We start from the raw sequence: 72,089 nt of genomic DNA, 5'->3' as shown, positions 1-72,089 counted from the left end.
TGTGTAGGACACTGGCACATTAAATGCATGATAACCAGCATGTGTGAATGAGGGACAAAACAAAGAAAAAATAATCAAATTGAACAAATTAACTTCAGCTCTGTGGAAAACTAGAGTATTTGGAGTTGTCATGCACAGTGTGGTAAGTGCAAGAATACGTGGTACACGTTACCATACTTCCACAAATAACATATCACATGCTAGAAATACAAATAGCAATGAGCTACTAATTTACTGCTGTAACAGTACAAAGGGAAAGCTGAAAAAGTATCAGTGTAGTTGTTTACAGCTTCATTACAGCTGTCATGCCCGTTCTCTTCCTGGAATAACTGGCACAGTGCAAGATGGTGGAATGGTTACAAGTGCATTACAAAATGACAGTCCAACAAGGGTATAGAACACCTATGCTCTCTGGAGCTCTCTGATTATGTAGCCCAGGCAGGTATGACCCTGACCTTGAGCAGTATCCTACCTTCACCAAGAATGATGCCACAATACAGAGACAAGATGATCAGCTTTAATAATTGGCTTAATCTCTGGTGTCATTCAAAGGGGATCCAATGTCTGTCTGCCTGGGATGACATGCTGGACAAGCCACGCTGCTTCTCAAGGGACGGCTTGCACCTGTCACCCCTAGGCTTCTGGATATTGGCAAAGGCTCTTGCCACCCCCATAGTGCCTTTTTTAGGCAAGGCTCAAATTCTAAACCTACCACCCTAGAACACAAAAAAGAAAAAAAACTAAGGGTAATGCTGCAAATGCCAGAAGTCTCAACCTCAAGATGCATGCACTCGAAGCCCTTCTCAGTATGGAGAACATCGATGTCTGTGCTGTGACTGAAACCTGGTTCAAGGCTCCTGAGAGCACCCCGGCACTATCAGGTTTTACCTCATATCATGCATTCCGGCCCCAAAATCCGGACCACACCAAGAAAGGAGGGGGGGTATCCATATTCATCAAGGATACCCACACCTCCAGGTTGGTGGCAATGCATGAGGCATCGGAGACCATCCAGGTGCAATTAACCGTAGGCAAGACTGCTCTGCAATTTGTAGCATGTTACAGGCCACCCTCTCAAACTCGGGAACCTCACACAGCTTTCCTGAAAACACTGGAGAGGATAAATGTATCTCCAAACACCATCATATTAGGTGATTTCAACTATCCGAATATAAACTGGAATCATTACTCAAGCCCCAACACTCTAGCCAAAAGGTTCCTAGAGTTCATAAACTCTAATGCCATGGAACAACTAGTCACCATCCCCACAAGAGGAGAAAACATACTAGATCTCATCATCACGAACATGGGGACACAATGTTCAACACCAGAAGTATACCCCTCATTGGTGAGATCAGATCATAAACTAATCTCACTGGAAGTCCACATCCCGCCCCCACCCCAGATAAAAAAGACCACAGTGAAGAACTTCTCAAAAGCCGACTTCACACTTCTTAAGACTGGTGTGGTTTCTTTCAAGGCCCCCGAGCCAGCGGAAACCATTACTCAAGCCACTGAATCACTTACAAATGCCTTCTACCAGCACCTCCAGGACTGCATGGATCAGGCAATCCCAAACAAAACAAAGACTCTTTTCACCAAAGGCAAGCACCCAGTCTGGTGGACCCCAGCCATAAACAAGCTCTACAATAAAAGGAGAAAGCTACTACAAGATAGAGCAAAATCCTTAAAAGGGAAGACACCCTCGATCATTATAAGTAAAAAACTACGATCACTCATAAAATCAACAAAGGCAAATTTTGAGAGAAAAGTCGCTAAGGACTCAAAAGACAATCATAAGGCCTTTTTTAGCTATGTTAGAAACCTGGGAGGAAACTCCCAGATATGCTCAGAATTAGTTCAAAATGATGTAAAAATCACTGAACCAACAGACATTGCCAACATACTGGCTGACAGGTTCAGTGCAAATCCCCCCCCCCAAAAGGAGAGATATCTATACCAGCAGATTGTAGCCCCCCCAAACATCTCAAATGCTCAAGTGAAAACTGCTTTCTGCAAGGCAAAAAACACAGCATCTATGGGACCAGATGGTGTCCCCGGTTATGTGCTCCACGAACTCAATGAGGAATTAAACCCGCGGTTAGGGCAGCTGTATAGCCTCACCTCAGGATATGTACCCAAGGAGTGGCGTACGGCAATTGTGGTCCCACTTCACAAAGGCGGTGCCTCCACTGACCCTGGAAATTACCGCCCCATCAGCTTAACAAGCCTGGTCTGCAAAGCTATGGAGAGGATCATAATGGAACTCATAAATAAAGACATAGGGGACTTACAGACATTGGATCCAACCCAGTTTGGCTTTGTCAAGGGCAGATCATGCCTTTTAAACTTGGTTGACTTTTTTGAAACAGTCACCAAGGCCATTGATGAGGGCAAGGCAGTCCACACAGCCTACCTTGACCTTGCAAAAGCTTTTGACACAATACCCCACTCGGGTATCATTGAAAAACTCACCAGCTTAAATGTAAACCCATACATCACAAGATGGGTTGCAAACTGGCTAAGTGACAGAACAACAGGGTCAGAGTTGCTGGCGCTATGTCAGACTCCAAGCCGGTCACAAGTGGTGTCCCACAGGGCTCAGTTCTGGGCCCCCTCTTGTTCAGCATCTACTTTTCAGAAGTACAGGCAAACACAGGAGGATTATGGCTGACAAAGTTTGCAGATGACTGCAAGCTGGGCGCCATAGTTGAAAACACATCAGACACAGTTATCCTTCAGAACAGTCTCATAGAAACGGATAACTGGTGCCAGAGCCATGGCCTAAAGTTAAATGCCAAAAAATGCATAGTCATACCCTTCGGGAAAAACAAGGTTACCCCTAGCTACCATATAGGTGGCAATCCACTAAGCACAGAAGAGGTTATCAGGGATCTGGGGACCCAGGTTGACAGTAACCTTTCATTTGACACTCACGTTGCCAAAGTAGTTAGGAAGACCTTCTACATTGCCCACCTGATCATGAAGGGATTCACATCTAGATCAAGGGAGGACATTGTTCCCCTATACTCATCACTCATCAGACCAATGATAGAGTACAATGCCCCATTCGGAATGTCTCTTACCCGACACCTGCAGCAATTGGAAAGGCCCCAAAAGTTCCTCACCAAAAGGATAAAGGGTCTCAAAAATATGTCTTATGCTGCCCAACTGAAGGAACTCCAGCTCTATTCAGTCACATACCGTCTGCTCAGAGGTGACCTGTGCCTGACATACAAGGCCATGTCCAACCCGGAATTAATGAACATGCTCCACCTCAAAAAATCCAAATCCATCAGAACTACAAGAGCAAGAGACTTAAACCTTAACACGGTTATAAATAGGATGTGCTGGAGGGACAGATTCATCACCCAGAGACTCCCTATGCTGTGGAACAAAATCCCGGTACATGTGAGGCAGAGCACCTCGCTGGCTTTGTTCAAGAGAAATCTTGACCAATGGATGGGAGATGGCAGGTTTACCCCAGGGATCACCTCAGTGTCACTGCTGGACAGAGGCACGGCAAAATAATGGGCATAGTATCCTTCAAACTTAAGGGGTGGTGAAAGCCACAAAACTTTGGGCTAGGCTTATAAATGCCCTAGGGCAGATAGCCTAGTATGAACCTATGAACCTATGAACCTATGAACCTATGCAATGGTAACTCCATACCTATATAATAACATGCTGAATTACTACAAAAAAGCCTGTCTGTGATACACCAAGAGTCACTACAGTAGGAATGCACATGACAATGTCAGGAATAACTGGAACAGGTTAGGATGGTAGCACAATTATAAATGCATTTAAAGCCATATAACAGTGCTACAAGCAGTGAAGAAGTATGCAATGGCTTTTAAAAAGCAATGCAAAACTGGGAAGTGGTTTGGTAAGCAGGTGAAGCAGGGATACATATCTGGCAGCAATACAGTATACTTACCTGATGAATCTGCCCTGCGTCCTCTGAGAGGTAAGTCAATATTCTGTTATCTCCTCATCAGCTTCAAAAAAGCAAAAATCATATTAATGAAAAGGATAACCACAGACATCAGAAACATCCTTTACCTATACATTAAAGCATAGTGTAACATCACTTCTTAGATTATAAATCTTACTGAAATATGCAGGTTATCTGTCCCTAACTTCTTCTTCCTCACACAACCAGGGAAAGTCTGGGTGGTGCCTTTGTAGATGATTATACTTGTTCCAGCACTGCTCACCAGAGTGGATGATGCCCATGACCTTACTCACCATTCTGGCAAGCAAGTGTCAGGCATCAACCTTGTCCAGGACACCCTCATAGCTGTCCAGAAGCAGAAGATCCACGTGACACTTGTCAAACAGTTGCAGAATGATCTTAGCCTCTCTGTTGCACTGCACAGGAGCCCTGCCATACTCATATCCTGCAGAGGCTGCAGTACTCACAAGGTCATTTCCAGGGCTGAAAGTGATAACTGGGTATGATTATGCACATGATTTGCATAGTCATGTAACACATTAGTGTGATGCCCATTTCTGGCAGTGCAATGCACATCATACCATAAAACAGAGCAATAGCAGTGCAACCAAGCCCCACAGATAAGCATATCTACAGAACCTACTTATCTCAGCATAGCCATGACAGGCAGGTAGCTAGCACAATGTCCATGGCCATTGCCACACTGCAAATATGTAATAGCATGGCCCAGCTACCAAGCTACAAACTGCTTAATTGGCCATACTGCGCATATATTAAGACAGAATGGGATTTATAACATGGGAAAGGGCTGGTAAAGCATTGTGTTATTATTGCCATTCAGAGAACATCTGACTATATTACCTCATTGGCAAAAGCATCATGTTACAAGCTCCTTAATAGTGTAATGAGTGATGCAGTCTCAATACTGCAAGACACTGTGCTACAGAAATGGACACCCTACAGGAAACAGAGGATAGTACAGAAAAAATAAAATATAGTGACATCAACAGCAGATATGAGTACTGGCAATGTACACCACATTGCAGGTAAAACTCCAGGTTGCATCTCTGCCACACACAGCTGTCAACACCATACTGATTGATGTGTGTTAATGCTGCAATGTCCCTGACATGGATATTCCAGACTGTGTTGCAGTGTGGGTAGTCAACACAGATAGAGGACAGGGAACAAGCAGGAAATGTTGCAATGCTGAAGGTGGGGGGTGGCATCCAAACAGCAAGGCCACATGGAAGAGGCAGAACAGTTACTGTTTCTCTGGTGAGACAAATATCCAGCCATGCCTCATAGTTCAATCACAACACATTTCAGTCCTTTGCGGGAGAACTGTGAATAAAAGGCATGACAGCTGACATACCTGAAGGGTCTTGGGATCCAGAGAGAGCATGGAGTGCCCACATTGCATACCCACATGTAAGTGGAGGGTGGGCCTGGGTTTTCATGGGAAAAGACTGTGAAGCAGGCATTGCAATGAGGGACAGTGTATGTAGACCACATGCCTATATGTATCACAGTTTTGCACAGTGCCACACCAGTTATGTTATTTCTTTTCATAAGGTAGTACCTACCACAGGGGTCGTGGGAGCAGTGCAGTAGTAGCAGCTGTGAAACATGGGCAGTCCTGTATATACATACTTGTGCGCATGTGCTCTCCTAAGTGTACTGGAGCAGGCATGGGGTCAAAAGAATAGCAGCACATTTAAAACACCCACCCACAATTGACAGATGCTCTGGTGTAGACCCTATACCCCCATGGCAAGATAATCCTGGAGAAAGGTAAGGTAGGTAAAACCTTCAGGAACCAAGTGTGGTGGAAAATGGTACAACAAATAAATGCTGTGGGTGGACACATCAGCACAGTGCTGCAGGTGCATCAAATGTCACTCACATGAGTTTCTACACAAAGAACAGGACAAAAGACATAACTGCAGACAAGTATGCCAGTGGGGCTGCTCCCACAAGACAGGGATGAAGCAGTTTCTCATTACCCTCAGCGGAGAAGCTGACAGGACACTAATTTCTGGTGGTGGATTTGATATGGAAGCTGGAGTGGTTAGGACCTCCTAACTGTCTATTGGGAATGCCCCAGGTAATTAGTGGTAAATGCCAGTCACATTGATAACATATTCATCTGGTGTATGAAGGCCAGCATATGCTTTTCTGTCACCCAGAAACATCAATGTTTCAACTATGAACAATTGAAATGCAGGTTATGACGGGATACATCAGATGAGATGTGTAAAATATTCTTGAAAACAACCCTAGTTATCACCTCTGTACAGTGTACTCACATATAACATGCCACATCACAACAGCAACATAGACTATGTATTTTTCTGGCATGCAGCTGTTTGACTGTTGCACAGTGGTAGGAGTTCCACATGTACTGGCTTAGACACTGTTAAGTTCTCCACATGTGTTCACAGGTTCCACTGGCAAAATATAAAACAGCATGAGCCTGTACATGCCTGAGGTTAATAACTCTGTAGAGACTGACAGTGATGGCAGTGGACACATACGTTGGAGGACAAAATAACATTGTCAGCAACACTAACAGTGGAGGTAACATTCCCCTTCAACACATGTGAGGGAGCTGATGGGACCCAGAATCAACAGAGGAGGGAACATTCCCTCATACACATCTGAGGGGGGCTAAGGAGATCCATGATCACCTGTGTTTGATGAAGGATGCCCTGTCCACGAGCATCCTACACATGCTACACTGCCAGTAAAACTACACCCAGCATCTAAGGGAAGTGCACTGAGAAGTGCAGACACATGGCAGGGTGAGAGCTAAACTTGCATATGTCACTGCCTTAAGGCATGGTTAAAACATGATGTTAGTGTTACCCAATGCATCAATCGGTGAATGTGCAGGGCTATGATCCACACATAGATGGAATCAAAAAGTGTTCCTCCAAATGCATCAGCATCACATCTAGAAATTTGTGCAGAATTTTGAGGCATCAAAACTCAAAGTGTTACTCCAGCTGGATGCTGAAAACTATGTAGCAAGACTAGTTAATGCTACACACACCTTCATATCCTCTTTTATAGAGATTCAAAGCATCTCCCTTGATCCAGTTTAATGATAGCACTAGTCAACCAACTCCAGCATAATATCCTTATCCATACAGTTGCAATCAACTATGTCCCAGACAGGAAAGTGACCATATGTCACAACCTGACTGACCATTTTGTGACATGGAAGGTGGGAGAATACAACACCAGTAACCCTAGCTTCCAAAGCAGCTATAAACACATGCATTATTGCTAAAGAAGATGTTACTTCTAGCATATTTGTACTAGTGATGAACCTTTTCACTGAAAAATCTTCATGTGCAGAAAAGCTGATTATTGTTCTTATTTACATAGGTTTCTTAATCATGCTGACATGTTTGTTCCAGACATCTGCATACAATGTAGCTCTCATAAGCATGTTGACACTTATTTGCATGTCAGTATATTGTCATCTGCATACAATGCATGCCACTCTATTCTCCATGCTAGCACAATTATGCTACATGTCTCTGAATCAGCCCCTCCACCCAGCATGCTGTTTTGTTAATGCTGTACACTGTTTCCCAATACCCTGCTATGATTCTTTGTAGCCAGATATTAATATAAACAATGACTAAAAATAAAGAGGATTTTCAAACATTAAAGTATTCAGAGGTACATAATTAAAGAAAAAGTATTTGCATCACCAGACTCAGGTTACACAAACATTTCCATGGTAGGCAGTTCAACAAAGATAACTTACACATACAGCACAATTTAGTTGCTTTGTTTTCCAACAGCAACGTCCACTTTGTACAAGATGATGGGGTTAGAAAGTGTAATCTATGAATTTTTAAATCATTAGGTGAATACCATTTCATTTCTATAAGACTTGACACAGAAAAGACACCCAAAGCATGCATTTTAAAATGCATATTTTAACCGAGGTAGAGTTAAGTGGTATTTTCAATTACTCAGATTCACGGGCGTTATGTAAATTATGAGGTGAGATCGCCTGGAGCTAACCCAAACCTCCTTCCAAGGATTGTTGGATCTGTTTCACATTTCTGCAATAGATTATTCTTTTCTAGAATTATATGCAGTGTTGAATTGACAAGTTCTCTTATTCAGTCTTTCAGATGTATATTAAGTTATGATGGAATATGTTTCATAAAGCTTATTAAGACTTCTATTAATGTAATTTTGGCAAAATGATTTATCTCTAGATTCCATTTATCCTAGACTTCTTTAAGCGCTGTATATTTTTATCTTAAAACTTAAAAAGTTATCTTTTTAGTTCTTCGGTGAAACATTTATTAAATTCTGTTATATTAACTTTATTTATTCACCACAGATAGATATTTGGTATAAGTTAACTCCAAAATGCCCCATTTTTATAATGTGTTTCCTAGCTGTAAATGATTATAGAAGTCCTGCTGATGTAAATTCAAATATTTTTTCTGTATATCAGCAAAATGTAACGTGATTTGTATACTGAACGCCATTGAAACTTTGTATATATGCAAAGTTTGGATACTTGTTCATAGTCTGTTTTTTAAATAATCATTTTCTGTATCAATAATAATATGTGGGTGATGCCATACAAAAGGGTTTCACTGCCTAGAGGAAATTTTATTTTTAGAAGCTAACTTCCTTCCAAAAGGAGAGTTTAGCTTTTTATGCTGTATCTATTCATCCAAAATTTAGTTGAAAACTGGAGGCATTATCATATCAACTTATTCTCTTCCACTTAAGCTTGTTTGAAGTAGCATGTCTTAATTTATTTATATTTGCAGCAACAGTGTATAGCAGTTTGTTAAACTATTACAACCTACTTTAATGTTGCCATACAACTTACAATGGGGAATTCTATGGGCTTTACCCTTCCATATATAGGAAGAAAGCAAACTTTTTTTTTTTTTATTTTGTTTAGTCGTTATATAAAAGAACTTGTAGAGTTTTCATAGGTTCTTAGGTAAATACTAAGCAGTCTGCAGACTGTTAAAATCCTAGTCAGTAACAAGAGATCAGAATCAAACCATGTACTTTATAACTGTGAAGTTAGGACCCTGACTATTATGCGAACCCTCCCTTTATAGCTTTGCTAAGAAATCATGGTAAGTATTTATATTCTGCCTTTGGATAATTTACAGTGATCCTAAGCATGGATGTATATGTAAATGTTTATAAGCATGAATATGTTTGTAAAGGATTCCAAGTACGAGCATGTATGTAAGGAGTTCTAAGCATAAACATATATATAAACTGAGTATGATCTCTTACCATGTTCCAGCTCATCAAATGGTAAAAAATATTGACACCTACCACTTTCCTGTTTGTTGGAGCAACCCTGCTGTTATAATGGGAAATGCTGGGGGCAGACTTTCTTTACAAAAAATGCAAATTAAAAATGAAAGAGATTGGCTTTCAACACTTTGGGACAAGGTACTGTCAAACAGTCCTAGTTTTGATAACTAAATATATGGCAAGATGACCCAGATCTGTATAAAATGTGACATCTTATTTTTAATATATAAAATTACAGTTTTCTGTCATAACTATTTGAAATAAATACCTCAAGATATTAATCCAGTACTCATTCCATGCAAAGGAGCCAGTGCCTCTCCTTGTCTCAGGTTTTTAACTTTCCCCCCATAGGCACTATTTCAGTTTGTGTAAAGCTGACACCAGATCATTGTAATCATCATCATCATCATCCTTATCATCATAACCAACCCCCTTTTCCTATTTTCTACATGGAGGTCAGTGTGAAGTGTCAACTTTTGCCATCTCTCTCTATTCAGTGACACTCTCCTACCTCCTTCAACACTCTTGCATCACTGTCATAGGTCTTCTCTCACACAATCCATCCACCTCTTTGATGGACTCTCATGTTGCCTTTTGCCTTCTCCCTGTCTGTCTGAAATCTTCTTCACCAGATTGTTTTCTTCTTTTCTTCACGTGTCCAAACCACCATAAGTTGTTCTCTTTGACCCTTTCTGCAATTTGCGCTATTTTGGCTTCTGCTCTAATGTCCTTATTTTTTGTCTGTCCCACAGTGTGCATTCTACCACCAGTATCAGGCACTTCATCTCCATCACCTCTAGCTTCCTCAGCTGCTCTGCCTTTACTGGCCAGGTTTCTGTACCATACAATAGTACTGGACACACCACTATTTTGTACACATTACTTTTCAGCCTCTTTGTCATTCTTCTATCATATACTACACCTGTCACTCTATGCAGGTTGGCTGCAACCCCACTGATTCTAGCTTTGACCTGCTCATTCAGACTTCCCTTCTCCTCAACCACCTCTCTCGGATACCTGAAGTTATTAACCTGTTCCACTATATTCCCTTATATCTCAATTCTTAGCTTCTTCTGATTTCCCCACTTGTTGCCATTACAGGTGTCTTAACTGTACTCAGTTTCATCCCATGTGCCCTCAGTTTTTCATTCCATTCCCCTATCCTTCACTGACGTTCTTGCTCAGAGTCTGCCTGTAATGCCACATCATCTACATACAGTATCTTTATTGATTTGTCCCCTCTGACCTGTTTGCTAATGTAGTCTATCACCAGTATGAACAGCAGGGGCTTCAAAACTGAACCCTGATGCACACCCACTCCCACTAGGAACCCCTTTGAGACCAAACACTGTAAGTACTTGAGTTAATGGGTCCTTGCACATAGCTTGCACTAATTCTACCAATGTTTCTGGGAGTTAAAACCATTTCAGGACTGCGCAAATCCAAAGGCTGAGACCAGATGCTACCACAAAATCATTTAAGCATCTTTAGCTATTAATGAAGTTTTTGAGTCATCTACAAATCAATTTATTTTACTGGAGCTCTCTACATATTGCCACCCTTTAATTTATTGTGATTTCCTCATGTTGCTTACTTTCATTAAAGAACTACTGTCACAAGAAGACAATGATATGCATTGTTTGTTAAAACAGAAACAGAAGGATTGCTATACAGGGGTATAATTCCTTTTGAAAAAAGCTTAATGAAATCCACATTTATCCATACTATGCCACAAATAAGGCAATCATAGCATATCAAAAGCTTTGTCAAACTCAATAGTATTACCTTCTTAAGGTAGATGTGAAGGAGATCTGAAAATAAGTAAAAAGGAGGATTTCATTTGATCAGCACAATATTTCTCTTTAGAAAACCCTTATTAATTAATATGTATTTTGAAAAAGATGTATAAGACTTTTGACCAGTATTTTACCATATGATAGAGAGTTGATTCACCATTGCAAGGTTTTGTAGGGGTATCATGTATTTTGTTAGATTTTCACAGAATTGATATAACTGAAAGGATGGCAATGGGAGTCTTATCTGCTACATAAGTATCTTGTAAGTACCAACCATAAATATGATATCAACTAAGCACTCGTATACATACACACACAAATATGGACACGTACACATGCACATACATATATACACACACACACACACACACACACACACACACACACATACATACACACACATATATGCATGTATGTAATTAACCGATATAGTCCAGAAGCTGTACCACCCAGCTTATTCTCAAAGCTTGTTGGATTTCAACTATCTCTGTAGTAACCAGTGTATCTCATGAATTATTGATCTTGTCTACAGATGGTGAGGAATCACTTTTACTATAAAAAGACAGCAATCCAAACTGAAAACTACGTACTATCAAGTTTTACTAATGGTCACAATTTATAAGGATTGATTTTACCAGCAATAGGTTGATGCCTTTAAACAAAAGGTTAATCAATTATTTTCAGACATCTTAAAAACATTTGCATGGACAATACTTGTTTTCATCATTTGAGAATGTAAATATCTTGACATGGTGATAATTGTATTTTACCTCATTTATGTATTTATTTATTTATTTATTTACTTTTGGTGACTGGGAAAGTCCAGTGGGCTGAAATGAGCCCATTTTCAGTGGAGGCCCAGGGAGAAGTAGAGTTAGTTAAACAAGAGTTTCAAAAAGTAATAAACATTTTTGTAATGTATATACAATCAGAAGAAATACTTGGAACTTAGTTCAGTTATGTTGCTAGAAGTTATGAAATCAACATTGATTCATGTCAAGGTATCCAATGTATAAAGTGTGCAACATGGAAGACAAATAAGCTATACATGTATACATTTATATAGTGCAATTTTTTGACAGACTATACAGCTTGGCTTATATAGTATGCATAAACAAGTATACATAACTACATTGTTTTTCATATAACATTGTTAGGCAAAGTAAGGTGTTGGAAGGTTTTTAAGGGTGACAATTAAGAGGGGAAATATGAGTATAGAGCTAGAAGGGTCATTAATGAAATCAGGTTAATGAGGAACTGAAATCAGGTTAATGAGGAACTGAAGATGGTACATGGGCAGAGCCATTTAGAGGAAAGATGTTGATATAGAGACTTTTTGAATAAGGAGGTACTATTAATGTTTCAGAAAAGTGGAGGTAGAGCATTCCAGAGTTTGGCTACAGTGAAAGAGTAGAGATACTGACCTGCAGGGTGTTTTGGTCTATTTACTTGGATAAGAGATTGGCTTTCAGATCTGAGATGCCAGTTTGGCTGATAGAGAGTTAGAAGGGAGTTGATGGCTGGGCATTGTAGAGGTTTGTGTATAATTTTGTGTGCTGTAGATAGTTGGCTGTATGTGAGGTGTTGTGGGAGTTCAAGCCAGTTCAAGGATTGTAAAGACTGGCAGTGATGGGAAGAGTATTTTGCAGAGGTCACGAACTTAGCAAGTTTGTTATAGCAGGTGTCCATCTTAGTCTTTAGGCAGGAATGGATGTTTGTAAGAATGGGGGCACCATAGAGCAGAGACGGTAGGAGAAAGGTTCAGGCTAGTGTTTTTCTAGTAGAGTAATTTAACAAGTGTTTATGTCTGTAAAGGGTACCGAGCTTTTGGTGTGTTTTTTGATATTGTTGTGGATGTGTTGGTTGAATGTTAAATTATCATCTACAATAATGCCAAGTAACTTAGTATGGGGGATTACCTCTATGGAAATTTTGTTGGATGAATATATGGTAAAGTTTGTGTTTAGAGACATTTTTTTTCGGGTGTAAAGATCAAGAGTTTGGTTTTATTGGGATTTAGGCAAGATGGTTGTTTGTCATCCAGAGTTCAGTGGTAGAGAAATGGGTCATGGTAAGAAGTTCTGTTTCTGAGGTGCCGGAACAGATAATAGTAGAATCATCTGCATATTGTACTACTAATCCATGGGTAATAGCAGAATGAATGTCGTTTATGAAAAGACTGAAAAGAAGGGGTCCCAGGATTGATCCTTGGGGAACTCCTGCCGTGGTGTTGAGAAAAGGTGAGAGGGAGTGAAGCCATTTGGTAGATTGTTGTCTGTTAGCAAAATAGATGGTGAACCAGTCAAGAGCAGAAGTGGACATGCCTAGGTGTGAGAGCTTAGAAAGGAGGAGAGAATGGGAGATAGTGTCAAAGGCCTTAGATAGATCAAGGAAGAGGGCAGAGATGAGTTTGCCATCATTACGGTTGAGGTTGACAGTATACAGGAAGGATAGGAGAGCAGTTATAGTGCTGTGTCCAGGTCAAAAGCCATGCTAGGTGATTTAAAGGAGTTGGTTTTGGAGTAGATAATTCATAAGTTGGGTTTGGATTAATTTTTCCATTATTTTGGAGATGGGGGATAGTATGGCAATAGGGCGGAAAGTAGAGATTTCTGTGTTGTTGCCACCTTTATGTAAGGGAGTTGTGTAGGCTTTTTTCCAGAGGGAGAGTACATAGGATTCTTGGATGGATCTGTTTATGAGAATACTGATGGGGTAATGGATAGATCTAGCTGACATTTGTAGGTACTCAGGAAGTAGGTTGTCTGGGGAGGTACTACCAGGTTTGAGTTTTAGTAAGAGCTTTGTTATAGTGGAAGTGGGAATAGGAGAAAACGTAAAAGGTTGGGGAGAAGAGTTCATAGATGAAGAATGAGTTGTGAGGATGTTGTTATGATTAGTTTGAGGAAATGTGGCAGCCAATTTGGATATAGTCTCTATAAAGTAGGAATTGAATAGTGAAGCAAGTTCAGCAGGGGTTTTGTCAGGATTTGGGCAAGAGTTGTTTTTGGTGCTAGGATTTAGTAAAGTAGAGACTGAATTCAAAAATCTTTTAGGGTTATGGTTACAACTGTTTTGCAGGTGGAGGTAGTATTGTTTTTTGTCTTTAATGACTAGACATTTGACCTGGGTGCAGAGCTGTTTGAAGAGTTGGAGTTTGATGGGATTTTGCTTTTCTGACATTTTTTCCATGTTTTATCTCTTGTAGTCATAATTTGTTTGGTTTCTTTAGAAAGCCAGATTGCATGATTTGCTTTTATTCTTTTGTTTCCAAGGAGGGCCATTCTGTTGAAAATGTTTAGGAATGTTAAATTGAATAATTCAAAAGCTTCATCCGGGGGTAGGAATTTAGAGTACTCCAGTTTATTTTACTAAGTGTATCATTGAAGTTTGTTGGGTTAAAGCTAGCTTAGCTAACTTTCTGGAAGGTCTGTATTGGTGATGTGTTACGGTAGTGGAGGTGTTCTGTATTAACTAGGCAGGCTGATGATCACTGATATTGCAGGGGAGAGTTCCTGTTGAAGAAATTTTGTGAGGGTCTGAGACTAAAATACAGTCGAGAATGGAGCCACTGTTGTTGTTGTTTCTATGTTGGGTTGTGCTAGTAATAAGTTTAGTGAAGTTATAGAGAATGACGGCTACATTGGAAAAGTTAGTTGTATGATCTAGCCAATTTGTTAACATCACCTAAAATTATTGTTTCTTTGTGGATATTGTTTGAGGTCCAGGCTAAGACTTCTTCTAATATAGGGACATTATTACCTGGTGGGATATATATGGCTGCCAGGCAGAGACTTTTGAATGTGTTCAATTGTAGATGTGCTATGATGAGTTCTGCTGTGGAGAATTGTGGAATAGGGTTTGCGTGAGGAATGATGGTAAAGGAGTTAGGGTACAGAAGTGCCCCTTTCTTGTGAGGTCTGTCTGATCTTAGACAGGAAAAACCTGGAGGGAGAAATTCTGTGTCTTTTATGTTGGCTTTAGCCATGTCTCAGTTATTGCAATTACATCTGGTCTGGAATAAGATATCCAGGCATGGAATTCTGGGATTTTATTTCCAATGCTTTGTATGTTAATGGTGGTGATATTTAATGATTTTGAGGTTTGGGAGGGGAAGAGGCAAATGGAGTAGGTCTGGGGTTGGGGTGGATGTCCCCACACTGGGATAGGGTAGTGGTACTATTTGAGTGTAATGTTGATAGCAGTTTGTGCTTAGAGTTGTACTGTGTTATAAGGAGTGTTGTAAGTAGGATGTTATGTGAGTATGAAAGGATTTTGGGTTTGAGGAATAGCAATGCATTAGTGGAGTAGAGACTAGAAGAAATGTTGGAGTAAGATTTGTGGTTGGGGGGTTGGGCAGAAGTGGTGGAGGTGGATAAGAATTGTGTGTGTGGGAGGAAGTTTTGTGAGATATAGAAGGAATGAAAGAGAAAGACTCAGAGGAAGGAGTAGTATGGTCATAATTAGTAGTTTCATAGTTGTGGGATGAATCCAGAGGTTCCAGCGGGGGATTGTGGGGAGAGGGGATCAGTAGCTAAAATAGAAGTAGGAGTTGATAGTAAACTATGATAGTAGAGTGGAAGATTAGAGGGTTGGTTAGTTAGATATACTGGGTGGGTGGGGCTGGGTGTAGATTGCTTGATTGTATGATAGGTGTTGTATGGTTAAATATAAATGTAATTGCTATGGGGTGGGTTGGAGTGGGGGTAGGGGAGTGGAGTGAGCCCAAGCAGAGCAAAGGATGAGTGGAGTGGGCAGGACCTTTCCAGATAAGCTTTGAAGAAAAGAAAAACAATCAGCAAGGTAAGGAAAGCAAAGGAATTATGGAGGAAACAGTGCAGCAAAGAAGCTAGGGGTGGAGGAAATCAAGCTGAAATTAAGCCAGTAGAAGACATGAGGTGGGTGAAAAATGGGAGAGAGAAAAAATGTAAGTCATGGAGAGTAGGTATTGATTGAACCAGTGAAGGGAGCAATGGGAAGAGGGGGAAAAGAGCGTTATAGGAGGGAGGAAGAGAGAAGAAAGTTAAGAGAATGCCAGAAGGAAGATAGGAGGGAGGGAGAGAGAAGAAAGTTTAGGAGAATGCCAGAAGGAAGCAAAGGAGGGTAGATAGGGCAATGTAAACTAAGAAAACTGGGATGTCAGAATTAAGTGACAGAGTAATTGGAAGGTGATGTACTAGGGCACCACAACACAGTAACACAACACAATGACAATAAGATAGCTACAGGTACAGTTGGGCAGGAGACAAGTTCCCAGACAAAGACATAAACCATACATGGAAGCAAGGTCCAAGATAGGATTCAGGTGTCCAGAGGATGTAAGTAATGGAAGAGGCACCCAGGGTCGTATTGCTTTTTCAGAGCTTATCTTGGAGCCAGGAGCCGTGATGCAATGAGGGGGGGATGAGAAGGTGTTTAACCTAATGAAAGAAAAGATGTTGGTTAACATGATACAGTAGTTTGGGTACAAGTACAGAAAGAGGGATCCAAATACCTATGCAGTACAAGATACACAAGAGATGAGGGGTGCAGTGGGGGAGAGGAGGTAGAAAAGTGAGTAGGGATAGGAGGGTTGGAGGAAGGGGTAGGAATGTGAAATTGAGAGGAGGGGGTCAGAAAGAGCTACAGAACAGAGTATGAGAAAAAGTGAGCAAAGACATAATATAGCAAAAATCAAATTATTATAAAGTGAACAGAGACATAAAATAGCAAAAATCAAATTATTAAAGCCAATCTCTGTTGTAGTACCATGTCATATTGAATACATATTATCTATAATTCACTTTCATTAGCTTATTAACATCCAGATTAAATTATTATAGCCATTCTATATTGCAAGCACCATGTCAGATGAAATATCTATAGTTCACTTTCACTAGCTCATTAAAACCCAGAGGAAAACAACCTGTGACTATACTGACCATAAAAGTAAAACCTATAGATACATTTATACAAGGTACAGAGCTAGGGAACCACTGCAGCAATAATCCAAATGGCTGTGTTTTAAGGAATGTGAGTTGTAAAAAAGAAAAAATCAAATGAAAAAGCCATACAGCTCCACCTAGTGGCTGGGACAGGAAGGGATAAATATTAATAAAGCCAAGGATTGCCGTGAAAGTACAGCTGGCAATATTAAAAGAATTGTGTTAGATGTGTAATAAACAGAACTTTAGGTAACAGTTCCACTGTTGTAAAATAAGTAGGAGTGTATCACTATAGTTGCTTGTTTTCTCCGTGTTTGTATTATTTCCTTTGTTTTAAAAATTGTGAAAAGCCTTTTTTCAGATGGGATATGCCTGTGATTAGTCAGTTTTGATCAATGTACTACCATGGTAAACAAATTTAAATTAATAAAATACATGAATAAAACAAAGTTAAAAATGCATTAGAATCAGCCTGTCACATACATGATTAATAAACATAAAGAAACTATGCAAAACAACTTAGTAGAAACACAGAAATCCAAACATGTTATACTAACCAGGGTATAAACAGCTCATGGCTTAAATATCCAAAGGTTCTGAGGTTATGTGAAAAAAATAAAATGCTCTGTCTTTCATTTAAAAGGGTCTTGATTCAAGAATTTCATTCAAACCATAATATTAAAATCTTTTAAAGTACAAATCCAGCAGTTTTCCCTTTTTTAAAGAAAGTCTTCAAATCCCATCCCCTAACACCGGGAGCAATTTTTCTGTGGTACAAAACATAATGTACATCCTGAGCTTCACTGGTTTGAATATTTAATGCAGCATTACTTTTCCTACCCATCATAATTTCAGATATGTGTTATAGTATTCTAAGTATCCTGGTTGCCTTCCCTAAATTATATCAAATTTGCATTTAGCCACATACACAACATAAATGCTTTTCATTGTTAATAAACTGCACAATATCCAAATAATTGTAATTACCACTTCTGAATTTCTGCACTTATGCATTTGCAAGAGGAACAATGGCCATATTCAAAAGTGACTTGAAATATATTATTTATTGCATTTATGTCACTTGTATTACAATTATAAATTAGAATCTTAGTTAGGGTTTAGACATTTTTTGACTGAAATATTTGGGCATGGCAAGCGATTTCATTAATTATATTTTCCAAAGACAAAAATCTCCCAATGTTTAGTAAGTAAATCGCAAAAGATAATCAGGCTTAGCTGAAACAGGTGTATTAACATGGATAAGGAAATAAAATAAATAAAAGGTGGAAAAAGATCTAAAGCCTAATGCATTCAGTTGAACATCCAGAGACTATACAGTAAGTGTCTTCATATTAAAATGCTTCTTCACATGCTATAAAACATAATAAAAATTCCCTAGATATACAAGAGTTCAGCTGAATAATTCAAACTCATTAAAAGGAAATGTGTTTTAAAGCCATAGCTCTCAATGGTGGCTTTAAGTTGATCTGTGAATTAAGTGCTGGATGAAAATTGGAATTCAGCTAAATATGCTAGTGATATCCTTTCATTTCTAGCATGTCACCATCTATCTCAGAAAATGCCGTCTTTAACAAAACACAAAACACATAACTAGATGTGTTAGAACAACTCAGTGCATTTTCCAAGCATTTTCAATTTTACCATTGTTAATTGCACAGAAATGATGATAAACCATTGTACATTTCCTATCCATAGTCTTTCCCACATAAGAAAAACTTAATCATCTTTACAAAAGGCAGCACAGATAACATTCATAGTCTTACAATTCAAAAAAACATTTTGAAAGTATATATTCTTTTCATGTCATGGGAAGTATGAGAAGTCGTACAGTAACGGCTGTATATTTAATAGTGGAGCAACACAAGCAAGAAAAGGGTACATCAGTATTAAAATAAATTCTATACAGTATACTCAGAGGTAAACATTAGGGGTGTACGGTAAAGCCCCAACATTATGGAGTGCAGGGCATGTAGTCTCCTTTCTAGGAGCTACAAAGGGAGCAGTCCACCTCAAAAACATTTTGCCAATTTTGCTTAGGTTTCCTATTTCAGTTTTGTATTGTATGACAAGGAGAGTTATTGACAGTTTCAATAGTTGGCTGTTTTTGATTTATCAGGTGTCAAAAATGAACTTTTTAAAGGTACTGTATAATATACAATGTTCACAATGTCTGTGTATATTATATTATGTTATACTGTATTATCATTTTCATTTTCATAAATTTTTAACTGTAAAACACTTTATAAAAGACACAAAAATAGATTAAATTAACTGGCCTCAACCAGTAATGTATTTCTTTTGCAGTTCACTTTAGACTACAAGCATTTTACAGTGCTGTCATTTTATAAGTACTTTTACTTAAATATAAAATGGATAGATGCTCATATTTATCTAAATAATCTTCCCAGTGGAGTTTATATTGTAATGCACTTTATAAATAAATTGGTAGTATTACCTATACTGACTAAATACATAAAAACTGCATTTATTATATGCTTATGGTTCTGGTTTAGTATATGACTGTTTTGCCAAAAGTCAGTAATTGCAATACATATCATTATGATAATCTAATGCTCAAATCATAAAATGCCCTACAAGATCATGATATTGCGTCTTATTTAAAATTTATGAACATTAGACTACCTCCTGTTAGACAACATATAGTCACGAAAGTGCTGCATGGTATAGTATGTATTTTCCTTTTTCCGGCTTTTTATTAAAAACAAAAACTCCAGCAAAGCTAGAACATCCACTGAGTGACCTCCCAAACCTCTTGTACCAGAGGCACATGGGATATATGCATATGAACCTTATGAACATCAGATGTTTCAGCTCATTGGCAATTCTGAATTCCTATGCCTTGTTTTGCCTTTTTAATGGACAATTTCAGGCCAATATAGCCAAACCACACTAGCTGTGGATATGCATATTTTGGCCTTGTTAAGACCTCATCAGTACAGCACAAGCAGAGTGTTTAAGAATTAGAAACACAGGGCTGTTATACCCATCTGATTTCCATTATCATTAGGGTCACTGCAAAAACATCCCAAACAACAAACTAAAACAATGAGTGTGAAGGTCACTGAAAAACCAATCAGTAAAAACAAAAATGAAAACTCCAGCAAAGCTAGAACTTCCACTGATTGACCTCCCAAATGTTTTGTACCAGAGGCACATGGAATATATGCAAATGAACCTTATGAACATCATAGGTTCATAGGTTCATAGGTTAGTACTAGGCTAACTGCCCTTGCGAGCCATTTTAAACCTAGCCAATTATCCCCTGTGAGATTCAAACCCTGTACCTTGTGTTTGTAAGGCAAACACCTTAACCATTAGGCCACCCTCCCCACCCTCACCATCAGGTGTTTCAGCTCATTGGCAATTCTGAATGCCCATGACTTGGGTGTGGATATGCATATTTTGGCCTTGTTATGATCTTTTCAGCACAGCACAAGCAGAGTGTTTGATTAAGCATTAGAAACACAGGGCTGTTATACCCATCTGATGTCCATTATCATTAGGGTCACTGCAAAAAATATCCCAATTGCCATTGAGCTGAAACACCTGATGTTCATAAGGTTAATTTGCATATATCCTATTTGCCTCTGGTACAAGAGGTTTGGGAGGTCACTCAGTGGAAGTTCTAGCTTTGCTGGAGTTTTTATTGTTGTTTTTCCGATTGTTTTTTTTTCAGTGACCTTCTCACTCATTGTTTTCATTTTTTTTTTTTTGTTTGTTTTTTGGCTTTTTGAAAAGAAACAGAAGGCATACTTATACATCATGTTTGCTGCATTTTACTAGGTCCTACAGTGGAATGCATGTTGTACCCTAAAGCAAGGATAATCTCTGAAACTACATTTTATAATCAGTTACCATATGTTTATAATGAATAAATAGTATCATTAGTAACTGCACTGTTATTCAAGTCACAAAAGTTTATGAGAAGTTAGAAAAGAAGCAAACCAGATTTGTACATGTAGTAGAAAGTTTCTATTTAGAGGTTATTAGTCTCTGTAGCAGTAGTGTAATCAAAATGATGAAGCTACTTCAGACGTCATAGATTTCATTTCTACTAATTGAGAAAAATGTGGATGACACTAAGAGAGAGAGGCAAAGATAAGCTTATGGCAGTCATAATTCAAGCTGTTTATGCAGCCATGGGGTGTTTCTGGCAGATTTCCAAAGTAACAGTTACCATCAGGAATACAACTGCCATTTTGTCACTAGCATAAAAACCAGGAGAATATGATTTCTTTTTGTTTCTCATCAGCCCATATCTTTATTTTGTGTCAGGTTTCATTGCTGAGGAAAGGAAAACAATTGTGCCACTAGCAGTTCTAAAATTAGAGACAGACATGGCACTTCATGTACACCAGTGGACAAAGCCAGGTTAAAAAAAAAAGAAAAAAAAACTTCTTCCCTTTAATTTCAGATATTGTACACTCTCGGCTCATAAGAAGAAGCCAACTCCATTTTTCTTTTCACAGGCTGAATATCAGTGCCTTCATGTGTCATGTGATACCTTTAGACAGCAGCCAGGGCTCCAGACTAAGAAAAGATAAGGCCCTAAAGGCATACAACTTGACGTATAATAATTGCCTTCATTATTAATGATTCAAAAACTGATGTAATGATGACAGCATCCACAGCTATACGTAAAAAGTAACATATTTTTTCTCTGTAGCACAGAAAAGAGTGTTACGTTCATTCTAGTTTGCCCAATAAATGTAGTTATGTCTCAAGGAATATGTAGGCTGAAGAAAATAAGAAAATTATTACTGTAAACCTAAAGCCAAGCCATTCCATGGAAAACACAGACTGACTAGCACCATATTTCATAAAATATGGCAGCTGATGACATAAACCTTGAAAGTACATGCAGTTTGAACTCTCAGAAAGGCACTCCTTGTGCATCAGTAAAATTTGTCTGTTCACTACCATAAATCGACAAATGAAGATCCATCTACTGAGTATATTCTATGGCCACAATGGCTGTGCCTGAAGTAAACTTCATGCCTAAAGAAAAATCTGTCCATCTTGTATACTTCAGCATTTTTTCAGCTATGCATTTGCAGCTAATCTGTTCAAGGAAAATAAAGCACAAATAAACTGCTTGACTTATTTTACGAGTCTCATTTATCCAACGCAACTGTAGTACATTTAATCATACATATAGTGTGTGTATGTGTGTGTGTGTGTGTGTGTGTATATATATATATATATATATATATATATATATATATATATATATATAAAAAATTTTTCAGAATCAGAACAAAAATCCATAGACAGAAATGACTTTAACATACTTTCAAACTCTTTGAAGACTATCGTCTTGCCTTTATGAAAAATTGTAAGTTTATACAATAAACCTGAGAGCAGTACTATGATACAGCTGGTGACAATAAGCAGTAAATGTTCTAGAGGGTTGAAAATATCACTGATTACAAAGGCAGTAATTAGAGCTGAATGAACTGGATCAGAAGTTGCCTTAAATCCAAAGTCAGTAGTCTGCTTATTTCATTTATTGCACTGGAAAATCAAAACGTGCAAGTGAGGGCTCTAGAACCAAGAGTAACAAGCGATTTAAACATCATCAGGAAATACATTATATGTATATGAGGTAGAGCCAACAAAACAAACAAGTTCAAGTCATTTCAAAGAAGTGATACAGTCAGCAATAATATGTTCAACTCACTGAATTGATAAAGACACCAACTGCCAAATTAAACTCATTAAATTCAGTGCGTAATAGTTTATCTCAGTATGTTCTTTTTTTGCTGTAATAATAGTATGTTTTTTACTGCTGTGGGATGGGATTCATAAATACTGTACTTCACAGAGTAGTGCTGGTATGTACTACAACAGCATACCAAAGTACTGTTGCTCCACAGAGTAGTGCTGGTATGTATTATGGTCTCGGCCATATGAATTTTGAAGTTTCAGAACTTTGATAATCTGACATCTATATATATATATATATATATATATATGCAGTGCCAGCACTAATTTAATATGTGACAAAAGGTTATATAATTCAAGACACTGTCACTAGTTAATAGGTTAAGGCTCTCACAATCTACACTGCTGACCACTAGGGCTTAATAGCATGCAGAACATGGGTACTATCACCTTAAATAATCGCCAGCAGTTGCTGCACCCAAGTAAGCACTACACTGCAATGCTGCAAATCAGTTATATTCACTGACTCCCCAAAATTTCACTCATTTCACACTGTACCCAGTACCTTCAAATGCTGTCTTCTCAATAGTAGTTGATTTATACACACACACACACACACACACACACACACACACACACACACACAAGCACACACGCACACACACACACTAGTGAAAGATCTGGGATAATATTACTCTCTACCCTACCTCTGATGCATTAGTATATACTATAAAAAGCTTACTGAAATCTGTACAGCTGACAGGCTATGAATAGACTTTCTTATTCTCCTTAGCTGTTTAAAATTATTGCCAGTCTCTAGTATCCACTTATTTTTAGGGGCATCTTTCCTTTTGTAAAGTCTGTATGGAGGAAACCTAATGAGGCAAAAGGGGTACATATTTTTGATAGCACTCCATTAAACACAAGCATGACCTCACTTTTTTCTGAGAGCCAGGAATGGGCCAGTTTCTCAGAACTTCAAGTTTTTCTTTATGGGGCTTACCAATCCCCCACCAATCATATAGCTTAAATATTTCACCTCTTTCACAGCTAACTTGCTCTTGAAGGCTATTTCAGTTAACCCAGCTTATCTGAAAAAGCCTAGATCAGCTTGGGCCTCACCAAAGTGAGACTCCCAGTCTTCTGAATACATTTTTCATATTAGTTAAGCAGCAGCATACTTCACATGTGGTTTTAGGGCTCTGACCTTAAGTCTCTTAAAGGTTGCAGGAGCACTGTGTTGCCAAGAAAGAAGACTAGTATACTGGAATAATCTTTCTGATGATGAAAAGGCTGTATTCCCTGTCTGGTTTCAGACATTAAATATTTGCCAGCATCCTTTACTGAGCCCAAATGTGGTCAAGAGCCGTGCCTCCCCCAACCTCTGTATGAGTTCATCATCTCTAGGCATTGGGTACTGATCAAATTTTGAAATGCTGTTGAGCTTCCATAAGCCATTAAACAACCCTGATTGTTCCATCAGGCTTTGGGACTAACACTTTTGCTTTTGGACTTCCCTATGACTTCCATCTTAAGCACCGTTTGTACTTTCTCTCATTTGTTACTCTAGTATTCTGTAAAGTTTTAAGTTAACTTCTTCTCTTGGAAAGTCCCAGTATGATGCTGAATCATATATATTCTGCCAGGTAGTTCAGAAAACATTTCTTTATTTTTTAAAAAAATCTTATTTGTTGTTTTTGTGGTTTAAATAATGTGTTAGCTACTTGAAATGCAGGCATAGATTTCAGTTTTCTTTCTTTGGCAGACCTATCAGTTTCTACACTAAACTAACTACAGATGTCTGTGCTACTTTTTATGGTCTCAAGACATTGATATGTTGTATCTGTTCTGGTCTTCTCATACTAGTCTGTTTAAAGCTGGAGTTTATGCCATTTCATTTTCTTACTACTTCATATAAACCCTACCTCTTTTTTTTTGTGGAAGAGACCAAAACTAGTTCTCAATTTCCAACATAGAATTCCCTGTCCCTTGCATTTCTATTATACACAACATTCTTTGGGGTCTGGGCATTTTGTCATGTGTTCTCTTACAAGGGACATTATTACTTTCAGCCTGTAAGATGGTATAGTGTGCTATGACACTGCTTAATTGGGTTTGCCTTTCTTCACAAGTTTCACTAGCAATACCTATCAGTCCATGATCATGTCTGCCATATAATAAATAACTCAAAGGAAATGTGCCTTGTTGTAGATGTGGTTCTACTGTACAGCAAACAGAAGGTATGGTATTTACTGGCTCCAGTTTTTATCATCTTCCTCACTTTTCCCAGCATAGACTTCAATTTTCAGTCAAAACATTTCACCATCCACTTTATGTTGATGACTTCTTCATTTATCTTACTAACCCTAACTTAAATTTGCAACTCCTATTGAAAGAATTGAATAATTTTGGCTCAGTAACAGGGCATGAAATCAATATAGCCAAAACCAAGGTGGTAAAAATAAATTATACACCCTTATTGTGTATGAAGAGTGAATTTCCTTTTATAGAAGAAGACAATGTTATCACTTATTTGGGACTACAGTTAAACTCCTCCCTGATGGTCTCACTGGACCGCACATATAGAGGTATACTGGAAAAGATAAAATAGTACACACAGACCTGGACATTTCTGTAGACAAGAATATAACAGAAAATCCTGACTGTTTCAAAATATATGTTCCCACAAATATTATATACTTCTCAGGCTCTACCTTTGCCAGTCCCACTATCATTCTGTGGCAGATATAAGACAGCTTGAGAGATTATGTATGGGCTGGGTAACAGCCTTGATGTAGTTGGCAACATTTGCTCCTATCCCCTGAATCTGGTGGATTGAGACTGCTAGATTTGGAGCTGTACACATGGGCAGTGAGGCTCAAGGTCATAAGAGGCTTTGTCAACCCAAACAAGCAGGCAAGTTGGGCCGAATTCTTGCTGCAGGACATGGGGAGGCTATTAAAAATTTTTGAGTAGGTCTAATTTTGAATAGAAAATGAGCTTCATGAATATCCTAGGATCTTGGCTGCATTGATTAAAGTAGTTAGTAAGGGGTTCACAATATCATTAACAATGCAATAGGTTCATAGGTAGGTACTAGGCTATCTTCCCAAAGGCATTTATAAGCCTAGCCGGAATTGTGTTGGCTTTCGCTGCTTCTTTGATTAGTTCTCTGTGCCTCTGTCCAGCAGAGCCATTGAAGTGATCCCCGGGGTGAACTTTCTATTTCCCATCCACTTGTCAAGGTTTCTCTTGAAGAGTGTTAGCGAGGAGCTCTGCCTAATGTAGATTGGAATCTTGTTCCAGAGCATGGGAAGTCTCTGGGATAGGAATCTATCCCTTCAGCATGTCCTATTTATTGTTGTGGTGAGGTTTAGATCCCTAGAGCGTGTGACTCGAGGGGATATGGTTTTCTTTAGGTGGAGCATGTCCATCAATTCTGGGTTGGACATGGCCTTGCATGCCAGGCATAGATTACCTCTGAGTAGGCGGTATGCAACTGAGTACAGCTGGAGTTTCTTCACTTGAGCTGCATAGGGCATCTGTTTGAGGCCAGTGATCCTCTTGGTGAGGTACTTCTGTGGTCTTTCCAGCTGTTGCAGGTGTCTTGTAAGGTACATCCCAAATGGGTCTGATGAGTGATGCATACAGGGGGCACAATGACCTCTTTTGATCTGGATGCAAACCCTTTTGTGATTAGGTGGGCCACATAGAATGATTTTCTAACCCCTTTGGCAATGTGATTATCAAAGGAGAGATTACTATCTACTTGAGTCCCCAGATTCCTTATTACATCTTCTGTATTTAGGGGGCTACCACCTATGTGGTAGTTTGTGGGTACTTTGTTATTTGGATGGATGGATGGATGAATGAGCTTCTTCCAATAGACTATCCTCAGTTTTGGGGTGTGGGGATCTCAGATGTCAAAAAGGGGTTAAATACTGTGTTAATCTGTATTATTGGGAGCAGCTACTTGTGGAAGGATGTCCTCCAGTATTCAGCAATAATGCCCTAAGCACCCATGAAGTGGTAAGGTAACTGGGATCACAAGTTGACTGCAACCTTCACTTTGACAACCATGTATCTACTGTAGTAAGGAAAGCTTTCTATATAGCACACTTGATTAGTAAAGGCATTGTCTCAAGACCAAATTAAGTCATAACCCCCCCTATACTCAGCATTTATCAGGCCCATAATTGAGTATAACTCCCCGTTTGGCATGTACCATACTAAGCACCTGCAGCAATTAGAAAGACTACTAATAACGAAAATGTATATCAGACAAACTAAAAATAGACACTGGTAGTCCAAAATAATAAAGGAAAGTTAAATTTAATGTTAAGCGTTTTTCATATATATAAAATAGTAAACTTCATCAGACATAAAATAACTCCAAATGTACTCTTTCAATGCATTAGAGTTTGGCACCAAATTCAAGGTTTGAATTTGGTGCCAAACTCTAATGTATTTAAAGAGTTCATTTGGAGTTATTTTATGTCTGATTAAGTTTACTATTTTATGTAAATGAAAAGCGCTTAACATTAAATGTAACTTTCCTTTATTATTTTGGACTACCAGTGTCTATTTTTGCAATTAGAAAGACTTCAGAGGTTTCTAACAAAGAAGATCAAGAGGCTGCAGCATGTGCCTTACACAGACCGACTAACGTCCCTGTCACTGTACTCCATATTGTATAGACTACATAGGGGAGAATTATGCCTGGCCTACAGAGCAATCCAAGACCCAAACCTAATGAACTTGCTGCATATCTGTAAATCAAATAGGACTAGCGCTACCCATTACAGGGACCTAAATATGTCCTGTGACTTAAACAGGACATGCTGAAGGGGCAGATTTATCTCCCAGCGACCGCCATGTCTTTGGAACAGGCTACCAATTCACGTGAAACAGAGCACCTCTATGAAACTATTCAAGAGGAACCTGGACGACTGGATGGGGTACCATACATTCTTACCAGGGATTGAGCCTACAACCTTCCTGGACATAGGCAGTCATCACTAAATGCAATCTTGAGTATTGACTAGCATTTCTATAGTATTACATTGGGATGAAATGGCTAGGCTTAAAATGGCCTCTGGGTTAATAGCCTAGTAATCTCCTATGATCCTATGATCCTGTGAATATTGATATACCTTAAAATCAATGGCCCAATATCTTCCTAGTCCCAGGATGAGCAACTCCATCCCACAGATTCAAAATTTGGGGCTGGCAGTGTCAGTTTAAGTACTTCCATACACCAAATAATTTAAACAAGCTTTATCCTAGTACAACACCTGCCTGCTGGGGATGTTTAGCTAGGACAAACTATACAGGGTTTCCTGTAAATTTAGAGGCTAGGGGAGGGGATTGGCAGAACGTATTATATAAAAAGGAGCTTATGTGGCAACTAAGGTTGGCTGCAAACCTCCCTCCAGGTTTAAATGACCATTTAAGTATCCATTCTATTTTAAAAGAAAAAGCAGAAACTATTTAATGGTTTTATTTTAACATAGTCTTGTATATATCAGTTTACTTGGCTATGGCAATGTTCACTAGGGAACGTTTATAAATGATGTTTAACTTGAGTTTTGTATTTCATAATGTTTGTGAAAAGATTATACATATATTTTTTTTAGCTTAATGTTTTTTAAAAACATTTTTACACATATATTTCTTTAAGGCTTTCCTTGGTCACTTAGATTGATTAAATTAGTGACAGGTATTTACCAATTAATGGACGTTTAATGGTATATAAGAAGTCATTCTGAGATGTTTTAACCTATTCTGATGAAGTCAAACTATATTGACGAAAGCACTTAATTTTTTATGTACTACAGTGGAAATAAAGAGTGTTTCTGGACTCACAACTTTAGTGCTATTTTCTTTGTTGTAAATGTTTTTCGAGCACTAATTTACCACCATTTATTTTGGTTTAGATGTTTAGCCAGGGCTTTGTGGGACTGGTCTCATTTATTTTGGGAATATCGTGTCTTGGATGACTTCAACATAACCCTATAAAAATATGTGATGCTGTCTGCTCAGGTTTAATGAAAGTGTTAAAGTTAGAATTCTTACTGGAAAATGTAAAAACATTTCATCCTGGATCCCACAATTTGAGATTGTTGAACCTTCTACTGTTAGTAGTAAAAAAAGTATAACAAAAATGTGGAAGACACCCTTAGTGCCCTCATTCATAGACCTGAATATGCTGATGCAGGAATTGACCACCAAAGAACTATATCTCCTATCACAACTTTAGAAAGAAAAGCACTAGAGAAGTGGTATCTATGCCAGATGTTTGTCATAGACTTCTCTCATAACTTCTAAAAATTATAAATGTACAAAAGATAGCTGGTGGGATGCAATAAACTCTGTGTAGGCTTCATGAAAAGCCTACACAGAGTTTACATGTGTGTGCAGTAATGTGTGGTAAGCAGCAGTGCTCTTTACATATTCATGCCGCAGACCGCATTTAAACACAAACAAGCAAGGTCTTGTGGTTGAAAACAGTGTTGCCAGCCAGAAAACCATGTAAGCGAACACAGATAGCACTCCTGTTTAAATCAGAGCACTGAAGGTCCATGATTTTGTGCAGAATGCCACAATGATCACCAGGGCTTCACAGATAGCTCTCAATCTCGTAGTGCAAGACATCTGGTCAAAGGTCAACATAATGGGAGGATAGTGACCCAGAAATAGGGACATATTTTGACATATTTGCTCTATAGAAATATGCTAGAATAACCAGGGGGCTGTGTTAAGATACATGTTCTAAAGCATTTGAAGTCTGAAACTCAAATGTATGTAATTATTGAGTCACATCAGTCCTGAGATCATCCCAGTGATATGGCAGAAAGCCACAAATTTAATAATGAACACATTTGGACATTCTGTGAAAATTTGGACAGTTGAGAGGTATGAATGCTAAGTACATGGCCCAAACACTGTACAGGACAGTGTATCTACAGTGCAGAGTATTGTGAAATCCCATTCCTGGAATTCTGTACTAAGGTTGTGTAAATAATCTGTGAGGGTACACGGACTGCCATGTAAAAGAAACACTCAAGGGAAATGTGTGTATTGAATAGGGACACATAGATGAATTGTAGAAATGAACACAGAGAAAGAGGACAGGTGAAACAACCTAATATACAGCAGATGAAGGCATATCAATTGAAGACGGTTGTAGCAGTAACACCAATCATTTATCAATATGGTACAGTAGGGACTATACAGTGAAATATATATTATGTGACTGTCACATCAGGTGACATAACAATGGAGAGGATGTCTATGTGAGTTAATCATCATTGCATGAACAATGCAGAGGACATCTATCAGGGATCTGACATATGATTAGGTTAGGGTACATATCATGAAGCTGTACAAACTGATTTCCCTGAATATGAGTGTAATCTCAGCAGAGGTATCTAGCAAGTGGGACACAGGTAAAGGCTCATAGACGACATTAAAAGAAGCAAGCACAATCATGGACAATATCAGAATAATACCACCAACAATCTCATGTCTCTGACATAACCTATGTGATTTAGAGTGATCAGAGATGATGCTGCGCAAACTCAGTTGTACAACTATTGTGATACGTCTTAACTCTATCAGGGTAATCATGTACACTGTCCTGGTACTGTAACATCTGCTGAAGGTGTTAGGAGAGACACTGCTATACCTGTATGCGACATTATGATCAATGCAGGCTAGACGACTGGTTATATGGCATATATATATATATATATATATATATATATATATATATATATATATATATATAGGTTCATAGGTTCATACTAGGCTATCTGCCCTAGGGCATTTATAAGCCTAGCCAGAGTGTGTTTGGCTTTCGCCACGCATTTTAAATTAATTTTGCTATGCCCTTTTTCGAGGTTAGTACACTGTGCCTCTGTGTAACAGTGACACAAAAGTGAAACCCGGGGTAAACCTACGATCTCCCATCCACTCATCAAGATTCCTCTTGAAGAGAGTCAATGAGGGAATCTGCCTAACCTGGACTGGGATTTTATTCCAGAGTGAAGGGAGCCTCTGGGTTATGAATCTGTCCCTCCAGCATGTCCTATTTATTTCAGTGCTGATGTTCAAGTCTGTCACGCGTGTAACTCGATGGGATTTGAATTTTCTGAGGTGCAGCATGTCCATTAATTCCAGGTTGGACATGGCTTTATACGTCAGGCACAGATCTCCTCTGAGCAGGCGGTATGCCACTGAGTAGAACTGGAGTTTCTTTAACCGGACAGCATATGGCATTTGTTTGAGCCCTTTGATCCTCTTGGTGAGGTACTTTTGGGGTCTTTCCAGTTGCTGCATGTGTCTGGTAAGGTACATCCCAAAAGGGGCATTGTACTCAATTATGGGCCTGATGAGGGATGAGTAAAGAGGCACGATGACCTCCCCTGATCTAGATGTGAATCCCTTCATGATTAGGTGGGCTATATAAAATGTTTTTCTAACCACTTTGGCCACGTGGTTGTCAAATGAGAGATTGCTATCAACTTGGGTCCCCAGGTCCCTAATTACTTCTTCTGTACTTAATGGATTACCACCTATGTGGTAATTTGTGGGCACTTTGTTTTTGCCAGAGGGGGTGACTATACACTTTTTGGCGTTTAGCTTGAGGCCATGGCTCTGGCACCAGTTGTCTGTTTCTCTGAGGCCCTTTTGGGGGATGCTTGTGTCAGCTGGAGAGTCGATTATGGCACCCAGTTTGCAGTCATCTGCGAACTTGGTCAGCCACAGTCCTTCCGTGCTGGCCTGTACCTCCGAGAAATATATACCGAACAAGAGAGGTCCCAGAACTGAGCCTTGTGGGATGCCACTTGTAACTGGTTTGGAGTCTGACATGGCTGCAGCAATTCTAACCATGTGGGTTCTGTCCTTGAGCCAGTTTACAACCCATCTAGTGACATAGGGGTTTATATTTAAGCTGGTGAGCTTATCTATAATGCCCGAGTGGGGTATTGTATCGAAGGCTTTTGTGAGGTACAGGTAGGCTGGGTGGACCACCTTCCCCTCGTCAATGGCCTTGGTGACTGTTTCAAAGAAATCAACCAGGTTTAAGAGGCAGGATCTGCCCTTAACAAAGCCAAACTGGGTAGGATCCAGTGTCTGTAGGTCCCCAATATCTTTATTTATGAGGTCCATGATGATCCTTTCCATAGCCTTGCAGACCAAGCTAGTCAGGCTTATGGGGCATAGTTTCCAGGATCCAGTGAGGCACCACCTTTGTGGAGAGGGACCGCTGTTGCTGTACACCACTCTTTGGGTACATATCCTGTAGTAAGGCTGAGATTGAACAGTAGTTTTATGTTTGGGTTTAGCTCTTCTTGGAGTTCATGTAGGACGCAGCCCCGGATACCGTCGGTCCCATTGATGCTGTGTTTATTGCTTTGGAGAGGGCAGCTCTTACCTGAGCATCTGAGATGTCAGGGGGGCAGCACTCTGCTGGGATAGATATTTGCCCTTTTGGTGGGGGGGGGGAGAGTTTGTGCTTAACCTGTCAGCTAGGATGTTGGCAATGTCTGTGGGTTCGGTGTATTTTTTGTCATTTTGGACTAATTCTGAGCATATCTGGGAATTCCCACCCAGGTTCCTAACATAACTAAAGAAAGCCTTGTGATTATCCTTAGTGTCCTGTGCAAGTTTTCTCTCAAAGCTGGCCTTAGACGATTTTATGAGTGCCCGTAGTTTTTTACTAATGCTGATCAGAGATGCCTTCCCTTTTTGGGATTTTGCTCTATCATGTAGTAGCTTCCTCCTTCTATTGTATAGTTTGTTTATGGATGGGGTCCACCAGACAGGACGTCTGCCTTTGGAGGATTGGGTCTTGGTTTTATTTGGGATTGCATGATCCATGCATTCCTGAAGGTGTTCATAGAATGCGTTTATAAAGGATTCTGCAGTCTGGGCCGTATTTTCCACAGGCCTGGGGGCTTTGAAGGATTCCACCTCGGTTTTGAGGAGTGTGAAATTTGCTTTAGAGAAGTTTTTCACTGTGGTTTTCAGGGCAGGGGGTGGAGTAGGGATGTGAATATCCAGTGAGATTAGTTTATGGTCTGATCTTACCAGTGAGGGATGCACTTCTGGTCTGGAGCATAGAGTCCCCATGTTGGTGATGATCAAGTCCAGTATGTTTTCCCCTCTTGTGGGAGTGGTAACAAGTTGTTCCATAGCATTTGAGTTTATAAATTCTAGGAACTTTTGGGCTAGGGTGTTGGAGCTAGAGTAATGCTCCCAGTCTATGTTTGGGTAGTTGAAGTCGCCCAATATAATGGTGTTTGGAGAGACCTTCATATTTTCCAGTGTTCTCAGGAAGGCCGAGTACCGTTTCTGGGTTTGGGAGTGTGGTCTGTAGAAGGCTATAAACTGGAAGGCAGTTTTACCCACTGTTAGTTGCACATGGACAGTCTCTGATGCTTTGTGCTGTGCCAACAACCTGGAGGTGTGGGTATCTTTGAAGAATATTGATACTCCCCCTCCTTTTGTGGTTCAGTCCAAGTTTTGGGGCCGAAAAGCATGGTATGAGGTATAACCTGGTAGTGCTGGGGTGCTCTTGGGAGCCTTGAACTAGGTTTCTGTTACTGCACAGATATTGATGTTCTCCATGCTAAGGAGAGTTTCGAGTGCGTGCATCTTGAGGTTTAGACTTCTGGCGTTGAGTAGCATTACTCTTAGTTTCTTATCCCTTGTGATACCTATGGAGGTGGGCTTGTCTTTTGAGCCTTGCCTAAAAAAGGCACTATGGGGGTAGCAAGAGCCTTTGCCAATATCCAAAAGCCCAGGGGTGACAGGTACAAGCCGTCCCTAGCGAAGCATCGTGGCTTGTCGAGCATGTCATCCCAGGCTGACAGGCATTGGATCCCCTTCGAATGACACCAATACTTAAGCCAATTATTGAAATCGATCATTTTGTCTTCATATTGTGGCATCATTCTTGGTGAGGGTAAGATGCTACTCAAGGTCAGGGTCATACCGGCCTGGGCTACATGCTCAGAGAACTCCTCTATGTCTCTTTTCATGTAGTCCAGAGAGGTACGTCTCAGGTCATTCACACCAGCATGGACAATTACTGAGTCATATTTGTACTTGCCTTGGAGTGACCTGAGTGCTTGTGTTATGTGACGGATCCTAGCGCCCAACAGGCAGCTCACCGTGACCTTCTCCTTGTTCAGCCTGGTGAGCGGGACGTCAGTGTGCCTGACGATAGAGTCACCTATTACAAAGTGTATCAGGTGTGTTGTTTAGCCTTAAGGGCTGTAACTATTTGGCACACTGGCATTGTGAGCTATGTGTTGCACGTGTTTTGTTTTGGGGTAGCGGTTGCTTGGGTGTCTGCTTTGGAGGTCTCTGCTGCTTAGGCAGATTGTTATTTAGAGCTTCCAAGTATGTTTTTGTGTGTTTGTGCTTGGTTTGCTGTCATGGTACGTCTATGTGAGATTGGAATTGTAGTGAGTGTGGTTTCCTTCTCCTCCTGACTGGTTTTGCCAGTACTGAGTTGAGAGAGCTTAGCCTTCAGTATGGCTATATGGTTGCATCTCTCACATGTGTTAGAATTTGTTGGGAGGAGGAGAGGGTTGTCTGTGTACATGAGGCAGTTGTAACATTGCCTCAAGGTTCCCAGATTCACCAGCTGGACCAGAGAGGAGATTGACAACTGACCTTTGGACATGCTAGAATAGTATTGGGAATTCCTTTATAATTGAAAAAAAAGGGCCAATGGGGAACGAGGTACTCAAGGGGAGTTTGTGAGGGTGTAGTGCTTTTAATATTTTAGTGCTGACTTATATAATTGCTTTAGTGAGCAAGTGCCAGGTAACTTAAATGCAATGTGTTACAGGTAACTTAAATGCGAAAATGACAAACAGTAACTATCTTTCAAGTGAAAGAAGGAAATCAGTACAGTAAGCAATGCAAATATCACTAGGGATCCACAGAAGTGCTGAAAAGCCGCGTTTTAGGTGGAATTAGCATTTCAGGGAAATAACAAGCAAACAAACAACAAGCATACAAATAAAGCTAGATTCAGCAGGCCTGGATCTAGTCTATGCTACAGCAAACAAGGTGTACCAATTTCAGTAAGAAACAGTTCAAATATGCAGGCACTATAAGCCTTTAACCAGAAATTCCCAGCTCAGAAGGGCAGAGTCCAGCCTCTCCTCCCACAAGAGTGCAGACCACGAACCTTCTTAATGTAAAGTAACTGGCCTGAAGCCCAAGTGCTTAAACCAGAACTAATACACTTTTAGAATAACAGACACTGAGCCCTCAATCAGCAGTTCACAACTTAGAAGGATGTAAGCTACCTGTCCTGCCACCACAGTGCAGGCCACAAACCTTCCTAATGTAAAACAACTGGTCTGAAGCCCAAGTGCTTAATCCAAAAGATTTAGAATGATAGCTACACTTTCAAGTTACTACCAAGCAGTAATAGATACAATTGAATACTTTAAAGAATGCCTGGATTAGTGCTCAAGTTATACAAACAAACCTAGTTTCAGCAGGCCTGGATCTAGTCTATGCTACAGCAAACAAGGTGTACCAATTTCAGTAAGAAGCAGTTCAAATATGCAGGCATTATAAGCCTTTAACCAGAAATTCCCAGCTCAGAAGGGCAGAGTCCAGCCTCTCCTCCCACAAGAGTGCACACCACAAACCCTTTTAATATGTATATGTATATATATATATATATATATATATATATATATATATATATATATATATATATATATATATATATATATATATATTGTACAATCCACACTGTCACAAATGTTATCAATGACATTAATGTTGCCAAGCACCTATGTATGTACTGTATGCATCACCAGAACAGGTAGCACACATGCATGTGATGTAACAATTTGATGGGGGTTCTGCACCATCAGTAATGCTTATGCCACAAAAAGCATACCTAGATATGGCAAACAAGCTGTGGGACAGCTCACTGTGACAAAGGTGGTACACTTCATTTGCACATCAGTGGAAGATGTGTAGGGTGGTACATGAAGAAGGGTGCACTGTACTCAGTTATTGGTGTGATAAAGGCTGGGAGCTATGGAGGTATTATGGCCTCTGATGTGGATGTCCTCACATACTCAGTACTTGCTTTACATACAAGGGAGTAGTCAGCACTATGACCAAATGCTGGTGGATGTTCCACGTACCATCTTCCCCAGGACGTAGGTCACATACCTACTGGTCTGATTATAGGGTGTGATATCCAAATTATACTTGGGTTGTGTGTTTGTTTTCCTGATGTAAAAAATCCCCCCATGTTTCCTTGTCATTGCAGGTGTTGTCATGGCTCTGGCAGCAATCTTCGGTGTGTGTTGATACTGTCTGTATTATAGTAATATCAGAGTTGGAATCAATGATTTCCCAAAATCTGTAGTCCTTCAGTCAGCTGTTTGGACACAAGATGAGTATGTCATCTCTGATGTCCATTATTTAAATAATGGACAGGAAAGGGCCTAACAGACAGCCCTGATGTAAGGACCTGATCACTGGACCTGAGATATAGGTTACTTCACACATGTCAACATATTTAGATGCCATGTATGTGATACACTGGTCTACCCACTTGGTGATATATAAGTGTATATGGCTACATCTGACAGTGTTACTTGAATACCTCAGTGTACATCTGAGTCAAATGCCTTGTACTTGTCAAGTTCAAATGGATGATAGTGTTGTCATAATGCATGCCCTCAATGATCTCTTTGAGGACATCTGACAGATGTAACAGACATGATGTAGCATTAACAACTCACACAGGTCTGTTGCACACAGCCTGGATATCACTAGTGTCCATTTAGGAAAGGTCTGTGATGACATATTGAGCTACCTCACAGATCAGGAGAGACAGAATGTGTCTATGCATGCATGCATCAGGTGTTTTCCCCCTTCCATCCTTCTACAGCAACATAGTCTGTATGGAGGGTGTGTTGAAGTGTGTATTAAACCATATTAGGAAGGTGTATGCAATGAGTCATGTCATAGATGATCTGTGATGTCACAGCCCACTGATTCTGTGTGATAGGACTGGATGTAGATAAGACAGTGCATATTAGCTATCCTCAACTGGTGTAGGGTTTGAACACAATTCCCCATGCAGGGATCATTAAGAAAGTCTCCCAGCTGGGGATTAAACCTCATGTCACTAGATAGTTACCAGATGGGTCACTGACAGAATACATACTGTGAGAGTTGGTGAATCAACCTGTACCAGTAGAGCTGTCACCACTGGTGTACCCCAGTGATCTGTGCTTGGCCCTTTACTGTTTGGAATATATTTCTCAACAGTTCAGGCTAAAGTATATGGCCTTTGGCTTACTGCATTTGCTGATTCTTGCATACTGGCTGCAGTCATTGAGTCCACTTATGATGATAACATACTACAGGAGGGGTGAACATAGACAAATGATTGATGACAAAGTCACACAGTCTACAAATAAATGCTGAAACCAAGTGATGCAAGTACTGGGAACACATGTAGATAGGAATTTGAACTTCGACCTCCAATTGTCCACAATAGTATTGAAAGCCTATGTTGTGCACATCATAAGTCATGTCATCATATGCAAATCTTAGGATTGTATGGCAACACTGTACTTGACACACTTCCAGAAAATATCAGAAAAAAATGCGGTAGGACACTGCTATTCCTTTTGAACTTTTATTACATAAAACCACAAGATAAACCACAGGATGAGCGCTTTCGGGATATTTCCCTTCGTCAGATAAATCTCTCATTAAAACAACTCCTTTTTAAAATAAACAGTAGCCAATAGCAGTCAGTGAAATATCCACCTATTTTGGAGGGTAGGTTTTACAGATATTACATCATAAAAAGGTATAGTAGGGAGCAACCCAAAATTTAGATATAGAAGGAACAAAAATCTGAAGGATTTATTATGTAAAGGTAAATGTAAGGGTAGATCCAATATTAGAAAGAAAAGACCAAAATCTATACTAAAGAAAGCAACACAGGGCCTCAGTACCTCAGGGGAAGAATTAACTATGACTGACATGGAGGGAATTTATATTAGTGACTCTCCTGACTCGAAAAATGTACGAATTCGGGAGGGCCCTTTAGTAGACAAACCCGTATGGGTGGACGCAAGCACAAAGGTGGCAGCCTTGGAAAATCTATTACAGTCGATGGTGAAGTAGGGACCCAATTTTATAATGTACATAATATTTCCTCTTATGTTTTATCAATAGATGAAAAACGTTTACTTAATAAAGGTTTAGGGGCGGCACAGTGGTGCAGCGGATAACGTTGTCGCCTCACAGCAAGAGGTTCTCTGGTTCGATTCTCGGCTGGGGTGCCTTCTGTGTGGAGTTTGCATGTTCTCCCTGTGTTCGCGTGGGTTTCCTCCGGGTACTCCGGTTTCCTCCCACACTCCAAAGACATGCATCTGGAGCATTTCTCCCCGGGCCTCCGCTGAAAACAGGCTCTGTGGAACCTAGTTGGACATTCCCGGTCAACAAATGTTAAATAAATAAAATAAATAAAAAAAGGGTTTGTTCCCAGTTTTTTGGTAGATGAACATATTTTTGTTTCAGATCTTTTTGCCTTCTGTAGAACTTTGAATCTAAAATTTTTTTTAGAACATCTAATAATTCTGAAAGAACATCTGAATTTCATTTTCACAAATCCGCATTTATGCCACCAATGAATAAATATGTGGGTATTTTTCAGGAAGCTGTCCTAAGGGATTTACATTTCAACTTTAGTTCTGTTAGGAGCTTTAGACATAATCTTTTGAAAGGGGAACAGGCTCTGAAAAACCTATATTCCAATTCTGATATAATTATTCTTCCAGCAGATAAAGGTGGGGCTGTGGTCATAATGGATGCCAGTTATTACTGGAATGAGGGAAATGAACAATTGTCCAACCTTCAGAACTATATTAGGATGTCAACAGACCCCACACCTAAATTTAAGGTTAAGATTGATTCATTTTTGAATCAAGCAGTGGAAGAAGGAATCATTTATGTGAAGACAAAAGAACAACTCATGGTTCAGGATCCAACCTGACAGTACCGGTATCTCTTACCCTAAATTCATAAAAATTTGAATAGACCCCCCAAGAAGACCAATTGTCTCAGGACGGGGATCTTTAACTGAGCCTATTTCTGCCTTTTTGACATACTATCTGAAGCCATTATTATCAGGGGTCAGGTCAAGAATTAGGGATACCACGGAGTTTTTACAAATTATTCAGGACTCACAATTGGAACCTAATTGGCTTATGTGTACACTTGATATTAAATCCTTATATACCAGTATTCCTCATTGGGCGGGATTACTTGCCCTAGAATACTGGTTAAATAAAGCTAATTTACATGCACCAGGATTTAACACTCTCCTCATATGTCTTGCAGAACATGTACTGACTAAGAAGGTCTTCTATTTTAAGGGAAAATGTTACTGGCAACAGAAAGGAACAGCTATGGGGGCCTTGTTTGCCCCAATTTATGCTGACCTCTTTATGGGGTATGTGGAAGATCAGATTATATATGATGTAATGCATAACATTTACCTCTCAGAGATGGATATATGGAGACGTTACTTAGATGATTGTTGGTTGGTTTGGTGTAAGGGTGTGGACTATTTGTTAGAATTTTTGGAATATCTTAATTGTAATTGGAGGGGGATTGAGTTTACTGTTAATTATCACAGTAAAGAGATTAATTTCCTGGTTGTCAACATTTTGAGACAGGGGGATGGTACGCTCAAGACATCAGTAAACAGGAAATACCCACAATACAATAATTTATTATATACAACCAGTTTACACCCCCCACATACCATCAACAATATTCCTAAATCACATTTTATGAGAATTAGAAGAATATGTTCTGCAGACATGGAATTTCATAATGCTAGGCATGATCTTGAGAGTAGATTTATTAATAGGGGATATAAGAAATCAACAGTACAAAAGGCCAGTGATTGGGCGGCCAATTGTGAGAGGTCTAGCTTATTGAATTATAAAGCTAAAAGCAAAAAGGATGGATCAGGAACCATGAGGTTGGTTACTACATTTGGTAGCTATATACATTTATTGCAGGATGCAGTCAACAAACACTGGAATATTCTTCGGGCCAATACAGATCTGGATCAATGTTTGTCTAACAGATGCCAATTTTCTTTCAGAAGAGGAAGAACACTCACTTCCTATTTTGCGCATTATAAGAAAACTTTTTTGGATTATGTGAACCAACATCAACTAACCATACTGGGGGATAGGCTTGTTGGCTCACGTCCTTGTGGACATTGCAGTCTGTGTAAACAGATGTTTAAAACCTCATCTTTTAGCAGTAAAAACACTGGTCAAATTTTTGATATTTCATTTTTTGGGAATTGCAGCTCTGACTGGGTTGTCTATTTGGCTAATTGCCAGTGTTCTGCCTTTTATGTAGGGCAGACTTCTAGGCAACTAAGAAGTCGCATTTCAGAGCATTTGAGTGATTTACATCCTAAAAAAATGACCAATGCATTGTATAGACATTGTCAGTTACACAGAACTGCTTCTTTTAGATTTGTCATTATTGACCAAGTAAAAGGTAATAGATCTATGAAGCAAGGTTGGCACGCTATACTAACACAAAAGGAAAGAAAATGGATTATCAAGTTGGGTGCCCTATTTTATCCTGGACTAAATGACAAGTTGTGAGGGCCTTTTTTCTTTCTATTAAGGACCCTAATTGGTAATTTCACAAGCAAATATATGATATGAATGGAAGTTTGGTTATAGCATCTGACATTATATATGAAATGTTTATTTTGGTTGATATTTGTATGTGTTTGGACGCTGGAATGGATTAATGAGGGAAGTGATGTCACAATTGGGGATGTACATTGCGTATAAAAACTGTCCCTGCATTATGTATGTTTTATCACTGAAGGAGGTTTGTTACCGAAACTGGTCTGAAGGGAAAGGAATAAAACTTTATTTGCCTCTGAGGGCTGGCTTTTTCTTTTTTGGTTTATTTAACACTGTACTTGAATCATCAGAACACTGATGGAGCATAATTCTCTCTTTACATGTACCTCTCCAGACACACACAGCAGCTGGAGATATCACAGGGGTGTCTCACCAACAAAGCACAGGGCCTACAACCATGCCATGATGCATATGGATAGACTGAAAGCCATGCCACTGTAATCTATATTGTATAGGATGAGGTTACTTCTGCCTGGCCTCCAGGCCAGTCTCTGACCCTGCCCTGGTGGGAATAGTGCATATTCACAAATCAGATATAGCTGACGACACCAGCAGTGTCTGTTGAGGAGAATATGGTAATAACCATGGTGCACATGTTGGTATAAAAGGCTCTCTGTAATGTCAAGCAATAGCACAACCACACACACACACATGTTTGACTACAGCGAGAGTAGAACCCCTACCTATCTAACTACACAGGCTACAGAAGTCGGTACTTTATCTAAGCACCACGGCACAAGTCTGACTTTTACATGACTGCAGGTTAACTTATACCGGATAACATCAGCAGGGCATGTTGGAGAGATTTTGGGAGGCCTGCATGAAATGGATGTTGAGGCATGTGCAACTATCAAAATACTGTTCATCCACAGGTTTGGAGGGGTAACTGTAGGATACACACTTCGACCCTTCAGGCCAGAAACACAAACACAGTTGCCTGCAGTGAGAATAGAACCCCTACCTATCTAAGGTACACAAATACAGAACTCAGTACTTTACACAAGCACCACAGCAAAAGTCTGACATTTATAAGACTGTAGGTCAAATTATCATAGTGGATGACATCAGCAGAGCATGTTGGAGAAAAGATGTTTGGAGGCCTGCATGAAAAGGATCTGTAGGCATGTGCAAGTATCAAAATATGAGGAGTGTCAATCCATGGGATTGGAGCATTAACAGGAGGATACACACTTCTGCTCTTCAGGCTAGGTGCACACACACACACACACACACACACACACACACACACACACACACACACACCAAATGCACACACACATACAGTTAACTGCAGTGATAACAGAATGCCTACCTAAGTACACAGACTACAAAACTCAGTACTTTATGCAGGCACTATGGCACAAGTCTGACTTTTATAAGACTGTAGGTCAAATTATCATGGATGACATCAGCAGTGCATATTATATAAAAGATATTGGGAGGCCTGCGTGGGTTCATAGCTTCATGGGTTCATAGGAGTTTATTAGCATAATGGCTCTAGGATGTTTACAATCCTAGCCGTATAAAAACAAAAGTACCCTTGTTGAGCATAGTTAGATGGTCATTGTTAGTAGAGAGATTCTGTGATCAGCACCTACTGGCCGTATCCATGATGGACATAGGTTCCACTGCAGGGGAAAGTTAATCACCCATCCAGTTGTCAAGGTTGAACTTGAATAGGGTCACTGAGGATCATTGCTTCATATGCAGTAGGAGCCTGTTACAGAAGACTGTCATTCACTGGGAGATATGGCTGTCTCCCCAGCATGATCTGTTTATGTCACAGACTAGGTTAAGATCCCTAGCACAAGTTACTCTTGTCCCATTTGATTTGTACATGTCCAGCATTTCCAGTAGGACAAGGTCTGATACTGCTCTGTAGATCAGGCATAGGTCACCTGTCAGCAGCCTACATGATACTGAGTACAGTGACAGGTCTTTCAGTCTTTCTGTGTATGTCATGTATGTCATGTTTTGGAGACCCCTGGATTCTCCTGGTCACAAACCTCTGTGTTTTCTCCAGTTGCTGCCATTGTTTGATGAGGTACAGACAGAAGGAAGCCTCATACTAAATTAGTGGTCTAATAAGGGTGAGTACAGCAGAGCTATGACATCCCTGGTCTTGGATGTGATGGCCTTATTTATGAGGTGCACAATGTAGAATGTATGTCTCACCACTATGGACACATAGCGATTGAAGTGTAGTTTGTTATCAACAAGTATTCCCAAATCTTGCAACACTGTGCTTGAGCTTAGAGGGGTGCTATGTATATAATAATTAACTGGGATACTTCATTGCCAAAGGAGGCAATGAGGCATTTATTGCTTTAAGGTTCTATCCGTGACTCTGGTACCAGCTGTGTCAGCCCCTTTTGTAATGTGTTAACATAGTTGGGGGACTCTATATGACTGCATCCAGTTAACAGTCATCTGCAAACTTGGTAAGCCACAGGCCATCTACCTTTGCCTGGACTTCAGAGAAGTAGCTTCCAAACAGTTGAGGGCCCAACACAGATTCATTGTGGTATTCCACTGATAAGTGTTTTAGTGACGGAGGTACAGTCCCCAAATTTGACAGTGTGCATTCTGTTGGTGGGCCAGTCGGCTAGCCACCTAGTAATGTATGGGTTAATCCCCAGATGGGAGAGTTTTTCTATGATACCTGAATGGGGATAGTGTCAAAGGCCTTATATAACTCAACATAGCAGTATGTCCTGTTATCCCTCATCCAGGTCATTGGGGTCAGTATTAAAGAAGTCTGCAATCTTTAATAAGCAAGATCTACCCTTGATAAAACCAAAATGGATCGGGTTAAGTGTGTTGAAGGTCATCTATGTCCCTGTGGATAAGGTCCATGCTGATCCTTTCCCTAGCCTTGCAGATAAGGCTGTTTAGGCTTATGGGTCAATAGTTCTATTTCTGCATGTTACCAGATGGATGAGCATTGCGTATCACACCATTTGATATGAATGACTGCAGTGTAGGTGATTATGTGTGGAAAATGTACTGAGACACCAGGGTTGCAGTTTTGGGGGGAAGGCAACGCATGGCTGTATTGTAAACATGTGAATTGTTATCAGATAGGGCCTTCAGTCTGCTATGTTTCCAAATGTAATACTTTTCCATACAGTGGCAAGCAGCAGGTTTGCACGACTATTGGCAAAGTGTTTTTGCATGTGAGATGCACAATTTTCAAATCTTTCCATGTCTGAGCATATTTAAGCATGTGAGCCACATTGTAAAACGTCTGACAGTTACTATTACGTCTATGAAACAAATCTGCTGCTTAACCAACTTTGTGGCAGCAAGTGTAAATGCATTTATACATTTCTTTTTGAGCCCAGATGATACTGGGTTCAAATCTAGGTGTATCTAATACTTTTAAAGACTTTTAAATAAACAGTGATAATGCAATGACATGAATTCTTTATAGTCCATGTCTTGCTGTGTGTTGACATAGTGCAATGGGGTTAAGCAGCATTGAGAGGAGATAACTGCAGCATTCTATAGCCGTTCACCATCACTGAGCATTGGTCTGTGATGTGAAACTCCATGCAAACATAGAGGCCAAAAAGTGAATGGATCCATTGCTTTTTCTGCTACTTATGCGTGTTGTGTGTGCTTCTATTTTTGGAGCAGATTATAGGTGTTAAGATTGCATAGATAGGAAAGTGGTGAAATGGGGAGCAAGCAGTGGAAGACCGAAGAGAAAGCAATACAAAAATGTGCAGGAGGGAGGTAAGAATGAATGATAGCTATCCATTTCTTAAACAGTGCAAACTGAAAATATGTGCAGAATGTTAACTGAATTTGGACTGTCACCACAACAAAGAGTGGTGAGAACAACAAAATGATGTTATAGAGCTAATTGGACTGAATCAAGTCTGTCAAGAAGACAAGTGTGCAAAATGGAGAGCTATGTATGGGACAATTTTTTTGGGGTGGACAGGTGCCTATTTTATTTTTTTTTTACTTTGGTAAGAGAGGACTTTTGAGTAAGGGACATTTGTATGTCTGGTTCAGGTAAGTTGGGTAGGTGAGGAAGCAAATGCAAACAAACAAGACAAGAGACAGGGATGGTGATGGACACAAAAAGTTGGGGGACACCATGATTGGGGTGAAGGAGGGGAGAATGCAGGCTCATGGACATCAAGCTTGGAGACAGTGAGAATCATGCCCTCACCCATTGGACTGTCATCATTGTTCCCCTACTCTACTGGCTACTGTAGTGCTTGACATCTCCTCCTATGGACCATGAGGGAGAGAAGCCTCTCCATCTGGCATAGGTGTATGCCAGTGGTGCAGTACATGACCCTATGCATCATCTATGGCAACTCCCCGTGGGTGATGAAATCACCACCTCTGCCACTGCCCCCAGAGGGCATCATTGCAACAGCTTCAGGAGCTGTACTACCTGAGGGCACAGGTAGTGCAGGGGCAGCAGAGGCAGTGCTGCCAAGTTGGTTCCCAGACTTGAAGGGTATTGATGCTGGAGTCAGTGGAGTGGGGTCAGGCTGATCCACTGGGGCTGGCCTACCTTTCTGTGTTGTGTAGCATACAGTGATGTGGTACACGTGGATAACGTGGAGACATTTTGAATACACATAATAGAAAATAAAAAAGAGAGATAAGGGTTGGGGTGAGAGAAAAAAAAGAGATAAAATTAGTGCCATCATATGTGGCATACAATGCATTAAAACAATTATACAACTTTTTTTCTGAAGTATTATATTTAAGTATATGTCCTAACAGATACACACCATACTACAGATTGCTGAAAGTAATTCTTGAAATGTGCAAATATTGCACATATGCATGCTGCAGTTATACATATTACAGTTTACAGCAAGGCCTTTATGCCACTGGTATAGAGGTTTCAATTTAATATAAATATTAATGAGGAAATAACCATACTGTATAGTTAGAAATCATGATATTTGAACCCACAACCTCTGAGTACAGTCCAAACAGTTAGTTTGTGCTACAACGTAATGCATGCATATTGTTTTTACAGTTGAGATATGCATGCTCAATTTGATACAATTCTATAAAAGACCAAAAATATATCTTTAACTTTTAAATCTACAATAACACTTCTCCTGCATACATACCACTTGCTTCCCTCAGTCTCTCCAATCAAGCAATATGAGCCTGTTGATTGAATTCACATTTGGTGGGAGCTGGGGAAAGAACATAAAAGAAGAGAAGAGCATTATGTATACCAGTCTTAACTATATTTAGCTTTCTAAGTCTTACAAGTACTCTCTTATTGTCATATACAGCTGTGGAGTGTCTGCAGTCTCACATTGCTGCAACCAACAATTCAGAGTATCTCCTTTTCTCCTGTGTATGTCATTAAAATTATACCTAATTTGCTTTCCAGTGCATGGGATACCAGTGGCAATGGATACAGCCTCTACCAAACTATTCCATGCCTCAGATTTGTGCTGAGAGCCAGAGTAGTCATCCTGCAGAAGCCTTTAGCTGTGGTGCTTTACCTGGATTCCAGTAAATATCCTAAACTCCTGAACACCCCACCTCTGTGCCCTAAAGTGTGAACCTTCCTCTTCAACTCCAGCCATATCTACCAGCCAAACTAGAGCGATGGAAACTGATACTTTCCCTCCAATTTCAGTTATCATGATTACTGGTAGTGGGTAAACCAAGCAATGACACCAACCCCATTTGTGTAATGTTATGTGGAGAGCAGCAGTGCCAAGCAGAGTGGAATTAAATTGAAATTGGAAGGTTAATCTGGCACATAACCTGAGTTTGAGGGGTAGCTACTGATGTAGCCAGGAAATGTATATTGGAAAGTGAAAGGTAACTCTTAGGTGACTTAAGTTTGCAGTCATGTACTGGAAGCATAAATGTAAAGACCTGAAATATTTTTGTCTTAATACACTGATGACAATTTACTTTTCACAGTGAGATATTCAAACCTAGGCATAAGAGACAAAGCATTTTCTATCTTTGCCACAGAATAAGTGTTGCTCAGACATATTCAAGAATCATACATACATACATAAATGCAGGTGACATTTTGTTCTGTTATGCATATGTATGACCTGTCAAGGTTATTGGATATAGATCCAGTTGTGTATTCATCTTAGTTAATTGTGAAGGCCATGCAAGTCCAGATAGCAGAATTATACTTAGAGAAATGTAGTAGACAGTTTACCCTCAGTCATACAACTGAAAACACAATAGTGATGGCTCATCCATCATACATATAATTCATATCAGCTCCACTATCTAAAATGTTATAAGTGAAAGTGAATATAATAGGAATCAGAACAACAGTAAAAATGTCTGGAATATCCTGCATTAGAACCCAGAACCATGTGTATGACAGTCCTACACTTACACCTGCTATAACATGAATGTTTAAATAACATTTGTCTATTTTTCAGTTCATTGCTATAACTGCACTGTCACAATAGTAAAAATAGGTTGCAGACCCTGTACTAGAGTCCAGAACCATCTGTTCTCCAGACTTGTACTTACACCTGCTGCCACAAGACTATTTACATGAAATTTCCTAATTTTCTAATAATCCTTAAGGTCTCTGTGTTAAACACCATGCAATGCCACTTAGCGGGTTTGCACAGTTCCCAAAAGAATTGATAGAATGCATCCAGTTTCAATTATCAGCTGCGTGAGTCCTGACTGCAGGTATTCAATGGCTACATCTGCTGGGGAACCCTGCTAAAAGCCACACAGCACCACTAAGAGCATTTGTGTGATGATATACAGAAATTGCAGCAATGTATTGTTTTTTCCCTTTGCCCTTTTAGAGATGTCTTGTTTACAGATGTTCTGTCTAATTTCTAGGTAGCTCACTAGTCCAGTTTGCACACTGCCATGCTTCATGCAAACAAGAAAAGCATAGCCAAACTTGGCATTCATTTTTCTCCATTTTCCGTGTTTGCATTAAGTGGAGCATTGCACAAACACTGCTCCCCCCAAAAAAAAAGAAAGAAAAGAAAAAAGGGACAAGTAGTTCAAATGAGGAAAACAATCTATGACCTAAACACTAGAAAATGTTAGCACACATGAGATGTTTCTTCATAGATCTGGATTTGAACTCTCACTGCAATGAACCTTCAAAACACAGGAAAGGTGCCTTATCCCTCTTTGTCACAGAAACAGCTTTGCAGCAAGGAAGTGAAATAATTTTGCATACAACCAGCTGCAACATCATCTAGAGTAATATGAAACCATACAACTGTTATTTGTACATTTGTAGTCCACTAAGTGATCACACAACCAGTCATGACAATTGCTTGCAAATATACAGTTATGTCTTACCTCTCTGTGTTTGTTGGTCATTCTTCTTATATCTGACCAGTAATCTGAAACATGGAGTTTGTAAGCCATTCTATATCATTGTCCTTAAAATGTGTGAGGATATTAAATAATATCATATGCAGTTGCCAACAAATGAAGTGGAGTCTGTATGTTAATGAACAGAACCTGTGAATTGTGTGCTGCTTACTTACATTTCCAACTTTGACAAAATGACATGTAACACTTTGCAAGTCTAGTCTGACATATCCACTGGATGTAGGGCATCCTATAGTGCTGTTATGTATCCCAATAACCAGTAATCATTCACAGTTGCAATCCATTGAAAACAAACACTGAGGGAGTGCCTGCTCTATGTTTACATCAGGTACATGGAGCCAAGTATTTGGGATTCAGCAATTCCAATGAGTTTACACCTGATTTGCATCTTCACCATACTGACAACCCTGAATCTACACTATAAAAATGCAACCATGTAGCTAGGGAAACTGAAGGGTAGGAGACTTGTTTATGTGGAAAGCCCATAAAAGACGCTATTAATTTGGGATATATCTGCACAGATGATTACTGAACTTGAGAATGTATGCTTGTATTTTATCAGCTACATACTGCATATGCTGGAATGTAGATTAGCAAAGGGTTTTATACTTTTATCTGTATGCATTAGTTAAAAGTGTACTGATAGCATGAACATGTTTGTCAGGGCATTTCACAGGTATACGTGATTGGCAATACCTTAAAATGGAATGTTATGTGTTAAATCTGTAGACATGTTTCAGGTACAGTTCATTTCAAAGATTCAAAGATTCAAAGAAACTTTATTGCCATTTAGGACCGCACAAGTGCAGCCTAAATGAAATTACAAATGTCAACTTACGAGAGAAATGCAGTGCAAATAACATAGATACAGCAGTATCAAAGAATAACATAAGAAAGAAAATAACAACACTTATGACATGCAAGAGGTAGTCCAACCTCTCAACTGTACATATTTTCACAGAATGCCCAGATTTTTGGCTCATAATTTTGGCCTGTTCCTCATAAAATTTTTGGTTTTCTGGCAAATCACTGGGATGATCTGAGGATTGAAGTCACTAGATAATGACATATATTTGAGTTTCAGTTTTCAGATCCTTCAGAAAATGTATGTTAAAACAAACCATGTTACTCTAACAACTTTCTAAGTTTATAAGAACAATATTTAAAATATGTCCTTATTTTTGGGCCTTTGGCACCCCTTTTGTTGGGCTTTGTTCAGATTTCTTGCACTAAGAGGTTGAGAGGTATGGAAGAAGTTTGCATTACAAAAATGCACTCAATACCCATTGTGCAATGATAAATAATAAATAAATACCCACCACCAAACCCCTTCACTGTTAAGATAGATAATAAACAGAGACTAGTGAATAGCAGCTGTTTAGTTACCATACTGTACTTGTTAATCTTAGATGTGACTCAGTATAGACATCATATTGCGTAATGGTAATACTATCAGTAATTGCTCAGAGAAGAAGGATTAAATGAAAAAAAAGAGGCAACAATGTATCGGGTATTATAATTGGTGTCCGAGTTAATATGTTTCACAGCTGTAGGATACAAACTGTTCCTGAATCTGGTAATCCTACAGCAGAAGCTGTGGTACCTCCTTCCAGACGCAAGTTGTGAGAAACAGTTGTGGGCCAGATGGGTTGGATCAGCTAGTATTTTGCATGTTCTTTTTCTTGCTCTTGTAAAGAAAAGCTCTTAAATAGGAGGGAGGTTTGTGCCCAAGATTTTCTCAACCACCCCCATCACCCTCTGTAATTTCTTCTCACCAACTGTGCAGTTGCCGAGCCACACTATGAAGTTGCTAGTGAGGATGCTCTTGATAGCTCCCCTGTAAAAAGTGGTAAGAGCAAGCAGTGGGAGCCTGGGCTTTTTGAGCTTTCTCAGGAGGTGAAGCCTCTGTTGAGCCTTCTTGACTATATAGTTGGTATTAACTGTTCATGAGAGGTCATCTGGGATGTGAAGGCCCTGGAACTTAGTTGTTTTGACTTTCTCTACTACCTCCCTTTGATACTGAGTGGTTGGCGAACTGTTGCCTTTCTCCTGAAGTCCATAATCATTTCTTTGGTCTTATTAACATTCAGGTCCAGATTTTTCCTGTTACAAGAGGCAATCAAAGTGTTCACCTCATCCCTGTAGTTATGTTCATCCCTACCACTAATGAGACCCATGACTGTGGTATCAGTGAATTTTATAATATGGAGAAATAATAGTGCCAAAAAAAACTCCAATACAAGTAGAAAGCACTTGGAGAGTCATAACACCAATCCAACTTTATTCAATAAGCACAAAGAACAAATACAAACTCCAAGCACAGCCAGTACGTTTGTGTCAATAACTTCATCAGATAAGGCACCATACCTAATAGATCTGAATATATACTACACTTAAGTCTAATCAATTCTATTAAAACATTCAACCTATCTAATGCATACTTTAATTACCTTAAATTGAAAACATTGTATTACCCTATTTAAAACAATTTCAGAACTACGTACTTCTCTTTCATATAAAAAATAATACATAAATAGCTTAAATATATACAAAATAGTTAAAACCTTATAAAAATATGTATAAATACTTATAAAAATATTAGTACTTGTAAAAACTCATGCCAAAACATTCTATGGTGTTTAGAACAATAAATTACTGTGTGAAAATTAAAAGTACATCCATCTTTAAAGTTAAAACAGTGGTTTTAATTATGTTAAAGCTTAGCAGCCCTCAATTTCAAGACAGGGGCCGGGGAGACCATTTCATTCATACCTGGCTATCTGTTTGCCTCCAGGGAAAGTTGCCAGAATACTTCTCTGTATTCTAGCCTGGTCTCCCAAGGTCCACCTCTCCTGTCTACCTGCAAAGCATCTAAAACAAAGAGAACAAAGCTAGCCTTTTTACATGTTTGAATGTGCTTAAATAGTACATTCTTATTGTTAGATTTCTTAATTTCATACAAATGTTCATAAATTCTTCTTTTGATATATCTTTCAGTTTTACCTACATAAAATCCTTCACATTCTTTACATATTGGAATATAGACTAGGCCTCTGGATTCACAATTAGAGTAAATCTTGGCTGTGATTGACTTATTTCTGCTAAGAATAGAAATCTCAGAGGTATTAAAGAAATGTCTGAGCTAGTTTTGGCACATAGAAAAGATAGATTTGCCCCTATCTTAAGTAAAGACGATTCTATGGAACAGAATATTAGTTTGAATAACAACTTAAAAAGAAGTTTTGAGAACACATTTATATTAGATTATAGAGGTGATGCCAATATTATCAAAGATTTAATTAAGGAAGAATGGGATAGATTTGGGGGCCTCTCGGACTTGGATCTTGCCTTTGATAAACCTTTAATATTTGTATTTAGGAAAGGCAAGTGTATTAAGAATATTTTAGAAGGTAGCTGTATGAATAGGGTGAATAGGAAAGCGGGTACATACAAATGAGTTTTTGTCCACAATGCCCATATATAGCCAATACCTCTGAGATTTTTATTCCTAGCAGAAATAAGTCAATCAAAGCCAAGGTTTACTCTAATTGTGAATCTAAAGGCCTAGGGCCGGATTTACGAAAGCTTGCATGGAGTGCAAGAGGAGTGTAGGAGATCACGGAGGCAATATGTCTGCCGTGCGATCCAGGTACAGCCAGCAGGGGCGTGCGCGAGAGCTGCTAAAGCTACTCTTGCACTGACAGCATCATGGTATGCAATTTACCTAATTTTCTGCTGAAAGCTATGCAAATGAGGTAAATTTGCAATCCAGGAAACACTAACCTATCCGTGGAAGATTAGTGTTATCTGCAGAAATGTACTCCATTGGTAACGGAGTACCGTTCTGCAAATAGTTAAACAGAGCTATGACAGCTCCAAATAAAGGATGCATACAGTTGAGGAAGCATGCCAATGGTCAAATATAAGGCCATTGGCATTTATAAATGTTTAAAATTATTAAAATCTAACTTTTTTCCCTGATCTTCGATGTTTAAGCATACTGCAGCACCGTGCAAATGTGTGGTGCTTTAAAAAACAAGAAAATAATTTAAAAATAGCCAAACATAGCCATTTTCACTAAAAAGCTTATCCTGCCATGCAGGTGAATGGCAGGCTGAAGACAACATGGCCACTGAGTACTGGTTGCTAAGGGGGGGAAGCTCAGCATGAGAGATGTAACCATGCATTAGTAGGCAATCCTATGCAAATGAGGATAAGGATAGTGAATCCCAATTTTCCCCAGCATGTGAGCCATAACCCAAGAGTGTAAGTGTAGGAGTAGGTGAGTAGTAGAGTAGAATATAGGTAACATCATGAGGGGGGGTGTCAGAAAGGCTGTAAGCTTATTGGAGCACAGTGTCTTATGTTTGCCCTGAGTTGCTCAGGATTGCAAGAGGCGTGTCTACAGTTGTCCTTTTTGAAGACCAGAAACCAAAGGTGCACACCGTGATAATATCTGAAATTTCTTGCAAATGTGCACACAGCGTGTGTGATGTGTTTGTGCAGCGCTGCCCGGGTGGAAACAGAAAGGGAAAAGGAAGGAAAAGAAGTAGTATGACGTTAACCAAGGAGAACTAGCAGAGCTGCCAGGTGAAATATATCAGAATCAGCCAATTACAAAGGCAGCAGACTAGCCCAGCCCAGCACTTTAAACTCTGCAAACAGAATTCTTCCCTGTTTTTTCCCAAGAACTCTGCAACACTGCAATATACAAAGAGGGAAAGCTTAAAAACTTTAAAGTCAGACAAAATGTTAGGGGCTGCTCTTGCTATCATAAACCAACATGTGCAAGGTGCTGAGGGTGGTGATGTTGTGAATGCTGCTGAGCAACCTACAGTGAGGAGACAGAGAAGAGTGTACAGACACAGGGTAACCTACCAGGGGCTACATGAGCTGGAGATAGTGGAGCGCTATAGGGTGGACAGAGACCTCCTGCAGCAAATTGTTGAGCTGTGCCGGCCACGCCTCACACACAGAACCAACAGAGGGGAATCCATCCCAGTGGATAACAAGGTATATGTTGGCCTAAGAATACTAGCTACAGGTACCTTCCAGAGACCAACTGGTGATATGATGGGGATTTCACAGGCATCAGCATCCAGGGTACTGCACCATTTCCTGGATGCCATGTCAGCACATGTTGGTGAGCATGTATATTTCCCCAATTCTCGTGAGGCATTGGCCAGCAATATGCGTCTTTTCCACCAAATAGCAGAATACCCTGAGGGTCAACATCAACCGCAAGAGCTTCCCCTCCATTAACTGCCAGGTTGTGTGCGATGCCCAGGGCATAATAATGAATGTGTGTGCTGGCTGCCCTGGAAGCTATCACGATTCCCACATCTGGCATCTGACACAGCTGTATCAGAGATTTGCCAATGGGGACATCCCTGATGGTTACCTAGTGGGGGATGCTGGATATGCACTGGAGCCGTGGCTGATGACACCCTTCAGAAATGCACACACACCCGAACAAGAACTCCATAATGAGGCACACGCACAAACAAGAAACATAATTGAGCATGTGTTTGGGATGCTCAAGTCACATTTCCGGTGCCTGGACACATCTGGTGAAGCCTTGCAGTACTCACCAACTACATGTACCCAAATTGTCATGGTATGTGCCATGCTACTCAATATGATCCTGCGGAAACAGCTGCAGCAGGAACAACATGGGGCAGGGCCAAACAGCCCCTCACCTTTGCCAAGGCCTGCACAGGCACAGCATGACTTGGAGGAGGAAAAACCTGAGCCTGTCCCAGTAGGCAGAAGGAGGTGTGCCCAGTATGCCCTGGCCTTGGCAAAGAGGCAACACATAGCACATACACTGACTCAGTAGGAACTCTGGAAATTACACCTCTCTCTGACTTGCACATACAGTAAAAGGGATGCCTAACTTGACACTACCTGTTTTCAAACATGTATAGGGAGCGTAATATGTACAATCGACATAGGCAGCCCTGCAGCACCACCTGAGGCATGAGTCCCTATTTTAAGCAATATAAAGCACTGCTAAGCAAATTTTACAAGTATTGAGCATATTTCAATACAATTGCATGTAGCTGCACACCGTGCTAACCAGCGCAACGTCGGGCAACGTTGGGCAATGTTGGGCAAAGTCGAGCAAAGTCAGGTAAACACGCTCACACCTGCTTTACTGTTCCTTAACCAGTCAGGTCTGCCCAGCAGGAAAATAAAAAGCAGTGACAGGTCTCGAACTCAGGATACTGTGCACTATAGTCACAGTACTGAACCACTAAGCCATGACAGCATTTAACTGGAACAGACACAACTTAAGTCACTCACACATACCAGTTGGGGGGGGGGGTCACATACCTAACAGTCACAGCCAGCAGGAAAATTGTAGACAAACGCAAACACAAACAAATGCTGTATCATGCCCTCTGAAGAGGCATGAGTAACCTCCCCCCAGGCCTATGCAGACAGATAACAGGAGGCCAGGCAGTGTGATGTGGGTTGGGTAGGCTATGAAGTCACAAACTAATATGTGTGTAATTGGAATCTAAGGTCTGTAGTACAGTGGTATGCCTCAAGCCAGTACAATAGGCAACAGTACATGACTGAAATGGAGTACCTGACATAGCAGTGCAGGCCTAGCAAATGTGTATAAGTGTCAGGTGTACCCCTCATCCTATGTACACCCACAGTAACAGTCAGGTCTTCCTCCCCAGGTAGAAATGTACAAATAATAGCTGCCACCCCCTGTATGTACAAATGTTGATAAGTCTATGCAAATTGACTCATGGAAGCACTGCAGGCACAGCATGCTTCCTGTCGATGTACAACACAAAGGTGAGCCCTGAAGTAAAAACCAACTTTATTTTTCACACACATATAGTATATATGCCCATAGTGGGCATGCTCACACTTAGAATTTTGATAATTTCAGTCAGCAACATATTGAAAGGTCATACAGGGCATGCTCACACACTTAGGCCATGTCTGAGTACAGCAGTGGGCCACACATATCTGCCAGTTGCAGTTCTTACTCCAGACACTTGTCACTATTCACCAATCTTGCCTTGTGCACACAGTGATATAAAAACAGACCCATATAATATATTGGACCCCTGTCATAATCAAACTATGTACTACAAGTACTTAAGTTGTTCAAAGAAAGTGAAAATCCAAAGAAGATCAATAAATTTCCGATCAGTATCATCAAGAAACAATGAGCACTCCTATCATTATCCAAGTGATGTTCTGGCAAAAATATTGCCAAAGAGTCCATAGAGAACCATGAATCTTTATTTCGCTATGTCATAAATATGAGTGTAATCTCATATATGTTCTGAGTCAGTGTAAAGTGTAAATGAATACATGTACATGACTGACATTGCCAACATCTTGTCATAGACAGGCTCATACATATTTACCCCCCTCTCACTGACAAATGGGCCCATTATCATACCTGGAGATTGTGAAAACCCAGAAATCACATACACAATGGTTAAACAGCTCTATCCAAACCTAAAAACATGGTGTCTATGGGATGACATGGTTTCCCTGGCTGTGTCATATGTGAACTCCAAAACAAACAGACCATGCACCTGAACAGTCTGTTGAGACTCACCCTCTGTACAGGATATGAAACTGTTGAATGGGTTACAGCAACGTTTGGCACACTCCACAAGTGTTGGTGCACAACAGACCATGGGAACTATAGTCTTATAAGCCTAATAAGCCTGATCTGCAAGGCCATGGAGTCTATCATTATGGAACTCATAAGCAGAGCTATTGGGAGCCTAGAAACACCCAAACCTACCCATTTTGGTTTGGTCAGGGGCAGATCATGGTTCCTAAATCTGCTAGACAGTTTTCAAGGCAGTCACCCAGGGCATACATCAATGAAATGAGATCAACATGGCCTACATAGACCTTGAAAAGCCCTTTTCCAACATCCCACACACATGTCATATCCACAAAATCAACAACCTCTGCATAAACACGTATGTCATCTGATGGATTGCCAACTGGGGCACAGATAGATCCCACAAGGTAAGAATTGTGGTCTCCTGTTCAAGCTGGTAACAACCGCTGTCCCCCATGGCTCAGTCCTGGGACTCCTCCTGTCTGGTGTATACTTTTCAGAAATACAGTCAAATACACGAGGGCTATGTTTAGCAAAGTTTGTGGATGACTGCAATAAGGTTGTCATAATCGATGTTTGGGACAACAGAGACATCCTTAAAAAGGGTCTCAGTCAGACAGATGTGGTGTCAAAATTATGGCCTCGAGCTATAGTCATACAAACACCAAATAGGTGCCAACACCCTAAATATGGAGGTAATAATAAGGGCTCAATGGACACATGTGGATAGTCATTTCTACTTCCAGAAACGCATTCACAAAGTGTTTAGAAAATCATGCTATGTGTTCCCACAAATTGCCAAGGTCTTTGCATGTAGATCAAAGGAGGTTTCCTCTACTCATCAGTCATCAGACCCATCAGAGAGTATCACGGCACACTTGCGATGAATCTGACTAGGCAACTTCAGCATCTGGAAAGACCACTGAAGTACTTCAACAAGAGGATTACTGGCCTCAAACAGTTGCCCCATGCAACAAGACTGAATTTAACTCAATCTGTACTCTGTTGCATACTGTCTACTCAGGCGATCTCTGCCCAACAGACAGGTCCATGTCCAATGCAGAACTGATGTACCTGCGCTATCTGAAGTAAACCCAAGCTCACTGTGCCACATGCTCTAGGGTTATCATCATCACAACAATAAATAGAACATGTTGGAAGGATACATTACTAACTCACAGACTTCCCTTGCTTTGGAACAGGCTCCTAACCTACATTAAGCTGAGTCCCTAACTGACAAGGAGCCTTGATGAGTGTATGTGAAACTGAACTGTCACACCATGGATCACTTCATCAGCTGTACTACAGAGAGGCCTAGGGAACGAACCCCATGTGTGGTGATAGCTGCACACTCTGGCCATGCTAATATATGCCTTCAGGCAGATAGCCTATTACCTACCTATGTACCTATATATATATATATATATATATATATATATATATATATATATATATATATATATATATATATATATATATACAGGGGAAACACAGTATAATAAAGCAAAGATGGATGGGCAGAGATGTATGTAAGAGGGTGACCATGACAGGGAGCCATCCAGGACTGTCCCATCCAGCACACATCCCACTGGCACAAAAGACATGAGGTGCACATCTCACCCACTGTACATAACAGCCACCAGTATCTGTAAGCATTACAGTGTATGTGGTCCATGTGCCTGCTGTACTACATGAATGTACGATGAAGTGCACATCTACTATCTGTAGACATGTACCTGTCACATAGTCTACTACATACCTATGAACCTATCTTCACAAAGGCATATATTAGCCTAGGCAAGTTGTGCAGCTTTCACCACCCCATTGGGTAGTCTCCCAAGCCCTAGTTCTAATAGTTAGAACCCTAAGCCCCTTTCTAGTGGGGCTGCTGATGTGATGTCTGGTGTAAATTGTTTGTTTCCCATCCACTCATCAAGGTTCCTATTGAAGAGTGTCAGCAAGGGGCTCTGTCTTATGTACATTGGGACTCTGTTCCACAGTAAGGCAACTGTCTGGGATGGTACTCTATCCCACCAGCATGGTGTATTCATTATTGTGATGAGGTTCATATCCCTGGAGTGTGTAGTGCGACTCAATTTTGTTATCCGTAAATGGAGCATGTTCAACAGTTATGTGTTGAACATGGCTCTGTATGTTAGGCAAAGTGTGCCTCTGAGTAGGTAGTACCCAACGAAGAACAAATTTAGTTTTACCAGTTGTGTTGCATAACACAACTGTTTAAGGCCAGTAATCCTCTTGGTGAGGTACCTCTGTGGTCTCTACAGCTGCTGGATATGCTTAGTTGAGTACATCCAAAATGGTGCATTGTACTTAATGAAGGGTCTGATGACTTATGAGTAGAGGGCCACCACTACATCTTTTGATCCTGATGCAAACCCTTTGTTGATTAGGTGGGCCATATAGGATTTCCCAATCACTTTGGCAGCATGATTGTCAAAGGAAAGATGGCTATCTACTTGTGTCCCCAGATCCCTTATTACCTTGTCAGTTTTAAGGGGTAACACCTATGTGGTAGTTTCTGTGTACTTTGTTTTCACCAAAGGGGATTACTATGCATTCTTCCACATTGAGCTTGAGGCCATGATTCTGACACCACACATCTGTCTGATAGAGTCCCTTCTGGAGAATATTTGTGTCATCCGGGGAATCTATTATAGCAAACACTACAGTTCCTAGCAAACTTAGTCAACCAAAACCCTCCTGTGTTGGCATGTACTTTTGAGAAGTCTATACCAAACAGGAGGAACCCCAGGACTGAACCTTGGGAGACACCAGTTGTTACCGGTGTAGAGTCTGACATGTAGCCAGCAACTCTTAATTTGTGGGATCTATCTGTGAGCCAGTTTGCAATCCATCTTGTGATGTATGGATTCATGCCCAGGTTGATGAGTTTATCTATGATACCTGACTGGGAAATGGTGTCAAAGGCATTAGCGAGGTATAGGTAGGCTGTGTGGAGCTCATTTCAATCATCTGTAGCCTGGCTAACTGTCTCAAAGAAATCCACCCAGTTCAGGAGGCGTGATCTGCATTTGACAAAGCCAAACTGGGTGTGCTCAACTGTGTGAAGGTTCCCAATGTCTTTATTGTTGACTTCCATTATGATTGGTTCCATTGCCTTGTAGATCAGACTCATCAGGTTCATAGAGCATGAATGCCAAGGGTCTTTTGTGGCCCCACCCCTGTGGAGTGGGAAGAACATTGCTGAGCAACATTCTATGGGTACATATCCTGTAGAGAGCATGTAGAGAGAGGTGTAGGTATCCTTGATGAATATGGATACATCCCCACCCTATTTGCTATGATCCAGGTTCTGATGCTGGAAGGTATGGAATGAGTAGTATTCTGGTAGTGCTGGTGTGCTCTCTGGAGCCTTGAACTAGGTTACTGTTACTGCACAGATATCAATATTCTCCATACTGAGAAGTGCCTCGAGTGTGTGCATCTGGAGGCTGAGACTTCTGGCAATGAGTAGCATTTAGCTAATTTTGTGGTTATTTGTGTTGGTTACGGAGTTTGGTTTGTCCTGAGTGACCGGTGTTCCACACCTGAAGTCAACGCCTCATTGATCCGATCTGACCATAAGCTAATTACCCTACATATCCACATTCTGCCCCCACCCCCCATTAAGGAAACCATGTTAAAAAAATATCTTCAAAGACAACTTCATGATTCTTAAGACAGAAGTGGTGAACTTCAGGACACCCATGCAGATGGACAATACAGTTACGACTACTGAATCCTACACAATTGCACTTTATAAGCACTTACATGAGTGCATGGATTGTGCTATCCCAAACAGAATCAAGATGCTATACTCCAAGAAAAGGAAGACAATCTGGTGGTCCCCTGCCATAAACAAACTGCACAAAAGAAAGCAGAAACTGTTGCAAAAGAGGGTAAAACCCATGAGTGGAGGAGCTCCCTGGTCAGCCTCAGTAAGAAGCTGTGATCCCTGATAAAATCCTCCAAAGCTAGTTATGAAAACAAAATTGCCACTGATTCTAAAGACAACCACAAAGCATTCTATAGCTATGTCAAGAATCACAATGGCAACACTCAGGTCTGCTCTGAGTTACAGCACAATGGCACTAAATATACAGACCCAACTGATATTGCCAACATCCTGGCAGATAGGATCAGTGCTAACTTAACCCTCCTCTCACCCATGAAAGAGCCCATCTCTATACCGGAAGAATGCAAAGTTGCTGTCATCACGGCTGCACAGGTAAAAAACACTCTTCAAAGCCAGGAACACAGCATCCATGGGACCAGATAACATCCCAGGCTGTGTTCTACATGAACTACAGAATGAACTGGCACTACATCTAAGTACCATGTTCAATCATAGCCTCACCTCAGGCTTTGTGCCTGCTGAATGGTGCACAGCAGCGGTTATCCCACTACACAAGGGGGGAGCCATCACAGACCCTGGGAACTAGCGTCCCATTAGCCTGATGAGCCTGGTCTGCAAGGCCATGGAACGTATCATCATGGAACTTATAAACAAAGACATTGGTAAACTCCAAACTCTGGACCACAACCATTTTGGATTTGTAAAAGGCAGATCATGTCTCCTAAACCTGATAGACTTCTTTGAAGCAGTCACCAAAGCCATAGACAAGGGTAAGGTGGTTCACACAGCCTATCTAGATCTTGCCAAGGCTTTCAACACTATCCCCCACTCTGGAATTATAGATAAACTCACTAAACTAGGTATAAATCCCTATGTCGCAAGATGGGTTGCCAACTGGCTCACTGACAGAACCCACACTGTGAAAGTAGCAGACTCCAAGTCCAACTTCAGAGCAGTGACAAGTGGAGTACCACAGGGTTCAGTCCTGTGTCCTGTCCTGTTTGATATCTACTTCCCTGAAGTACAGGCTAACACAGAAGGTCTTTGGCTAATGAAGTTCCCAAATGACTGCAAACGAGCCATAATCAAAACTACTAATGATGTGGGCATCCTACAAAAGGGCCTCACTGAGACAGATGCCTGGTGTCAAAGCCTTGGCCTCAAGCTCAATGCCAAAAAGTGCATTGTCATCCCCTTTGGTAAAAACTCTGTACCCATGAACTACAACATAGGTGGTAGTATACTTAACACTGAAAGTGTGATAAGAAACCTTGGGACATAGGTGGTCAGTAGACTCTCCTTTGATAATCACATCGCCACAGTAGTCAGGAAATCCTTCTATGTGGCACACCTCATCACAAAATGTTTCTCATGCAGAAAAAAGAGGTCATTGTTCCCCTTTACTCATCACTCATTAGATCCATTATAGACTACAATGCCCCTTTTGGTATGTATCTCACAAGACATCTACAACAACTGGAAAGCCCACAGAAATACCTCACAAAGAGGATTAGCGGCCTCAAATACATGCCCTATACAGACCATCTCAATACACTCCAGCTTTACTCTGTCGCATATCGCCTACTCAGAGGTGATCTCTGCCTAACATACAAAGCTATGTCAAACACAGAGCTGCTGGACATGCTCCACTTAAAGAAATCCCAATCTCTCCAAGCTTTGGCCCCAAAACTCGGACCAAAATACAAAAGGAGGAGGTGTATCCATTTTCATAAAGGATACCCACACTTCCAGGTTAGTGGCACAGCACGAGGCCTTGGAGATGATCCAAGTGCAACTAGCAGTGGGCAAAGCTGCTTATCAGATCGTAGCCTGCTACAGATCACCTACCTTGTCTCAGGACCCTCACTCAGCATTCCTGAGAACACTGGAAAATATAAAGGTCCTACCAAGCACCATGAAATTAGGAGATTTCAACTACCCAAACATTGACTGGGAGAATTACTCAAGTACAAACTTCTTTGCCCAATGCTTCCTAGAGTTTATAAACTCAAACGCCCTGGAACAGCTGGTCACCATGCCCACTAGAGGTGACAACATACTGGACCTGCTCATCACCAACATGGGGGGATCAGTGTTCCACACCAGAGGTAAACCCCTCGGTGGTAAGATCAAATCATAAAGTAATCACACTGGACATCCACATTCCGACCCCACCCCCAGTCAAGGAAACCACTGTGAAAAACTTTTCAAAAGTAAACTTCACACTTCTCAAGACCGAAGTGGAAAGTTTCAAAGCCCCCTTGCTACAGAATAATGCTATCCAATCCACAGAATCCTTTACAAGTGCATTATATGAGCATCTACAGGGATGCATGGATCGAGCCATCCTGAATAAAACTAAGACTCACTCCTCCAAAAAGAGGAAACCAGTCTGTTGGTTCTTGGCCATAAATAAGCTATACAACAGAAGGAGGAAACTACTACATGATAGAGCAAAATTCCAAAAAGGAAAGGCATCACTGATCATTATTAGCAAGAAACTATGATCACTCATAAAATCATCCAAGGCCAGTTTCTAAAGAAAAATTTCCAAGGAAGCTAAAGATAACCACAAAGCCTTCTTTAGCTATATCAAACATTTAGGTGACAACTCTCAGATATGCTTTGAGCTACTGCAAAATGGCAAAAAATACACTGAACCAAGTGACATTGCCAACATCCTGGCAGACAATTTTAGTGCAAACTTCACCCCCCCCCCCCAAAAGGGTCTGTGTCCATCCCAGAAGAATGTAGAGCTCCAGACATCATGGGCATGCAGGTAAAAACAGCCCTCTCCAAAGCTAAGAACACAGCATCAATGAGACCGGATGGTGTCCCAGGCTGCATCTTACACGAGTTTCAAAAGGAACTAAACCCTCACCTAAATTCACTGTTCAGACTCAGCCTTACCGCAGGCTATGTACCCAAAGAATGGCATACAGCAACAGTCATCCCACTCCACAAAGGTGGTGCCACAACAGAACCTGGGAACTATCACCCTATAAGCCTGACCAGCCTAGTCTGCAAAGCTATGGAGCGAATTATCATGGAACTCATAAACAGAGACATTGGGAACCTCCAGACACTGGACTCTACCCAATTCAGCTTTGTTAAAGGCAGATCCTGCTTCCTAAACCTAGTTGACTTCTTTGAAACAGTTACCAAGGCCATAGATGAAGGGAAGGTAGTCCACATAGCCTACCTGGACCTCACTAAGGCCTTCGACACCATTCCCCACTATGGCATCATAGACAAGCTTACCAGCTTGAACATTAACCCCTATGTCACGAGATGGGTGGCCAACTGGCTCATGGATAGAACACGCATGGTCAGAGTTGCGGGTGCCATGTCCGACTCTAAACCAGTCACAAGTGGCATCCCACAGGTCTCAGTCCTGGGAACCCTCCTGTTCAGTATATACTTCTCTGATGTACAGGCAAGCACGGGAGGACTATGGCTGACCAAGTTCGCAGATGACTGCAAACTGGGGGCCATAATTGACTCTCTGGCTGACACAGACATCCTCCAGAAGGGTCTTACAGAAACAGATACCTGGTGTCAAAACCCTGGCCTCAAGCTGAATGCCATAAAATGCATAGTCATCCCCTTTGGAAAAAACAAAGTGTCCATGAATTACCACATAGGTGGTAATCCACTAGGTACGGAAAATGTAATTAGGGACCTGGGGACCAGGTAGATAGTAACCTCTCCTTTGATAATCACATTGCCAAAGTGGTTAGATATTCCTTCTATGTAGCCCACCTAATCAATAAAGGGTTCACCTCTAGATCAAGAGAAGTCATTGTGCCCCACTACTCATCACTCATTAGGCCCATAATAGAGTACAATGCCCCATTTGGTATATACCTTAATTGGCACATGCAACAGCTGGTAAGACCACAGAAGTACCTCACCAAGAGGATCATGGGCCTCAAAGAGATGCCCTATGCAGCTCGACTAAAGAAACTCCAGCTCTACTCGGTTGCTTACTGCCTGCTCAGAGATGATCTATGCCTGACGTATAAGGCCATGTCCAACCCAGAATTAATGGACATGCTCCACCTCAAGAAAAACAAATCTCTTAAAGCCACATGCCCCAGTGAATTAAACCTCAGCAAAGCAATAAACAGGACATGCTGGAGGGATAGATTCCTGTCCCAGAGACTTCCCTCACTCTGGAATAGAATCCCAGTTGAAGTCAGGCAGATCCCCTCCCAGACTCTCTTCAAGAGGAATCTTGATGAGTGTATGGGAAATTGTAACTTTACCCCTGGGATCACTTCAGTGGCCCTGCTAGACAGAGGCCCAGGAAACTAATTTAAAAGGGAGGCGAAAGCCAACACATTCTGGCTAGGTTTATAGACGCCCTTGGGCAGATAGCCTAGTACCTACCTATGAACCTATGAACCTACACGCTCTAGGGACTTAAACCTTGTCACCACAATAAACAGAACATGCTAGAGAGATAGATTCCTGTCCCAGAGACTTCACGTACTCCGGAATAGACTACCTATCTATATCAAACAAAGCTCCTCATTAGCACTCTTCAAGAAAAATCTTGATGATTGGATGGGAAATAGGAAATTCACCCTAGGGATCACTTCTGTGTCTCTGCTCGACAGTGGCACAGAAAAATAAATTTCTTGGGTAGCAAAAGCCAGGGTACCTTTTTGGCTGGGCTTGTATAGGCCCCAGGGCCGATAGCCTAGTACCTACCTATGAACCTATGAACCTTTGAGCCTTGCCTAAAAAAGGTAATATGGGGACAGCAAGAGCCTTGGCCAGTATTCAGAAGCATAGGGGAGACAGGTGCAAACCATCTGTAGCGAAGCAACAAGGCTTGTCTATCATGTCATCACAGGCAGATAGAGACTGGATCCCCTTTGAATGACACCAGAAGCTCAGCCAATTGTTGAAGTTTATCATCTTTCTGTTATATTGCAGTATCATGTAGCTGAAGGTAAGATGCTACTCAAGGTTTGACCCTGTATGGGCCAGCATGTGGTGCATCAACCCATATATGATATGGTCATGGCCTATGCATACAATACACTCACAATACACCTAGTATGATAAGCCTGCTGAGGTTAGCAAATGTGCAAAAAACCTCTGTGCAAACTGTCAGCAAGTAATGTCTGTATTGCACCCTGTAACTCCGTATTGCTTGCTGAAGTGTAAAGATGTACTTAGTTTGGATTAAGAACACTGCACTTGCCAACTGTGTGTGTGTGTGTGTGTGTGTGTGTGTGTGTGTGTGTGTGTGTGTGTGTGTGTGTGTGTGTGTGTGTGTGTGTGTGTGTGTGACTGTCTCTCCCTGGGGAGAGAGCAACCTTTTTGGAGACTACTCACACCCCTTAAAAGTGGTATACTCATCTTTGTCATCTCATGATGTCACCATCCTACAAATATACCTGTGGAAAGAAGAAATCCCTGTAATGTGTATAGCATGTTGTGTAAATGCATACTGCTGTTGTATCATAATGTAGTTAGGCAGGGGGTTAAATCTTGCACTTGCTGAGTGTGTGTGTCGCCTTGGGGAGGAGCAACCTTTTTGGAGACTACTCAAACACCTTAAAAGTGGTATACTCATCTTTGGCAAGTCTGATGATGTCACCATCCTACAAATATACCTGTGGAAAAGCAAAATCCCAGTAATGTGTATAGCATGTTGTGTCAATGCATACTGCTGTAATATCATAATGTAGTTAGAGAGGTGTTTGACTCCTGCACTTGTCAACTGTGTGAATGCGTGCATCTCCCTGGAGAGGATCAACCTTTTTGGAGACTACTCACACACCTTAAAAGTGGTATACTCATCTTTGTCAAGTTTGATGATGTCACCATCCTACAAATATACATATGGAAAGGCAAAATCCCAATAATGTGTAGAGTGCATCATATAAATGCATACTGCTGTAGTATTGTAATGTAATTAGGTCGAGGTTTGAATCCTGCACTTATCAACTGAGTGTGTGTGCCTCCTGGAGAAAAAGGAACCTTTTTGGAGACTACTCAAACACCTTAAAAGTGATATGCTCATCTTTGTCAAGTCTGATGATGTCACATCCTACAACCTGTGGAAAGATGAAAGCACAGTAATGTGTGTAGCGTGTCATGTAAAAGCATACTGTTGTAGTATCACAATGTAATTAAGTAGGGATTTGAATCCTGCACTTGCCAACTGTGTGTGTGTGTGTGTGTCTCCCTGAGTCAAAGCAACCTTTTTGGAGACTACTCACACCCCTTAAAAGTGGTATACTCATCTTTGTCAAGTCTCATGAAGTCACCATCCTACAAATATACCTGTGGAAAGATGAAATCCCAGTCGTGTATAGCGCATCATATAAATGCATACTATTTTAGTATCATAATGTAGTTAGGTAGAGGTTTGAGTCCTGCACTTGCCAACTGTGTGTGTGTGTGTGTCTCTGGGAAAAAGCAACCTTTTTGGAGACTACTCACACCCCTTAAAAGTGGTATACTCATCTTTGTCAAGTCTCATGATGTCACCATCCTACAACTATACCTGTGGAAAGATGCAGTCCCAGTAATGTGTATAGCACATCGTGTAAATGCATACTGCTGTAGTATCATAACCTAGATAAGTAGAGGTTTGAATCCTGCATTTGCCAGCTGTGTGTGTTTGCTGGGAAAAAGCAGCCTTTTGGAGACTACTCACATCCCTTAAAAGTGATATACTCAACTTTGTCAAGTCTCATGATGTCACCACCCTACAAATATACCTGTGGAAAGGTGAAATCTCAGTAATGTGTATAGCGTGTCATGTAAATGCATATTGTTGTAGTATCATAAAGTAGTTAGGAAAGAGTTTGAATCTTGCACTTGCTGACTGTGTGTGTGTGCTCCAGGTGTGTGACATCATTGGCCAATTTGAAGTGGGTTTTGATTTTTCTAGTGTATGACATACCACAATGACAACTGCATTACACATGTAAGGTAGCTGTGGGGCAAATCCATATACATACATGTCTCAAGTATTTCATAGATGGGTACTCTGCTTTCTCCATAAATGCATCTGTTATCTTTGCCAGAGCATGCTGGCGCTTTCCAGACCTTAGGTCACTTCTGTATGCTTGTGACAAGCTTAGCCACTGCAGTGATCCCTGGGCTATGTCTTCCATTTCACATCCACTCATCATGGTTTCTATTGAAGAGTGTGAGTGGGGGTTTATGCTTGAGGTATATTTGAAACCTGTTCCAAAGCAAGCAAAGTCTGGCAAAGATGTCTAATCATTATAGGTGTGCAAATACCTCTGTGGATTTGCATGCAAACCCTTTATTGCTTATGTGCTCCACAGAGGGATTTCCAAAACCCTTTGGTAATGTGATTATCAAAGGAGAGATCTATGTATACATTAGTACCTGTTCCACATTTTGGGGGCTACTACCTATGTGGTACTCTGGAGATACTTTGTTTTCTAAAAGTGGATAACTACGCTTTCTTTAGCTTATAGCTTTACAGCATGAGTTTGACACCAGGTATCTGTCTGTATGATACCCTTTTGGAGGATGTGTGTGTCATCTGGAGAATAAAGTATAGCCCACAGTATGCATTGTCATCAAACATGGGCAGACATATCCCTACTGTGTTTGCTTGTACCTAAGAAAGCTATATGCCAAACAGGGAGTGGTCCCAGGACTGAGTGCAGGTGAATACCACTTATTACTGGCATAGAATAGTACATGGAGGCTGCAAATGTTACCGTGTGTCCTACATCTGTGCGTCAGTTGTCAAGACATCATCTAACAATTGTTTATGGTCAGTCTGTTGAGGTTATGTATAATACCAGTATGTGGGATGGGTATGAATTGCTGGTGAACTATAGCTTGGCTGTGTTGACCTCCCCTCCCCTCACCTATAGCCTTGTTGACTAGCTTGAAGTCTACTAGGTGTAGGAGCCATGATCTGGCCTTTAGAGAACCTAAGTGGGTATGGTGTAGTGTTTGCAGGTTCATAATGTCTCTGTTAATGAGTTCCATAATTCTGTGCTCCATAGCCTTCCAGATAACATTGGTCTGGCTTATAGGGTGAGAGTTTCCAGGACCTGTTGTTGTTCTACCCTTAATCAATTTATGGTATGAATAATACCATTAACCTCCCAAAGCACTCAACAGCTAAAATAAGAAAACAAGCGTAGTCAAAATAAGCTGTAGAAGTCACCATGAAAAAGAAACTTCCTCGTGATAATATCCAGATACAGCTTTATTTAACCATAGAACAAAAGATAAGCACTTTCACATGCCTACTGCATGCTTCTTCAGATCTATAGATAGAGCTAGCTGTATCTGGATATTATCACGAGGACGTTTCTTTTTCATGGTGACTTCTACAGCTTATTTTGACTACGCTTAATCAATTTATGTTAACATTTGCACTGGGTGTGACAAGGGTGGACAGGTTTAAGAATAAGTATATTAGAGGGTCAGGCCAGGTTTTAAGGTTAGTAGACCATGCCAGACCATGCCAGATAGGCAGGATTAAGTTGGTTTGTACATGTGCTGAGAAGGGATGCATAGTATATTGTGAAATAGATGCTAAGGATGAAGCCGCCAGGTAACAGGAAAAGAGGAATGCCTAAGATGAGGTTTATGGCTGTGGTGAGAGAAAACATGCAGGTGGATGATGTGACAGTGCAAGATGCAGAGGGCAGGAAGAAATGATGTACTGTGGTGACGCCTAATGGGAACATCTGAAAGGAGAAGAAGAAGAAGACGTAGCTCAACCCTTGTGGACTGTGAACACCATCACCGTGTGTCATTCCACAAGTATGTAACCTGTATAGATGCTGCATCTGGACAGAGCATTTAGGTGAGTGGTGACTTCATATGTCAGCTTGTGTATGACACAGCCAGGGACACTGTCCAGTACCATTGCCACTGTGGTGTGTACTTTGTTAAAGAGATGTTTTAACTAGAGTGTCTGTGAATCATCAGGTTTTACATTCTTCTGGTCTGGAAATGTGGCCCTTGTGTAATGACAGGGTGGTAAAATCCGCATTCAAACTATCTGACAAGGAATTGGTACTGTCAGTCAGATAAGTGTACTTTGTGACCATTAACATTAACTGTGACCCGATCTGAGATTTTCCCTGTAGATTATGAACAACACCGAAGAAAGCTTTAGTGTTGTCTTTGGAATCCTTGCCATTTTGTATTTTGAAGCTTGCCTTGTATGTTTACTGAGTGATTTTATTTTCCCAATGATACTGACCAGAGAGGTTATCCCTTCTTGGTATTTAACTCTTTTTTGTTACAACTTCACACCTTCTATTATATATTTAGTTTATGGCAGGGGTCCATGAGACTAATGCACTTTTACTGTATAAGTGAGAATTTCTTGTGTTTGTGATAGCATGGTCCATGCAACCCTGTAGGTGAACAGTGTGCATTAATAAAGGATTATGCAGCTGGGACAGTGTTAACCTTAATAATGCAAACCAATGACAGATCGCAACAACAGCATCACCCACAGCATAGTGTCAACCCGTGTCATACACACATATATGCGTTCTCAAGTTCCAAAATCTGTATAGTACAATGCATACTGGCCACCAATAGAAAGTATGGAGAGTTAACACTGGCCAATACAGGGCATGTCACCCTGCCCATGTGTCCAATATGCACGTACATGCAGACAGTGCACCTCCACCATGTTCACAAATGGACACCTGCAAACCTGTGCTGCACACACCCCACACTTACTGTCCACTGTATAACACATGCTGACACAACTACACACATCAGCCAAGTGGCACATGGGCAAACAAAACAGAATTGGAATAAACACTGGTGGAAACAATACAACATTGCTAATTACAGCTTTAATGCATCATGCTTGCTCAGCTACACCTTCAAGGATATCATTACACTTTACTGCTGACAACATGCTACACATTCAACCATTGCTATACTTTATTCAAGTCACCCTGTGCTTCAGCACCATGTTAGCCTGTTCCTGCATGAATGTTACAGATGACAGGAGGTGGCACAGGTTTCATCATATGCACAGGGTGTGTTGTTGGTTTGCCAGAGGCCTACACTGAGCCATACAATCAACATGTGTGTGTGAGGGCCATAAGTACTGTTATGGGCCAATGTTGATGTAATGTGTGTGGGTATGTGTTTGCCCTAGGTTTCTGGTTTATGTGTGTGTGTCTGCATGCACACAGTTACACCATGTGGCTGCCATACACGGGGATTTGTGAGACAGCTACAGACTGTACCTGGCAGGCTTTACAGATCACCATCTCTGGCCACGGATACGGAACCTGTGCCTGGCAGGGGTGCTACAGACAGTATCAGGTACTAATCCAGACTGGGTACTATCTGAAGAGGTTGACATATGTCCACTGGATCCAGGTCCCTGCTGCGACTGGCCAGAGCCATGTACACGTGGTTTTCTAGAATGATCTATGGACAGCCCCCCCAGCATTGCTGGGGCTGGTACTGGCACTACGGGAGCGGCTGTGACTTGCTGGACATCCACGGCAACCTCCAGCTGCTGATATTGCTGGCATACATCCACGTTGATGTCTCAACTGTCCCGCACTGTCCTGACACATGGACATGACACTGTGGAGGACATCCAATGTCTCATCCCAATGTCTATCAATGACCTCAGTGTAATTACATATGGCACTTGCTAGGTCATGGATACTGTCATTTACAGAGGTGTTATGAGCCCTCTTGCCCTTAGTCCCTGTCTGGTGTACCTCTCCCTTCGTGTCTGTGCCTCCATGACAGCCTGGAACATGCATATGGTAGAAAGAGGTGTGGCACATCTGCCAGGGGCATGATGACCAGTAGTGCTCTGACGAGACCCTCTGGGCATCTGCCTATGTGCTACCATTCCAGACATCTGGCTATGGCTGCTGTGTCCTGATACATGTGCCATAGATACCACACTGTCCTGGCCAATGCCAACTGTACACTGTCCCTTAGCTAAGGGCAATGGTGATGATGGATGTACAGGCAGTATGACTGTGTGCATGGATGGGGTGGAGACTTGTGTACTGTCAATTGGTGGCCCAACAACAGACCCTGACAAACTTGCCTGTGCCTCAACACACCTATCCTCATGATCACTGTCTGTCTCAGTGACATCAGGTTCCCTGCTGTACTGAACCAGCCCCACCTCAGCACCTGTGAGAGGAAAACAGGAATCACACATTAAGACCTGAACATGATGTCTGACCACATGTGCACATGCACACATGTGCACACACACACAAATACACTCCTCCCTAAAGCAGACACACACAACACCAGCAATCTCAGAACATACACAATAACAGGTGATGGTGGGGTACAGTATCACAAGCAAAACAGTCATATCACACATGTCAGAATGCAGGACATGTGTTGCTCAGCAGCATGCAGTGCAAGTGTAGACAGTCCTTGTTACTAACAGTGTACATGGCTTTGATGCATGTGTTTTGTTATTAGGTGATGGGCCTCCCCCTGGAACACAATGCATACATGGACACAACATTGCTGTGCAAGTATTGAAAACTCTGTAATGTACTGTGCACCATAACAAACAGGTTTATATACCATGGCTGGATGTGCATCTATGTGCCAGATAGGTATCCAATGCTGATTACAGCCTCTGTGTCTTTAGCAAATAATTGTAGACACATTTTTAGCACATGCATGATGAGTATTCACACAACATCATCAGTGGTGCATGGATAATTGATGGAATACCATTCAACCACATACCCAATGTACGGTACTTATGGTGAGTGTAGATCATATTGTGGACATGCCAGTGTCATCCATGACATGGCATGCTAAAACACAACTGCATATTCATATCCAATGTGTGTCATTTGACTTAGCCACTCAATAACATCACAAGACATATATGTGTCAGTTGTGCAAATGATGATTGGCATGCATATTGTTTAGAGGTGCATATGTGTGCACACGCAACATTAAGGTGTATAGCAAGGTGTATAGCAATGAAAGCTATGTGTAGTACTGTGGTTACAATAACTGGATGGGGTATGGTACAGTAGGCCATCATCATGAAGCATCATGTTGTCACTCAAGGCTACAAATGTTTCCCAAACCAGCACTACTCATGCTGTACTGGAACAGTACTACCTTGACTACATTCACCATTTCACAACCAGTTGTTACATGAGTTTGTAAGGAGGCCAATAAGGAGCATTCCCTGACAACAATGTGTAGTGTGTTGCAGAGTGTTTGAATGCCCCATGATAGGCCTCTACCCCTCAGGTATATTATGTGTAATGTGTGGATGAGATTTTGGATACTGGAGTGTGTCTTTACAGAGGGTTTGGGAATTCTTTATGTGTAGCATATTAAAATGCTCTGTGTATGACATAGATGTGTATGTTATGTGCATGTTGAGTATCAGCTGTGCCTATCCAATGGTCACTACAGTCTAGGGACATTTGTTTGAGATGGTCTGGGTATTGCATGTGTTTGAGGCAGCTAATCACATTAGTGAGATTTGCGTGGTCTTACACCAAACATGCACAGCATGCATTATGGGTAGGTGTGTTACATGTGTACATGGCCTACATCTTAACTATGACATGCACTTTTTATTTACAATAATAAATGTAGAACACACTCACCAGCATCTGTCCGCTGCCTTGATGTCACCCCAGAGAGACCTACATAGAGATGAGAAAGTTTGTCAGTGGCCACAACTGTGGCATTGCTACTGTGTGTTTGCAATCTTACAGTACAGCAACAGTTTACATTTACAGGGCTACAGATTATGT

This window comes from Protopterus annectens, chromosome 4.part1 (assembly GCF_019279795.1).
Source record: "Protopterus annectens isolate FY-2018-M chromosome 4.part1, PAN1.0, whole genome shotgun sequence".
Lineage (NCBI taxonomy): Eukaryota > Metazoa > Chordata > Ceratodontiformes > Protopteridae > Protopterus > Protopterus annectens.
The sequence above is the reverse complement of the archived record's forward strand: the minus strand, read 5'-3'. Positions refer to the sequence as shown.